At 44.2% G+C, this 60,948-nt stretch overlaps 1 protein-coding gene across 5 annotated transcripts; it reads right to left on the reverse strand.

The window, feature by feature from the left end:
• Positions 1–12,023: 12,023 nt before the first annotated feature.
• On the reverse strand, positions 12,024–60,362 carry LOC115118565 (serine/threonine-protein phosphatase 2A 56 kDa regulatory subunit gamma isoform-like). 5 transcript variants are annotated; one of them, XM_029647216.2, is made up of 16 exons: positions 60,285–60,362; positions 57,869–57,916; positions 56,219–56,381; positions 31,162–31,361; positions 22,598–22,708; positions 22,300–22,392; positions 22,064–22,194; positions 21,648–21,707; positions 21,442–21,550; positions 21,186–21,239; positions 20,596–20,766; positions 20,328–20,455; positions 20,109–20,210; positions 19,692–19,764; positions 19,240–19,350; positions 12,024–16,640 (listed from the first exon to the last, which is right to left on the reverse strand). In XM_029647216.2, exons 1-16 carry the CDS (start codon positions 60,345–60,347, stop codon positions 16,506–16,508), a joined length of 1,752 nt encoding a protein of 583 aa, XP_029503076.2. In that variant the 5' UTR covers positions 60,348–60,362; the 3' UTR covers positions 12,024–16,505. The 5 variants fall into 5 exon arrangements, with proteins under 5 accessions (XP_029503076.2, XP_029503075.2, XP_029503078.2 ...); XM_029647215.2 differs by having other exon boundaries at positions 56,219–56,384; XM_029647218.2 differs by lacking the exon at positions 60,285–60,362 and adding an exon at positions 58,354–58,460.
• Positions 60,363–60,948: the final 586 nt, after the last annotated feature.

Consider the following 60,948-nt stretch of genomic DNA (forward strand, 5'->3'; position numbering starts at 1 on the left):
CTGTTCTCCAGGGACCATAGGGCATTGATGACTCTTCATCACACTCTATTCTGGGTTGTCTGCTCAATCTCGTTCCACCCCATGCCAGATCTTTTGGTGTCTGCAATAAAATGCCATTGATATCAAATTGATAATTAGCTCATTATCATGTCAGAAATATATTTGTCAATGCACCTTTGATCTGGTGTACTTCGCTGTTATAAATACATATCAGTACACATCATTCTTCTTACTCAAATGTACAAATGCTCCATCCAAGCAGAAACATACCTGATTCTACAAATCAACTAATTATATTCTCTAATCAAGGCTTTGATTAGTAGAATCCCTGTGTTACAGCTTGGCTGAAGAAGAAAACAGCCTGGACGCACACACACGCACTGGCAGGGTAAGATTGCCTACTCCTGTTCCTGACTGTCAGAGTGTGGTCTTGGCTACCTGTGGTTTTCCAGTGTGGTTTGAATGTACCTTTGGCCCAAATACAGTACAGCTGCAGCCAGACACACAATAACCTATCCATTAGACTCTCACCCAGAGAGGGTGTTGTTGTTCCCATTTGACTCTGGTAAACAATAGCATAGTCCCCTGTGTGTGTGTGTGTGTGTGTGTGTGTGTGTGTGTGTGTGTGTGTGTGTGTGTGTGTGTGTGTTGCCTCAGACGGTGACAGCGGGAGTGTGTCCTGGTGTAACTCTGTGGTATCCTGACAGTCATCCGTCCCAGCTTCCCTGTTGATTGGATTACTGCTGAGGAGACCGACCCAGCTTTATCCCCTTGACACACACACACACAGCCCTGCCTGTCCCTTATCAACTGAACTGAGATCACGGCGGCGCTCATCCTCTCACCTCTCCTTACCTCAGACGAACTCTCAGCACCCCCCACCCGCCAAGCTCCCTCTCCAGCACAAAATACAGCTCTCCTCCCCTCCTCCTCCTCTCCTCTTCAGGCAATTGGATCTTGGTTTCTAACTCTCAGCTCGCCTGGACTGATTGCTCATCTAACACTGTCTGCCCCTTCTCTTCTAAATATATCATATTTATCCAACTTTTCTTCTCCTACACTTTTAGAAAAAAGGATTCCAAAAGGGTTCTTCGTCTGTCCCCGTAGGAGAACCCTATTTAGTTCCAGGTAGAACCCTTTTGGGATCCATGTAAAACGCTCTGAAAAAAGGGTTCGGCGTGAAACCCAAAAGGGTTTTTACCTGGAACCAAAACGGGTTCATCAAAGGGTTCTCCTATGGGGGACAATTGCAGAACCCTTTATGGTTCTAGTAGCACCTTTTTTTCTAAGAGTGTAGCAACCATGGCTAGGTTCCAATATCCACACCATCATACCGTTTAGAAAGCATGCCCAAGACACCACTTAGAATGAAGGTATATGTTAGTGCAGATATCAGAACAGGGCCAATGCCTATAGTATACTAAGGGCATCTATTTCCTGGAAAATCAGGGTGTCCTCCTAACACTGAACACACTGTGAAATCTCATAATGGGGCAAAGGCGGAAATCGGAATCAATCTTTAAGATGGTTCCTGGGCAAGAGCCAGAAAATATCCACCAATCACAGAAGTGCTCTCTGCTCCTGGAAGACACACAAGAGCCAATCAAGATAGCAGAATTCCTGGAAGTTGCATCTTCTATAAAGAAGCAAGAGGGTTCCAATTAAAAACAACATACCCACTGGGCACAGACGTTAGTTCAACATCTGGTTATGATTTATATTTGGCTGAGTTGACAATATTTCACCATGTCTTTGGATTTAGGTTTGGGGGGAAAAGCCGGAATGCATTTACGTTGGTGACTTTTTGCAAATCTGATCAGTTTACCACATTGATTCAACGTCAACATATAGATTTTTTGGGTTGAAATTACGTGGACAACATTCTGATTCAACCATTTTTTCCCTAGTGGGTGGTCACTAAAACTGTACTTCGTCAAAGTTATGCCCTATTACTTTGTAATTACTATGTACAAAGTCACAGTGCAGTTAGACAATAAGCCTGTTGTAATACTACAGAAATGTATCTCTTCCTTTCTTGGATAGTTAGGGAGATAACAAAATTAGGTAGCCAAGATGCCACGACATTCATTAATCCAGTCGGCTCAGATCAATAAACATTTCCAAGGAAATTAGGAGGAAATTATCCATTATATTTTCAAGAACTAGACTAGAACATTGCTGAGCCGTCGTTTTTCTTTTCAGGGCTAAGTGGCACTCTTTCTGAAGGGAAAAGGCAAGGTGCAAAAAGTCCAGCCTATCGCGGACAGCTTTTTGTCTAGGGTGAACTTTGAGTTCAGAGAGTACATCCAAACACCTAACGGCAGATTGACAAACCAGCTAACTGTGCCAGCGACTCCAATCCCCATCTGTCTGCTTTCCATCCATTTTCCACTCCTTGTGTGGCCGATTAGTAGCTATGTAACCCTCTCTTCAGGACAGAACATCCAACACCAGTTCTATATATTTATCTGGTAAAAACCTGTTAGGAGTTACTACAATCTCTTTAAGATACTAAATCAGGGGTGGGAAAACATTTCGGCTTGAGGGCCACATGGGGATTTTGAAATGCAAAGGAGGGCTGCATTTTTGGGGGGACCAATTGTTTGTTAAAATCAATTTGCGGGGACCTCCCGAGTGGCGCAGCGGTCTAATGCACTGCATCGCGATCCCAGGCTCTGTCACAGATGGCCATGACTGGGAGACCCATGAGGCGGCGCACAATTGGCCCAGCATTGTCCAAGTTAGGAGAGTGTTTAGCAGGCCGAGATTTACTTGTCCCATCATGCTCTAGTGACCCCTGTGGTGGTCCGGGTGCAGGTACGCTGACACGGTCGCCAGGTGTACTGTGTTTCCTCCGACACGTTGGTGCGGCTGGCTTCCGGGTTAAGCGGGCATTGTGTCAAGAAGCAGTGCGGCTTGGCTGGGTCATGTTTCAGAGGACGCACGGCTCTTGACTTTCGCCTACGGGAGTTGCATCGATGGAACAAGAATAACTACCGATTGGATATCACGAAATTGGGGAGAAAAATAGGGAGAAAAAAATATCTCAATGGCTGGATTTGTATGTCTCGCGGGCAGGATTTGAAGTGCCTTGTGGGCCGGATACGGCCCCGTGAGCCGTACTTTGCCCCCCCTTGTGCTAAATGCATACTGTAGCTGACAGAAATGTTTGTTTCTGTTTAATGCATTTATTTGTTAAAGGCATAGTTAATTGAAATACAGTAGGCTACTGATGTCTGAGTCTCAATAACCCTTTGAAGCATGTTTCTGAATGTTCAGCCTATTTTATTCAAGATGGAGACAAAGAAGCTTTGGTAAAGTGTGACGGACTCCAGTATCTTCAGCGGACATCTTGTGTTATGGTTCTAGGCTAGACCAAAAGCACACAGGGTAAAAACAGCCAGCCAGTCAAGGTTTTTGTCTTGTTGTGCCCCTTGGACAGGGTGAGAAAGGGACATTGGCTCGACTCCACCCGCTCTGTAGACGCCACTCATATTAAGTCAATGCTGGGCACTCTCCTGCTCTCTTTTGCTAGGTTTCACCATCTCTCTTTACCTCCCTCCTTGTTTGTTTATCTTCCTCCTCTCTCTTTCCCCCCTCCCCCCCTTACTTAATTTCTGCATCACTCTCCCCTCAATTTAACTTGAAGTGTGTTTTAATGAAGATGGAGCCGACATAACCTCTGAGCTGAGTGAAGCACAGGCCCTTGCTCCTGCACCAGCAAAGACTTTTCCCGGCTAACTTTTATGTTCTCTGACAAATGTGGTTCATTATTAAAGTAGAAGAGCAGCACAGGGTGATGTAGAGTATCCCAAACTAGGTATGTCGCTTAAAGCCACTCATTCACACACTCGCTCTTTCCTCTCTCTTCATATCTTTCTTTTGCTCTACATCTTTTTTCGCCATCCTTTGCCCTGTTTTTCTCTCCCTCTCCGGGTAGATCGATTCGCGCTACCTTGATCAGCGTCATAACTCCACACCTCTCCCTTGCTCTTTTCCTCACTCTCCCACTTTCTCTCCTTCTCACTCTCTTTTTCCACCCCCGTCTCCTCCCGTCTGTCTGTCTGCCTCACCCCCCCTCTCCTCCCGTCTGTCTGTCTGCCTCTCCCCCCTCTCCTCCCGTCTGTCTGCCTCTCCCCCTCTCCTACCGTCTGTCTGTCTGCCTCTCCCCCCTCTCCTCCCGTCTGTCTGTCTGCCTCCCCCTCTCCTCCCGTCTGTCTGTCTGCCTCTCGCCCCCTCTCCTCCCGTCTGTCTGTCTGCCTCTCGCCCCCCTCTCCTCCCGTCTGTCTGTCTGCCTCTCGCCCCCTCTCCTCCCCCGTCTGTCTGTCTGCCTCCCCCCTCTCCTCCAGTCTGTCTGTCTGCCTCCCCCTCTCCTCCCGTCTGTCTGTCTGCCTCTCGCCCCCTCTCCTCCCCGTCTGTCTGTCTGCCTCTCGCCCCCTCTCCTCCCGTCTGTTTGTCTGCCTCTCGCCCCCTCTCCTCCCGTCTGTCTGTCTGCTCCCCCTCTCCTCCCGTCTGTCTGTCTGCCCCCCCTCTCCTCCCTCTGTCTGCCTGCCTCCCCCCTCTCCTCCAGTCTGTCTGCCTCTCCCCCCTATCCTCCCGTCTGTCTGTCTGCCCCCTCCTCCTCCCTCTGTCTGCCTCTCCCCCCCCTCTCCTCCCGTCTGTCTGTCTGCCCCCCATCCTCCTCCCTCTGTCTGTCTGCCTCTCCCCCTCTCCTCCCGTCTGTCTGTCTGCCTCCCCCCCTCTCCTCCCATCTGTCTGTCTGTCTGCCTCCCCTCTCCTCCCTCTGTCTGTCTGCCTCTCCCCCTCTCCTCCCGTCTGTCTGCCTCTCTCCTCCCGTCTGTCTGCCTCTCCCCCTCTCTATCTGCCCCCCTCTCCTCCCGTCTGTCTGCCTCTCCCCCCTCTGTCTATCTGCCCCCCCCTCTCCTCCCTCTGTCTGCCTCTCCCCCCGTCTGTCTGTCTGTCTGCCTCTCCCCTCCCTCTCCTCCCGTCTGTCTGTCTGCCCCCCCCCCCCTCTCCTCCCTCTGTCTGCCTCTCACCCTCCCTGGCCCTGCCTGCTGCCACACCACTCCAGTCAGTCTGCTGACCACAGAGAGAGCTGTTTTGGTGGTGAGTGAGTCGCATGGTCCCATGACTAAGGGAACAGAAAGAAAATAGGTCAGGGAAAACAAACGTGTCCCTCTCTATGAAGCAGCACAGCGGAAGGCCTGATCTCTTTATGATGGAATCACACGCTGCTTCTATACTGAGTTCTGGCACTACAGGAGAGAGATGCGGGAAGGACACAGGTAGGGAGAGAGTGTTTGTGCAAGAGAGAAATACAGTGAGAGAGAGATACATAAAGACAGTGTGAGTCAGTTTCCTGGTCCTCAGTAGCTCTTTCCTGGGTAGCTGACCCCTCCATCTTCTCTCCGTCTCCAGTTCATCCACAAGCTGCTGGAGAGGGGTGCTGAGTCATGTAGAGGTGGGAAGGAACACACACACAGGCATTGTTGAATGTTTTTTCTAAAATATGATTGGACGCAATCTCAATGGGGTCCCTTAAAAGTTCCGAGCCGTGTTTCCATGGCAATAGTAGCTGACACCATCCTGTCGTGACAAGATGTTTTTGGATACAGAGACCTCGGGTAGCGGCACAGCAGTGAGATTTAACACTGGAGATAGAGGGGCTTTGCAGGACAACAGGCACACAACTAGTATATCCTCTCTGAAACTCTCTGGTAGCCTACACAAAGCAAGGCGCTTTGGCTGTTCGCAAAAACATTAAACGAACTCAATGACCTCATCTGAGAGACAGAAAGAAAGAGCGAGAGAGGAAAGAGGGAGGGTAACCACAGGAGAGAGAGAGAGAGAGAAAAATACTCACTTTGACAACCAACCGTTCACGTATTTTCTACGTCTCAGATTCCTTAAAGAGAACATTTGTTTTGGGATAAATGGCAAGCAGTGTCGATAAAGCTAATTATTTGTTTTTAAGAAACACCTCCAAAGGGTCAAATGCGGACACTCTTTTCACTTACATAAAGGAATGATTATGACACAGACTGAGGTTAGCCTGTGGCTAATGTTGTTCTAACTGGGAGTGATCCACACTGTCTATTACAACACAATATGTAAGTATATTCTAACTAGGTTATCAACTAAATTAAGAATTACTGCATGTATCATCATCATCATAAATGCCATTACCATCACAATAGTCATTATCATCCTGATAAGGATCATGGCGTTGAATGAGCATATTCATTATAGACATGATTCCCTGAGCGGCTGAGCGTGTTGGTCCGTTGGATGGATGGATGGTGTGCGACCAGAGCAGGGCTCAGCAGGGGTACTAGACACAGAAGGGTGTGCCTAGGTGGGGCGGTCGCCAAGTGACAGTCAGCCCCGTCTGTTCTCTAAGTCGCTGGAGAACTGCATGACCCTGGAACAACCTATTAACAGTCAGGGGCTGGCACTGTTTGGCCAATTGCCCCACTACACCACCATCTAGACAGCACAGCCCAGAATTACACTTACCTCATCTACGGGTACGTCCCAAATGGCACCGAATTCCCTATATAGCACACTCCTTTTAACCAGAGCCCTATGGACCCTGGTCAAAGACAGTGCACTAAATAGGGAATGTGCCAATTGGGATATAGCCCAGGAAGCCTATATTGGTAGATAACAACTAATAAAGTTAAATGTTTGGCCTCAAAGGTTATGACTTTGTTCTGTGAGGCTCTGGTCCAATATCCACACTAGAATCATTGTCAGGTGGCATCACTCATGCGCGAGTTTCATCCTTCAGTGCAGGCAGAATCTGACGTAAGACAACGCACTAGAACACCATTTAAGAGGTCATGTATTTGGCATACATTAAGACTTGGTATGCTATGGATATTGGGACGTAGCCTGTGAGGTTAGTTTCAAAAGAGAAACTCTGGGCCTGCACAAGGCCTTCCTGCAAAATTAAGTTTCATATTTGATTAGAATTTCCTCTTAATGTCTTCTGTTGGATCACATATCTAACAAACTGTATATAACATAACCCAACATGAAATAGGCCAGAATTCAATCCGATCAAGCTTGTAGACAACACGAAGTTCAAACACAAGGTAATCTGTCGCTAAACCATCAATACATGCTAAAATCACCCATATAGCTCATTGCTCAATTGCAGCCACCAATTTACCGCTCCCTAAAGCGAATGTCGGGGAACATTTTTTGTCCTGATTGCTGTCCATATTGGTGTCTCAGGGGGAGTTGGGATATGCAAAACATTTACAATTCACATCACTGACATTTTCAACCTCTCCCTGACCGAGTCTGTAACACCAACATGTTTCAAGCAGACCATCATAGTCCCTGTGCCCAAGAAAGCGAAAGTAACCTGCCTAAATGACTAGCACTCACGTCGGTAGCCATGAAGTGCTTTGAAAGGCTGGGCATGGCTCACATCAACACCATCATCCCAGAAACCCCACACCCAGTACAATTCGCATAAGACCCCAACAGATCCACAGACACAATCTCTGTTGCACTCTATACTGCCCTTTCCCACCTAGACAAAACTAACAACTATGTGAGAATGCTGTTCACTGACTACAGCTCAACACCATAGTGCCCACAAAGATCATCACTAAGCTTAGGACCCTGGGACTAAACACCTACCTTTGCAACTGGATCCTGTACTTCCTGACGGGCTGCCCCCAGGTGGTGAGGGTAGGTAGCAACACATCTGCTACGTTGATCCTCAACACAGGGGCCCCTCAGGTGTGCGTGCTTAGTCACCTCCTGTACTCCCCGTTCATCCACGACTGCGTGGCCAAGCACGATTAACACCATCATTAAGTTTGCTGACGACAACAGTGGCCTGATCACCAACTACAATGAGAGAGCCTATAGGGAGGAGGTCAGAGACCTGGACAACAACCTCTCCCTCAACGTGAGCAAGACAAAAGGAGATGATCGTGGACTACAAGGAAAAAGAGGGCCAAATACGGCCCCAATCACATCAACAGGGCTGTAGTGGAGCAGGTTAAGAGCTTCAAGTTCCTTGGTGTCCACATCACCAACAAACTATCATGGTCCTTGGTGTCCACATCACCAACAAACTATCATGGTCCTTGGTGTCCACATCACCAACAAACTATCATTGTCCTTGGTTTCCACATCACCAACAAACTATCATGGTCCAAACACCAAGAAAGTAGTGAAGAGGGCACGACAACAACTATTCCCCCTCAGGAGACTGAAAAGATTTGTCATGGGTCCCCAGATCCTCAAAAGGTTTGAGAGCATCCTGACCGGTTGCATCACCGCCTGGCATGGCAACGGCTCGGCATCCGACCACAAGGCATTACAGTGGTTGGTGAGTACGGCCCAGTACATCACTGGGGCCAAGCTTCCTGCCATCCAAGACCTATACACTAGGCGGTGTCAGAGGAAGGACAAAAAATGATCAAGGTCTCTAGTCACCCAAGTCATAGACTGTTCTTTCTGCTACCCCACGACAAGCGGTACCGGAACGCCAAGTCGAGGTCCAAAAGGCTCCTTAACAGCTTCTACCCCCCAAGCCATAAGACTCCTGAACAATGAACAATTAATCGAATTGCCACCCGGACTATTTACATATACTTACATTGACTCGGTATCGGTGCCCCCTGTATATTTTTGTTATTTATTTATTATTAAATAATGTATTTTACTTTAGATTATTTTGTAAATATTTTCTTAACTCTATTTTCTTAAAACTGCATTGTTGGTTAAGGGTTTGTAGGTAAGCATTTCACAGTAAGTTCTACACCTGTTGTATTCGGCGCATGTGACAAATAAAACATGTATTTGAAGAGAAGTATTCCCCATTGTGTCAGTGAACAGACTCTGGACTAATCTCAACATTGGAGTATTTGACATATGAATTTGACCCTGGTCTGGTTCAAATGTGTAAACTAAGCACCCAGTCAGTTGGCTGTCCCATTTACGCAACAGGCAAACTAAAATGAGTATAGTGTTTCTAAGCAATGACAAGCCCCCATCTGCTCCATTGAATTAGTTTCATGCAACTGGCCCGTGTAGCAAATCTCTTCAGAATGTCTGGTTCACTAAGATCGAAAGCTTCCTTGTTACTTGTATTTGATTTCTGGTGCTGTGTGAATAAAGTGACCATTTTAAACCACAAGATGGTAGCAGACGGTTACAATAGGATGCTCTAGTTGATACTGGGCCCCGGTTTCAATGCTTGGAAAATGCTTGTTGCTTCCTTCCTTTCGGACATCATAGTTGGTGTAACTCATTTTTTTTTTAAGACAAGAAACCAAAGTTCCAATATACTCATTAGCACACCAGTATGCATGACAATGAGACAAAACATAAAGGGGTCATACCTGCTCAAAAAGTCCTACAATGCATTATGACTGCATCATCAGGTTTATTGGGTGTTCTACCTAACTTTGTTTTTTTTTCCCGGGAAGCCCATTTCAAAACTATTAAATTGCTTTCTTTTTTCCTTTTTATAAAATTATTTTCAGGATGAGAACATTTGATCAATGTAAACTTAATAAAACAAAAATCAGATATGTAGAAAATATCTTTGAAAACTAACAATTATCCAAATAAAAGCTAGACAGTCAGGGAGAATCTAAAATGTACAAAAATAGGCATTAAAACAGGTTTCCATCCAACCTTAAGAGAGTAAAGTACTTTTTGTATTTTACAGCAACAACCTGGGGAAATGAATGAGCCAATTGGAAGCTGGGGATGATTAGGTGGCCATGATGGTATGAGGGACATATTGGGAATTTATCCAGGACACCGGGGTTAACAACCCTACTCTTAGTGACCACAGAGTCAGGACAACTGTTTAATGTCCCCAACACAGGTCAATGTTCCCAATCACTACCCTGCAGCATTGGGATATTTTCTTTTAGACCAGAGGAAAGGGTGCCTCCTACTGGTCATCCAAAACCACTACCAGCAGCATTTGGTCTTCCATCCAGGGACGGACCAGGACCAACCCTGCTTAGCTTCAGAGGTAAACCAGCAGTGGGATATGCTGCTGGCAAAAATGCACGTGGGATAAATAAATCATGACAGGCCTGGTGGAAAAATTACATTTTTCGTTAAACTTTTCAAATGTCGACAAAACTAAATACTCTGTGTCGGTAAAATTAGGTGAGAAATGTCAGTGGAAACGCTTATGTGCAAATATTGATATAATAACCATCATATCGAAGTAAACCTCCCACTACGACTCGTCAGGAAAGCATGCAGTTTATTAGGTAAATGAGAATTTAACCGAAAAGGGTATTTTTATGCGAACTGTCATCTCACACAGCCTTTTATCTGGTGAGAAAATGCACTTACATTTTTTTAATAGATGTTTTAGAATATTAATGTGAAAAATCTGTCACCAATTGGATGGAAACCTGGCTATTCAGGAGTATTTGTCATGGCATGTGGCCCCCATTGATTGTGATTGTTGGTGTCACAGATGGCATAATTAATGCCAGCAGCATACCACTGCTGGCTTGCTTCTGAAGCTAAGCAGGGTTGGTACTGGTCAGTTCCTGGATAGGAGACCAGATGCTGCTGGAAGTGGTGTTGGAGGGCCAGTAGGAGGCACTCTTTCCTCTGGTTGAAAAAAATAACCCAATGCCCAGGGCAGTGATTGGGGACACTGCCCTGTGTAGGATGCCGTCCTTCAGCTGGGACGTTAAATGGGTGTCCTGACTCTCTGAAGTCATTAAAGATCCCAGCGGTGTTAACCCTGGTGTCCTGGCTAAATTCCCAATCTTGTCCTCAAACCATCACAGTCACCTAATAATCTCCAGTTTACAATTGGCCCATTCATCCCCCTCCCCTGTAACTAAAGCAAAAATATTGCTTTAAAACTAACATTTTATTTTTGGAAAATGTGTAGAATTCCACCTACAGTTAAATTTGGTAACCAACCACCTGAAACCCATTTTTATGCATTATACCTGCAGACTTACAAAATAATATTAACAATAGGTTCATTGTATGCTAGATATTGGAACAGTCAATAAAACAGCTCAGGCGTTAATGTAATCGGTATTGTTTGCATAAAGCATAAGTCATTTAAATGTTTGGGAGCATAATTAGTGCACAATTGTATTTTTATAGTTGACTCTCCGATAGACAGCACTGCTATAAAATGTTTTCTGATATGAGTCAGTGTCTGCCTTCTACTGTATTAAAGATGAACAAACAGGCTTCTAAATGTACATATTCTCTCTGGGTGATGTGTTGTGTGGAGATATAATATTCTAATCAAAGGCAATCTCCAGATTCTGCGTGATGGAGATGAGGTGGAAACATTGACAAGTGATCATCCGTGTATATGGATATAGAACTAAATAAGGATAGGGGATGTAGTTCGTCAAGGAGTATTCTCACATGGCCATCCTTCCAAAACTAAATAAGGATAGGGGATGTAGTTCGTCAAGGAGTATTCTCACATGGCCATCCTTCCAAAACTAAATAAGGATAGGGGATGTAGTTCGTCAAGGAGTATTCTCACATGGCCATCCTTCCAAAACTAAATAAGGATAGGGATGTAGTTCGTCAAAACTAAATAAGGAGTATTCTCACATGGCCATCCTTCCAAAACTAAATAAGGATAGGGGATGTAGTTCGTCAAGGAGTATTCTCACAAAACTGGCCATCCTTCCAAAACTAAATAAGGATAGGGGATGTAGTTCTCACATGTCCTTCCAAAACTAAATAAGGAGTATTCTCACATGGCCATCCTTCCAAAACTAAATAAGGATAGGGGATGTAGTTCGTCAAGGAGTATTCTCACATGGCCATCCTTCCAAAACTAAATAAGGATAGGGGATGTAGTTCGTCAAGGAGTAGTCTCACATGGCCATCCTTCCAAAACTAAATAAGGATAGGGGATGTAGTTCGTCAAGGAGTAGTCTCACATGGCCATCCTTCCAAATCGCGTCACAGGCTTCCAAGGGTAGTGAATGAGGAATTAAGCGGCAAATCATTAAAGCACTATGCCTGTTCTAGGATGAAAATATAAAAACTCACATGTTCTCTTTATTTACCATATACAGCTAGATAGATGTACACCACTGGAGAATTTGGATAAAAGCACACACACACAATGCAGACGTATGTAGGAACTCGTCACATACTTTAAAATGCTGAAACAAAGAAAATCTTGGATTACAAATCGATAAAAAAATAGAATCCAAATTCAAAACTGTTCTAAATGCATATAGGTCACGTGTTGACGTCTGTGCCACATCAACTGTGGTAGCTAATAACCGTTGTTTTCTGTACACAGGGGACATTCTGTACAAAATATTACATCTACCATGTAGTAGCTATAACAAAATAAAAGTACATTATATGTACAATATTAGATGAGGCCAATTATCATACAGGGTGTATACCAAAAGACACAGAATCATTCTTCTCGAAATACACAAAACCATACAGTGCCTTCACACTAAGTATTCAGAACCCTTGACTTTTCCCACATTGTTACATTAGCCTTATTCTAAAAAAAACTACTGAGCGATCTACACAGAACCCCACAATGACAAAAGGGAAACCAGTTTTTTTTTTTAAAGTTTGCCAATTTATTAAAAAAAAGAATTACCTTATTTACATAAGTATTCAGACCCTTTTCTATGAGACTAAACATTGAGCTCAGGTGCATGCTGTTTCCATGGACCATCCTTGAGATGTTTCTTCAACTTGGTTGGACATGATTTGGAAAGGCACACACACCTGTCTATATAAGGTCCCACAGTTGGCAGTGCATGTCAGAGCAAAAACCAAGCCATGTGGTCAAAGGAATTGTCCGTAGAGCTCAGAGAAAGGAGTGTTGAGGCACAGATCTGGGGAAGGGCACCAAAACATTTCTGCAGCATTGAAGGTCCCCAAGAACACAGTGGCCTCCATTCTTAGAGGAAGTTTGGAACCACCAAGATTCTTCCTAGAGCTGGCCGCTCAGCGGTCTGGGGAGAAGGGCCTTGGTCAGGGATGTGACCAAGAGCCCAATGGTCACTGACAGAGCTCCTCTGTGGAGATGGGAGAACCTTCCAGAAGGACAACAATCTCTGCAGAACTCCACCAATCAGACCTTTATGGTAGAGTTGCCAGAAGAAAGCCACTCCTCAGTAAAAAGGCATGACAGCCTGCTTCGAGTTTGCCATAAAGCAACTAAAGACTCTCAGACCATGACAAAGAAGATTCTCTGCTCGGATGAAACAAAGAGCAACCTCTTTGGACAGAATACCAAGCATCTGGAAGAAACCTGGCCCCCATCCCTACATGGAAGCATGGTGGTGGTGGCATCATGCTGTGGGGATGTTTTTCAGCAGCAGGGACTGGGAGACTAGTTAGGATTGAGGCAAAGATGAACAGAGAAAAGTACAGCGAGACCATTCCTGGAACAGGTTTTCATCACACTCAGGACCTCAGACTGGGGCAAAGATTCTCATTTCAGCAGGACAACGACCCTAAGCACACAGACAAAACAATGCAGGAGTGGCTTCGGGACAAGTCTCAATGGCCTTGAGTGGCCCAACTAGAACTTGGACCCAATCGAACATCTCTGGGGAGACCTGAATATAGCTGTGCAGCAATGCTCCCCATCCAACCTGACAGAGCTTGAGAGGATCTGCAGAGAGGAATGGGAGAAACTCTCCAAATACAGGTGTTCCAGGCTGGTAGCATCATACCCAAGAAGACGGAAGGCTGTAATCACTGCTAAAGGTGCTTCAACAAAGTACTGAGTAAAGGATCTAAATAATTATGTAAATGTGCTAGATTAAAAATAATAATAATAATAATATAAATTCAAAATTTGCCCAAATTTAAAAAAAAAACTTTCTGCTTTGTCATTATGGGGTATTGTGATTAGATTGATAAGGGGGAAAACAACTTAATACATTTTAGAATTAGGCTGTAACGTAACAAAATGTGGATAAAGTCAAGGGGTCTGAATACTTTCCAAATGCACTGTATGTAAAATATAGAGAGCGCCACAGAGGCTACAATATTAAAGCAATTTGATGAAGAACAACAGTCACCAACAGAGTCCTCTCTGCTCTCAGGACACTGGGAACAGCCAGGGATCCAGTCAACATTCAGTCAACTGAAATTCCAATTCTCCTCTGTGAAGCAATGAGGAACATTTGTATTTCAGATTACTTCCTTAAATTGACCCAAAACCCTGGTGCCATCCAGTTTTGTTTGTTCCATGTATAAAAGCACTCTATACCTCCTTTTTGTAATTTTACAGCAAAATAGTTGGGGGGTGGCATACATTTATGGTGAATGATATTCTTTAAGACAAAGAAAATAATCTAGAAAGAGACAGTGAAACATCGTGATAGTAATATATTTACAATTTGCACATTCAATCTGAACATCAGAGTTTTTGCAGGCAATGGAAAAGACCCTGCACACATCCAGAAGTAGTGTCTCACACACACAGAGCTTCTCTACAGGGATACAGCCAGAGTGCATGTCTGTCTGGGGACTCAAACAATGGTGCATCTTAAAATGGCACACTATTTCCTATATAGTGCACTTCTTTCGATCACGGTCCATAGGGGAATAAGGTGCCATTTGGGGGACATCCTAAATGGAACAGGGCGAGGGGTAATAAGATCAGGTTGAATGAGAAGCATCCTTCTCTACACGTTTTTCATCAGGCACACAGAGGAACTGACGTAACTAAACAGACCAGACAGCACGAATGATTAATTCATTTTGGATCTTGGGTTTTTATTCTTCAAGTTTTATCAGGAAGTGCTTCTATCTTAAGTCTTTGGGGCTTACCCACTCCTCTCTAGCTTGACCACAATCATTGATCTGCTTTGTAGATTTAACAAAAACAACTTGTATGCATTTTACACTAAACATGGCCCTACATACTCTGTGGGTAGGTGCGAGTGTCACTGTGTTTCAATGTGCGTCTCTCTGGTCTGTTGGGAAGCTAATGCTAAATTGAACATGGTTCTGCATTCACATAACACTGCTATTCTACTCTCAGTTTAGCCGCTTGTACAATAAAGGCACTATGAAAGGAAAGGCTTGTGATGAATTTTGACTAACTACAGACAGAATGATCTTATGTGACTGAACTAGGCTACTTAGTTACCAAGGTATAAAAGCAACATCAGAAAGAGAGGGGTCTTGGTTATTAAGAGTAGAGAGCAGTGAGGAGCAGGTATTCCTCTGTGTGTAGCCCAGTACAGCTCCTCCCACACTACAGCTCAATGAGAGTCTGTAAACACTGAACTAGAACACAGACCTCAGCTTTCACAACACTAACATGACTTGGATGTCTTGATCAATACTGATTAGGCATGAAGACAGGAACAGACCGACAGGGATTGACGTGTTCACATGGACAGTAAACTCCAATGGATCCAGAAAACAATTGATGTGCTGTGCCCTCAGTCTTAGAAAACCATTAACCATTGTTCGAACCAACCAAACACACTGCAACTTATTGCCTACAATATCAAACAGCTAAGAAAGGGTGGATACGTTTTTAAAAAAGCAAGAAAAAGCAAGCGTGAGGTTGGACCCAAACTAGGTCTGTACAGACCAGCTGATGTCCAGTGGACAGAAAAACCCCCCTTTCACTAAGCCAAGCACATTTAGAGCCACAACTTTATTACGTCTCTTGGCGGTCCCCAATAATTCCCCTCCCATCAAATCAATCCTAGCAGAACACAAGAAAAATATTACGCTTATGGCAATAGCAGCAGTAACTAGGCAACAAAGAATAAACATGAGAGAGAAGGACTGTGCTTTCCTCTCTATGCTGATAGAGCGAGAGAGGAGACTAAACTGCTTCTTCCTTCACCCATTACGTACAGTATGCATCTATAATACATGTCTATCTGCCAATCCTATTGCCAGTGCACATGACATCTAGAATGAGGATGAGAGAAAAACAGAAAGAACCCAACAAATTAAAACAATAACAGAAGACCTGAGAAAAACGACCACAAGGGGACAGCACTGCTTTTACAAGACAGAGAGAGTGAGGGAGGGCAACAATGTCATGTTTGGTGGTCATGCCATACAGCCCTGTGCCATTGACATCTCTGGGCAGGGCTGTAGCGAACTGGGGAACACTTCAGAGTTGGACTGGTGGAGTTGTTTGAGCTGCAGCTGCTTTCAGACAGGCCATTCTGTTTTGTTCTATTCTGGTCTGGACCTTGTCTGTGCTGGACTGTTCTGGGCCCCCCGGGGCTGGTCTGTCTGTCAGTATGTGGTGTCTGACTGTGTATGTGTGACTGTCTGTACATCTGTATGTGCGACTGTCTGTACTTGTGTGTGTGTGTGTGTGTGTGTGTGTGAGAGAGAGACTGCCTGTACGTCTGTGTGTGTGACTGTGTGTGTGCGTGTGTGTGAGAGAGACTGCCTGTACGTCTGTGTGTGCGACTGTCTGTATGTGTGTGTACGTCTGTACATGTGCGTGTGTGTGCGAGAGAGAATGTCTGTACGTGTGTGTGTCTTTAGTGTCCGTCGTGTGGTGTGACCATATCATTGGCCCTCCGGTGCGTCTCCAGGGCCTTGACGGTGGAGATGTCCTGAGGCAGCTCAGACTTCCTCCTGACCAGCGGACGCTCCTTACGCTCGTTCCTCTGGAGCTTTCGGGGGAGAGGGAGAACAGTTATAGAACAGTCAAACCAAAATCTACAAAGTAGTAAGGAATCGCGGAGATCATCCTATGTGGATGTATTCTCCAAATAGCATGTACGAGGTTGCGCTGGCTGTTAGCCTATTCAGCGTGGTGTCTAAGCAAACTAGATCCTCCTGTCCCTGATTGTTATTAAGCTGCTGCTAATTTGCATAAACGTCGGACTCTTTAGTCACCGACAGTTGAAGTCTGAGTTCGGGGAAGCATCACGACTGTGTTGCTTTGTGGTTGTGAGGTGCAATTTAGGGAAAAGAAGATGCATCACTTATTCTGCTGTTATATTGCACATGCAGTGACAGAGGAAAAAAACTGGTTCTTTGTTAGTTGTAATTTCCCAGACGGACGTAAATGTTTCACCATTAAAGATCCCAGCTCAGTAGCTAAACCACATTTAATTTATCACATGCTCCGAATACAACAGGTGTAGGTAGACCTTACCATGAAATGCTTACTTACAAGCCCTTAACTTTATTTCTTGAACTGCATTGTTGGTTTAAGAAAAATAAAATAAATAAATGCATTAAATACATTTAAACTATATTTAAATTAAAGTTACAATAAAATAATAACGAACCTATATACAGGGGGTACCAAGTTAATGTGTGGGGGTACAGGTTAGTCGAGGTAATTTGTACATAGGTAGGGGTAAACTGACTGTGCATAGATAATAAACAACGAGTAGCAGTGTAAAAATAAGGGGGGGCGGGGGGGTCAATGTAAGTAGTCCGGGTGGCCATTTGATTATGTGTTCAGCAGTCTAATGGAGCATTTTGCACCTAGACTTGGCACTCTGGTACCACTTGCTATGCAGTAGAAGAGAGAACATTGTCTTGCTGAGTTTAGACCATGATAGTTTGTTGGTGATGTGTACACCAAGGAACTTCAAACTCCTGACCCACTACACGACAGGCCCGTCAATGTTTAATGGGGGCCTGTTCAGCACTCCTTTTCCTGTAGCTAACGATCAGCTCATTTGTCTTGCTAACATTGAGGTAGAGGTTGTTGTCTTGGCACCACACTGTCAAGGTCTCTGACCTCCTCCCTATAGGCTGTCTCATTGTTGTCAGTGATCAGTCCTACCACCGCTGTGCCTTTCTAGGGAGTTTTTCCTAGCCACCGTGCTTCTACATCTGCATTTCTTGCTGTTTGAGGTTATAGGCTGGGTTTCTTTACAGCACGTTGTGACATCGGCTGATGTAAAAAGGGCTTCATAAATACATCTGATTGATTGATTAATGATGGTGTTGGAGTCATGCTTGACCACGCAGTTGTGGGTGAACAGGGAGTACAGGAAGGGACTAAGCACGCACCACTGAGGGGCCCCCCCATGTTGAGGATCAGCGAGGCAGATGTGGGGATGTTGTGTTGTTGTCTACCCTCACCACCTGGGGGCGGCCCGTCAGGAAGTACAGGATCCAGTTGCAGAGGGAGGTGTTTAGTCCCAGGGTCCTAAGCTTAGTGGTGAGCTTTGAGGGCACTATGGTGCATCCTTGTTTCTCGCTCCCACCTTTGATAATGAATGACCTCCAATTGTTTGATTGCTAGAAGTAGTGCCTGGTCTTATGGAGGCATTAGACTGATCACACATCCTCTTCAAGAGACGGGGGAACAGTTACACATCCAGAGTCCATCAACCTAAACAAACCTTCTCTAGTCCTTGATAGAATTCAAATAGCACGTTTAACTAGGTCTATCACGTCTTGACTAGATCTCAACTTGTATACCCAACTCAGCCCAATCCATCATGTCCTAGATATGTAGTAGTCCTGTAAGAAGTGTATACTATAGTATACATTACCGTCAGCTCCCCCCTGCCTTAAATGTGAACCTGCCTATAGATGATTCTGTCAATAAGTACATCACTCACAGCCCTCTTCCCCGACCCTGTCCCTCTCCAACCTACAAAACATCCCAAATGGCACCCTATTCCCTATGTAGTGCACTACTTTGTACCAGGGCCCATAGGGCTCTGTTGAAAGTAGCGCACTATATAGGGGATATGGTGCCATTTATGACAGCCTGGGCAGTAGGCAAGGAGAGGGCTGTGAATGGCGTACTTCTACTCCTACCCATGCTGCACTACTCCTGTTCCTACACGTCTGTCTCCACCCCTCTTAACCCCTAGTCTACAATTTCTGCACCCCAGCGGGAATATAATGAACATAATAATACAAAATCCCCATCAACATCTGACTGTTGAAGCTAGAGATGTTTTTGCATGGGCAGCGTCTCAAAACACCACATCCGCCGATATCACCCTCTACCTTCAGGGGCCTTTAAATTACACATCTAATAGCTACATGATACTTGGTATGACCATCTTAAACAATTCCATAATGTTAGCTTAAAACACCCCCCCCCACCCAGGCTTAGACTCCAGGGTTCAAACTGCAACAAGGTGTGACAGGAAGCACCAGATTCTGATGCTACATTTCAAACAGCTCGGGAGACTGTGCTCTGAACCTTCACACGAACAGTCTAATTCAATGCACTGACTGCATGGAGGACGTCAGAGTAATAGCACGCTAGCCCCCCCCAACACACAGTACCTGTGTGGCTTCTTCCTCTATGGTCTTCTTCAAGATGTTAACATCCTCCATCATTGGTCCGTCTGTCTCCATAGGACTACCCAGGTCTGACGGGTCCACGTACACCAGGAACTAAACACACAAATGCAAATTAATTACTTAAAAATCATACAATGTGATTTTCTTGATTTTTGTTTTAGATTCCGTCTCTCACAGTTGAAGTGTACCTATGATAAAAATTACAGACCTCTACATGCTTTGTAAGTTGGAAAACCTGCAAAATCGGTAGTGTATCAAATACTTGTTCTCCCCACTATATGTATGTATGCATGCATGCATGCATATACACATACACTACTGTTAGTCGCTCTGGATAAAATCATCTACTAAATGACTAAAATGTCAAATGCTTAAGAGAGCAAGAGCCAACGGGGCTGGATTAAAACACACGAGGAAAGATGCTTAGAGCTCACCTGAGGGTTGGACTTGGCCAGATTCTCAATCTTCACCCACGCCTCTTCTCTCTCTTTCCACTTGGCCTTCTCTCTTCACACACACACAACAGGTTTAGGGAGACAGTGGAACAGAGATCAGACGACAACGGGGGAACAGATCAGACAATGACGGGTTTAGGGAGACAGGGGAACAGATCACAACGACAGGGGAACAGACATCACAACGACAGGTTTAGAGAGACGGGAACAAAGATCAGACGACAACGGAACCGGCAACGACAGCGGAACAGTCATTTCAGAGTCATTTCAAGATGAAATCTGCTACGTGGAGACAGACGTAGAATGAAACTATGTGGATGGACGTTGCGAATGAATGAACAGTTATGACAAAGGTTTTATTCAGTGTGTGTGTGTTTAGAGGTAAAGTAGTCTTACTTGTTCTTCTCTGTTCTGAACTGCTGTGTGCAGTCATCAAACAGCTTCTGGTTCATCTCCATGAAGAGCTTCAGGGCGTTGTATATCAGACCGTGGATCGTCCTGCACACACACATTAACCACACATATGGACCCATGTTTACTTCTCCTTCACAGGGCAGCAACAGAGAGACGGAGAAAGAGTCTGCTCCATAGTGGTAGGTTAGCAGAGTGGCTCACTTGTTCCAGTGGGTCTTGGAGTTGAGGTAGAGCGAGGGGAACATGATAGGGAGGATCCTGGCAGCATTGTCACTGATCAAACTCATGATGTACTCATTGTTCCAGTAGTACAGCGCTCGCTCTGCCACCTGGTACACACACAGAGAAAGGGATGCCTGGTAAGGCCACACCATAGCACAGATAACCACACACACACACAAGCCTGAACATGCGCAACACACGCATATGCACAACACACTGCATGAGTTCCACCAGATCAACAACACACCTGGAAGTGAGGGCTGGACACACACTTGGCCAGCTGTCTGAAGAGAGGCTCCATGACCTTGACGAACTCAGAGGGTTCGATGACGTCCAGGATTTCCTCCAGCTCATTGAGGAACATCACCTCCTTTGGACTGTGCGTCTTCGGCCAGTACTTCAACAGAGCCATCACCGTCTACAAGATCAGTCATACATTAATACTTAACTAACCAGTCCCTCCCACAGAGCTGTGGGTCTAACTAACCAGTCCCTCCCACAGAGCTGTGGGTCTAACTAACCAGTCCCTCCCACAGAGCTGTGGGTCTAATTAACCAGTCCCTCCCACAGAGCTGTGGGTCTAACTAACCAGTCCCTCCCACAGAGCAGTGGGTCTAACTAACCAGGCCCTCCCACAGAGCAGTGGGTCTAACTAACCAGGCCCTCCCACAGAGCAGTGGGTCTAACTAACCAGTCACACAGAACTGTGTGTTTTGGCCACTGTCTATGGAGAATATTCACACATTCACACTAGGCCAGCATTAGAGCAAAGTACTAATCTCACGCATTCCATGGGGGAATGGTGATTTTTGCCCAGCAAACAGCAAGATGTCTTACCGGTTCTGTGAGAGTGCTGTCCTTCTCTAGAAACTGCACCACACAATAAGCCAGCTAGAAAAGACACAGAAACAAAAAAGCAGATTAACTACAACCATCATGTCGACACCGCTTAATACAACTAATAAAGGCTTATTACAAACTATAACACATATAGGCCTAATCAAAAGGTTTATTGTATTGCAGGCCTAAGGCTTTAACTGCACGGTCTTTAACAGTAACGTGTTTGAAACCAAAGGTAGTTAGGGATAGCTACCTGTGGGTGATAGACACTAAGGGACTTGACTTTGTGTAAAGGCAGCAACACTTTCAACAGGAAAATCTTGTGCTCCTCTTTCAACGGTAAGGCAAAGCCATTGATTATGCTGCAAACAGAAGGATTTGAAGGTTGTGATCAGCAATGTAATACTTCTGATCAACACAAAACAATATAGGCACAAAAACGATTGAAGAACCACAAACCTTCCTAATATTTCCAATAACTCTGCTATTCCGTTATGACGTTCTGTTTCATAAATGAACCTGGAAAGAAATGACAATGTCAAAGCAGAACAGAGCAGTTCAATAAATGGTCATTTAAACATTGGTATTCGCCATGTTGTGTCTCCCTGTTCAAAGGCCCTTAAATCTTTGGTCTTGCCCATTGAATGTCTCAACTGTCTCAAGGCTTAAACATCCTTCTTTAACCTGTTTCCTCCCCTTCATCTACACGGATTGAAGTGGATTTAACAAGTGACATCAATAAGGGATCGTACTGTAGCTTTCACCTGGATTCACCTGATCGGTCTGTCATGGAAAGAGCAGGTGTTCTTAATGTTTTGTACACTCAGTGTATGACAATACAATTTCATAGTACAGTATTATGACCATTTACTCACTTATAGAATATGTTATTGATCTGTTTCCTGATGTACGCTCGCAGGCCCAGGAACTTTCCGTAGATGCGATGCAGAGTGGTCTTTAGAAAGTCCCTTTCCCTTGGGTCTTCACTGTCAAACAGGTCTAATAGCTGTGGAGACAATGCAGCAGGTGACCTTAGATCACATGTACTTTCTCACACAATCTCACATCCTGTTTATTTACTTCCAGTGAGAAAGGTCCAGTGCTTAGCTACCTGCATTACAAATTTCTGGTCGATATACTTCTTGGCCACATTTGGTTGAAAGTCGGGAGACTCCAGAAACCGGAGGAAGAACTCGTAGACGAGCTGGAGAAAGAGCAGAGGTGTACACATCAGTGGTATGAAACGGTGCGCGTGTTCATTTGCTTGTTTGTGTGACTGTGCGCGGTGCGCACGACCGTGGTGTGTGTGCGTGCGCGCAACTGCAAGTGTGTTGCGGCGCCGTGCGGTACGTGGTGTGCTTGGCTGTGCGGTGCATGACTGTGCGGTATGCGTGACTGTGCGTGTTTACCTGGAGGTGTGGCCATGCAGCCTCTAGAGTGGGCTCATCCTCCTCTGGGTCAAACTCAGCCCCTGTGGGGTTGGATGATGGAGGCAATGTCCTGAACATGTTCACTGCAAACTGAAGGACAGACAGACAGGTCACGACACAGCACTTCATATTATTACCATAAGGGCTATTGGAAGAACTATCCTAAGCATGTGTCAATGGTTGGCCAACTCCAGCACTTTGGAAACTGACATTTTGGGTGTTTCAAAATGAATACTACCATGCTCTGCTCACACGTCGGAGAAAACATTTCGAAGTATGCATCGCTGCAAGCTTCAACGGAACGTATGCACAGAAATATGACGCAACCACAAAAAAAGCAAAAATTATTGAAATCAATGGAAGCCGTTATTTTGGGCTGAAGAGAAGAAATAAACTGACTTGAGAATGAACTGTTGCCAATTCACATCTCTTAATTCCACGAAGAATTGACAGCTCGTCATCTAGATTGCATAACATCGGTTATCAGTCATTTTTGCCTTTTAAACTAGCTGGCTAGCTAGCTAGACTATTACGATTCACATATAGCTAGCTGATCATTCCGAAGTGAAGTTTATGTAGTCTTGTGTCGTTTGGATTGCCATTAGACTGGCTGGCTAGCTAGCTAGACTATTACGATTCACATATAGCTAGCTGATCATTCCGAAGTGAAGTTTATGTAGTCTTGTGTCGTCTGTATTGCCATTAGACTGGCTGGCTAGCTAGCTAGCTAGCTAGACTATTAAGATTTACATATAGCTAGCTGATCATTCCGAAGTGAAGTTTATGTAGTCTTGTGTAGTCTGCATTGCCATTAGACTGGCTGGCTAGCTAGCTAGACTATTACGATTCACATATAGCTAGCTGATCATTCCGAAGTGAAGTTTGTGTAGTCTTGTGTCGTCTGTATTGCCATTAGACTGGCTGGCTCGCAGCAGATCAAGTCTTACAGGCAGTAATGTGTTACAGGGCAAAGTTGTGCTGATGTGACTGAGGCACGAACAGCTCGTCTCCCGACTCGTGTAAGTATTTGTAGCGTAGCTAGTAACAGATTATATGAATGTTTTCACAGTTTTCACAGAGTACTTGCAGGCTGTGTCGTAGCCCATGCAGCCATGACGAGTCCTAACTTAGCTAGCCCGCTAACTTGGTCAGCTTTCTAACCATGGTTCATGAGGGTTAACAACCTATAGTTACAGCACTAGCAAGTTACCTTTTACTAGTAAACAAGTATGGTCATTGTCTAGGCTAATATTTTATCTTAATGATAGTAAGTTGCAAGCTAATGCATAAAGTTAAAACAAGTTGTCTCTAACGAAAGTAACAAGCTAGCTAACTTCAGCAAAATGTCTGTTAGTGTTTTCACGACACCAACATTTTACTAACGATAACAGGCCAAGCATCACAATCACAATTGAGGATGTGCTCCACCAAAAACCTGGCAGTGATACTCAATATATTATATGAATATATTCATATTCAAATAGCTATGCTATTTCTACTTGCACATCATCATCTGCACATCTATCACTCTGGTGTTAATTTGCTAAATTATAATTACTTGCTACTATGGCCTATTTATTGCCTTACCTCACGCCATTTGCACACACTGTATATAGACTTTTTTCTATTGAGTTATTGACTGTATGTTTTGTTTATTCCATGTGTAACTGTTGTTTGTGTCGCCCTGCTTTGCTTTATCTTGGCCAGGTGGCCAGGTCGCAGTTTTAAATGAGAACTTGTTCTCAACTAGCCTACCTGGTTAAATAAAAATATTTAAAAACTTCTACTCAATTACAACCCGTATTGATTTCTCTAGACACTTCTACTCAATACAACCCGTATTGATTTCTCTAGACACTTCTACTCAATACAACCCGTATTGATTTCTCTAGACACTTCTACTCAATACAACCCGTATTGATTTCTCTAGACACTTCTACTCAATACAACCCGTATTGATTTCTCTAGACACTTCTACTCAATACAACACGAATTTAATTTAACTTCACACTGTATAATAGAATACTGCAAAGAATGGCTGATTTGCCCCAACTTGCAAAGGCCTACCTGTGATTTGTCTGGACGAATGGGAGGAAGGAATACACATGCATACTGATCTGCATATCATTGTGGCAGTACAGGGAGAACACTGCATGAAACCCTCCCTCTTCAGTAAACAGACCCACACGCTCTCCCTAGGTCTCAAAAACACTCCCAAACATACTGCTGTCAACTTTAAAAACCTTATGCAGCGAACAGAATTTAAGGAGCACCAGAAAGACATTTTAGGCATCCAATAGGCAAACATGATTCAAAAAGGGTAGGATTAATTTCTCATGAGTAGCAAAGCAGACCCTTTCTTCCTGTGCCAATCAAATTTGCCTAGACCTACTGTCAAGTTAGGTTGTTAGCTAGGAAACATGACTGAACATTGTTATCAAACCGATAGAGACCCGGGATTTGTTTCAAATGGCCAGCGACATAGTTTGTGAAATTATGTTTTTAGAAAGGGGAGCTCCGGTAAAATTGTTCCTTTTTTTTTACCGTTTCAGCAAGAGACAAGCCATTTTCTTTGCTGTAAGCTGCAAGCATGCCTTTTGCAAAGCTGTGCCCCATTTGTCCTCTCTAGCACTCACAGGCTGTGTGACAGCAAACTTGCAAAGTCTACTCAGACTGGCTTGTGCTCTTGGTTATACAAGGGGTGAAATTATACAATGTATCAACTTCGCTTTCTCTGCAAGCTGCTCCAATGTATCAGAAGACAGCGTCCCCACACGCCATCACATCCCCACACGCCATCACGGCTATATATTTTTTTTAATTGATGGAGGACTAAATCCCGCAGGAAGACCAGACAGAGATACAGGTGAGTGATGGCTGGAAGGTGATCCAGCTGCCGGCTGGCTGTGTACAGCTGCCACATGTGAAAGGCGCATGAAAGTGAAGCGGACATTATTGGACTGGCGCATACAAGAGTCTAGTTATTGTTGCTTAAATTCAACTGAATTTCTAAACAAAACTCTGTTTTGGTAGGGACAACAAAAAATGTGGTAGTATCTTATGAAACAGTACTACGGTATTCTAAAATGTTGGTATCATAAGTACCATGAGGTTTTGGTACCATGATATTACCCTGGTACTGGTATACCATGCAACACTAGTCTATGTAGATAATTTGCTTTACTGACAATATTGCAATGTTAAACCGAATCAGACGTTTAAATCTACAAATGTTTGACGTATAACGGCTGAGAGTAGTCGTGATCCAGGAAAGTCAAGCATAGATGAGCAGCCGACATGACTCAATTTACTCTAAAAAGGTCCAAAGTAATGAAATAGCACGGGAGTGCCTAGTGCCTCAAAATGTATGCACTGAGGATGGGTGTGTGGAGCAGGGTAGAAGGCATATTAAGAAGCACCCTTTGTTTCATATGTATTGTGAATACAACTGTATATAACAGTACAGATGTTCAGCCGACCTCTTCACCCATCAGGCTGAATCTTCTTGGTCATTTACATATTCATAAATTAAAAACCTTTTCAATCAACACAGCCACCGACCAGTAGAACCAGAGAGAGGAGGATGTCAGGACCTTTAAGATTACATTTATCAGACCCCCCCCCCAATGAGAAGCAGACATTTTTTGTTTTAACCAGCCGAAGCTACTCTTTTTGTTCACCTCTCCAAGCCAGCAGCATACCACCCTACATTCCAATGTTGGCTTGCCTCTGAAGCTAAGCAGGGTCGGTCCTGGTTGGTCCCTGGATGGGAGACCAGGTGCTGCTGGAAGTGGTGTTGGCAGACCAGTAGGGGGCACTCTTCTCTGGTCTAAGGAGATCCCAATGCCCCAGGGCATTGAAGGGTACATTGCACTGCATAGGATGCAGTCTTTCGGATGGGACGTTAAATGGATTTACTGACTCTCTGTGGTCATAAGAAAATCCCATGGCACTTATCATGAGAGTAGGTGTGTTAACCCCGGTGATAAGGCAAAATTCCCAAGCTGTCCCCATTTCATCATCCACCTGATAGTTCATGTGTGGTGAGCGTTCTGGCACAAAATGGTTGCCGTGAGCGCCACACGGTGGTGGATGAGGCGAGTTTCTCTCCTTAAAGCGCTTTTGAGTACCTTAGTTTGTAGGAAAGCGCTATATAATTCCCATTCATTCTCACCTTTCAGATGACGACCCCCCCAGCAGGTTGAGTTAAAATGCACTCACTTGACTGAATTATCAATGTAACATTCGTTTCTGATGCTGTAACAATAATGCACTTATCAATTGGGCGCCCCCTCAAAGAGCCACCCATCGTGGTCTATCTAACCATAAAGAACACACCCTTTAGAGTCCGCCTCGTCCACACTTTGATGTTAAAAGCAGTGAACACATCAAAGTAAAAGACTCAGGAAGGGGAGAACTAAAGTAAACCAAGAGTATATTCTTATGCTGATTTGGCAGGGGCCTTGCATTTTCTGCTGCACTGATCAAATAGAGGCAGGATCAGGAGAATGAAGGGACATTTGCACCTTGATCATCCTTGGTTTCCTGCTTTGATAAACATCAAAGCCTGTTTTAATTCAGACCTGGCTGGCTGGCAGGCAGCACCACGACACAGCACATCCCCAGCCATGTATATCTGTTACAGAGGTAGGTGAGCCCATGATGACGAAACCACAAAGGATGAGTTCAGATTTTCACACCAATCTGATTTTAGTCATATGTGGCGTAACACAGATATTGAGCCCACAGTGCTAGCCCTTGGCCGATGTCTAGCTAGGTAGACAATAGGCCTACTGCTAGCTGTACTATAGAATAACAAAGTCGGCCCGCCTCTGACTCTGGGTAACAGATTCAAGTTCGGTGAGTGTAAAGCAGTTTCCACTCTCTGCAATGTCCTGGTTTCACAGAGTTCACCTGGAAGGGAATGGGACGCACCTATGCCTCAGGAACTAGAAAAGAAAACATCTAGCCTAACTAGAACTGAAATAACTTGAAGAATTTCTGCCAAAGGCACCCTCGACAAAACGTGAGACTGAGAAATGCGGAAACTTTGTGGCATGTGGAATATGCCATTTGAAAGCTTCTGTGACAACTTAATTGATTGAAATGGCTTATAGCTTTCATGACCACTTGATAGCAGGGTTATGAATTCACTCAAGCCAGAAAGACAGAGGCCTACACAAAATGGTTGTGTCTATGGACACCAAATGTGTTTGCAACACAAACGTCAGAGGGTCGTCTTTGTTTGAGGACAATTTGGAATGTGACAAATGTAAAATGTTCCTTAATGTTTAAAAACATTTGTTAAAACGATAAGAAACCTCGTTAAATCAATTACAAAATTCCACATCAATTTACAATACAGAATGGTTCGATTACGTATGTATGAACAACTAGGTCCGGTCGATGAAGTTATATCTACCACATCCCTTTACAGACATATTACGGTCCGGTCGATGAAGTTATATCTACCACATCCCTTTACAGACATATTACGGTCCGGTCGATGAAGTTATATCTACCACATCCCTTTACAGACATATTACTGTAGATGCGTTATGTCCATAGCGACAATTGATAAGTTAAGACAGTTTTAAAAAAGTGCCGCATCAGGTCTGTACCTTTTCAGACAGTGCAGTCGTGGCCAAAAGTTGAGAATGAGACAAATATTAATTTCCACAAAGTTTGCTGCTTCAGTGTCTTTAGATATTTGTGTCAGATGTTACTATGGAATACTGAAGTATAATTGCAAGCATTTCATAAGTGTCAAAGGCTTTTATTGACAATTACATTGATGCAAAGAGACAATATTTGCAGTGTTGACCCTTTTTCAAGACCTCTGCAATCCACCCTGGCATGCTGTCAATTAACTTCTGGGCTACATCCTGACTGATGGCAGCCCATTCTTGCATAATCAATGCTTGGAGTTTGTCAGGATTTGTGGGTTAAAAAAAATAGATGTTTTGTTACCCGAGCCACTTAGTTATCACTTTTGCCTTCTGGCAAGGTGCTCCATCATGCTGGAAAAGGCATTGTTCGTCACCAAACTGTTCCTGGATGGTTGGGAGAAGTTGCTCTCGGAGGATGTGTTGGTGCCATTCTATATTCATGGCTGTGTTCTTAGGCAAAATTGTGAGTGAGCCCACTCCCTTGATTGAGAAGCAACCTCATACATGAATGGTCTCAGGATGCTTTACTGTTGGCATGACACATGACTGATGGTAGCTTTTTTTTCCGGATGCCCCAAACAATCGGAAAGGGGATTCAGAGAAAATGACTTTACCCTAGTACTCAGCAGTCCAATCCCTGTACCTTTTGCAGAATATCAGTCTGTCCCTGAGGTTTTTCTTGGAGAGAAGTGGCTTCTTTGCTGCCCTTCTTGACACCAGGCCAACCTCCAAAAGTCTTCTCACTGTGCGTGCAGATGCACTCACACCTGCCTGCTGCCATTCCTGAGCAAGCTCTGTACTGGTGGTGACCCGATCCCGCAGCTGAATCAACTTTAGGAGACGGCCATGGCGCTTGCTGGACTTTCTTGGGTACCCTGAAGCCTTCTTCACAACAATTGAACCGCTCTCCTTGAAGTTCTTGTTGATCCGATACAAGGTCGATTTAGGTAGAATCTTACTGGCAGCAATATCCTTGCCTGTGAAGCTCTTTTTGTACAAAGCAATGATGACCGCACGTGTTTCCTTGCGGGTAACCATGGTTGACAGAGGAAGAACAATGATTCCAAGCACCACCCTCCTTTTGAAGCTTCCAGTCTGTTATTCGAACTCAGTCAGCCTGACAGAGTGATCTCCAGCCTTGTCCTCATCAACACTCACACCTGTGTTAATGAGAGAATCACTGACGATGTCAGCTGGTCCTTTTGCGGCAGGGCTGAAATGCAGTGGAAATGTTTTTTGGGGGATTCAGTTCATTTGCATGGCAAAGAGGGATTTTGCAATGAATTGCAATTCATCTGATCACTCTCCATAACATTCTGGAGTATATGCAAATTGCCATCATACAAACTGAAGATGCAGACTTTGGGAAAATGTTTATTTGTGTCATTCAAAACCTTTGGCCACGACTGTAGAATTCTGCTTCGGCGTAAAAATGTTCTGTATTTTTTCCCTGACAACAATAAACGCGTTGTGTTATTTATGCAGTTTAATGGTATGGTAGCTAGATGTGTCTTATACTAAAATGTATTGGTAAGTCACGGTATTTAACAAACTTTAAAGTACTTTTTTAGGAGTGAGTAGTCTGCGAGCATGCAGCAGGCGAGCCGGCGTCGTGCAGTAGCTCAAGATTATGATTGACAGTTCTGGTTGTCTAGTGATGGAAGCAGTAATTCCTTTAAAGACAAGTAAATGTCAGTTCATCTCACCAGAGAAGGTTTCGTGTGGGCATTTAAAAAAAAATACATAGTGTAGACTACCCTAACAGACAAACATGCTGCAGCGCTTTCAAGGGGCCACATTCCATTGTATGAAAAGCGTAATCAAAACAGGTTACTGGTATTGTGATTTCATATGAGTAAAAAAAAACACAGTAGGCTACGCTTGGAGGGTATACCAGTTATAATGTTAACATGGGCATTTTGAAATACTGACTATGGTTTTCAATAATGTAAAATGTATAAAAAAACATTACAATAACCACCTAAGATATGCCAAATAAAATATCTCCAGCTCGGGGCTCCAACTATGCATTTGGTTTGCGAACTTGTTAGCGAAGTAGCTAGCTGGCAAGATCAAGCTGTTTGTTTTTTACAGCAGAGAATCAAATCGCCTCCTGGATCAAGATCCCTGCTGCTTACAATTGTTTTGTGCGAAGATAATGTATTTTTACGGTCTATATTATGGTCTGGAAACAAATGGCACTTCTTGTGTATGAAGGTCAGGATATGAAGATCCGGATACCGCCCAACCCTAGAGTAGACTACCCCATGCTTGCGAGACTGGCCCAAAGCCGTAGGTGCCAGAATAGGCTAGGATATTCTATTCGCAACAGACCGAAGTCTGCACACCGCTAGCCAAGAGACAGAGCAGGCAGGGCAGCATGTGAGAGAGGCAGGAGAAGGCAGGCCAGCACGAGAGAGAGAGGCGGGCATGAGAAGGCAGGCTGGCGGTCATATGTTAAGATAATCTATAAACACAGAAAACAATATATGTTTTTATAACTGAACTTTGATTTTAAGTTAATAAAAAAAAAAAAAAGTTTTTCAGTTAAGGGTATATTTGTTTAACATTACGGGTCCCAACTTGGTTTAAACGTTTTAACTTTTAAACGTTCACACCCCTAAGGACAATACATCAATGTGACCAGAGGGCCTTCTCCGCTGACTAGGCCTATGTGCACCACACAATAAACGGAAGAAAAACATCATGAAGGTGTAGAAGGGTTGAAAAACCAGGAACCAAAAATAAGCAAAACAGGTCCAAAAGAGAGAGGGAGTACTAACTAACACTTCTTTCCCTTTTATGTTTAAAAATGTTTTGGGACAGTGTGCACTAATAATTACGACCAAGGCATTCTTCACTGCATCTACTGACCACATGCACCACCTCTGGGTAGATGGGCTCTGTGATGACGTTCCTGTTGTGGGTGATGTACTCCACCATCTCGCTGAGTGCTGCCCGCTTCACCTCCTTCCATTTCAGGTCGCTCAGAGGGTCCGACAGAAAGTCAAACAGGACGCAGCACTGACGCAGCTTCTGGACAAACAACTTTTCCTGCTCCGCCGGCGGGACATCTGGGAGGGGGGAGAGAGAGGAGTCAGATTCATTATCCACACAAGGAAATTAATTTTCACTGCTTGACAAAATACACAGAATAAAGACAAATTCACAGCACGTGCTGTAGGCAAAATAACCAAAAACCCAGCCACTTAGCTAGAGAATGAGTGAGTGATTGAAAAAAATACAACAAAAAAAAGTCTCAGTCACTGACGCTCCTGATTACAGAGCCTACTGAACGAATACAAATGTAAACACTTTCAATTCAGGCTCAGGGGCACAGAGCGTGGCAGCCATAAAATAAACATTAACATCCAAATATCTGCTCAGTCTCCTTTCTGTGCATGAAGGCTCACTCAGGTAGATACACTACATGATCAAAAGTATGTGGAAAATCTCATTACAAAATCTAGTGCATTAATGTGAAGTTATTGCAGCAAGGGGGGTGGGGGTGACGACGACTAACAGCCTCCATTCTTGCGTCCTACCTGACAGGTCGCTCCTACCAGGTGGCGTGGCGAGAATCCGTCTCCTCACCACGTGCTCTCACCACTGGTGTCCCCCAGGGCTCTGTTCTAGGCCCTCTCCTATTCTCGCTATACACCAAGTCACTTGGCTCTGTCATAACCTCACATGGTCTCTCCTATCATTGCTATGCAGACGACACACAATTAATCTTCTCCTTTCCCCCTTCTGACGACCAGGTGGCGAATCGCATCTCTGCATGTCTGGCAGACATATCAGTGTGGATGACGGATCATCACCTCAAGCTGAACCTCGGCAAGACGGAGCTGCTCTTCCTCCCGGGGAAGGACTGCCCGTTCCATGATCTCGCCATCACGGTTGACAACTCCATTGTGTCCTCGTCCCAGAGCGCTAAGAACCTTGGCGTGATCCTGGACAACACCCTGTCGTTCTCAAATAACATCAAGGCGGTGGCCCGTTCCTGTAGGTTCATGCTCTACAACATCCGCAGAGTACGACCCTGCCTCACACAGGAAGCGGCGCAGGTCCTAATCCAGGCACTTGTCATCTCCCGTCTGGATTACTGCAACTCGCTGTTGGCTGGGCTCCCTGCCTGTGCCATTAAACCCCTACAACTCATCCAGAACGCCGCAGCCCGTCTGGTGTTCAACCTTCCCAAGTTCTCTCACGTCACCCCGCTCCTCCGCTCTCTCCACTGGCTTCCAGTTGAAGCTCGCATCCGCTACAAGACCATGGTGCTTGCCTACGGAGCTGTGAGGGGAACGGCACCTCACTACCTCCAGGCTCTGATCAGGCCCTACACCCAAACAAGGGCACTGCGTTCATCCACCTCTGGCCTGCTCGCCTCCCTACCACTGAGGAAGTACAGTTCCCGCTCAGCCCAGTCAAAACTGTTCGCTGCTCTGGCCCCCCAATGGTGGAACAAACTCCCTCACGACGCCAGGACAGCGGAGTCAATCACCACCTTCCGGAGACACCTGAAACCCCACCTCTTTAAGGAATACCTAGGATAGGATAAAGTAATCCTTCTCCCCTCCCCCCTTAAAAGACCTAGATGCACTATTGTAAAGTGGCTGTTCCACTGGATGTCATAAGGTGAAAGCACCAATTTGTAAGTCGCTCTGGATAAGAGCGTCTGCTAAATGACTTAAATGTAATGTAAATGTAATTCTTCTGGGAAGGCATTCCACTAGGGTTAACATTGGAAGCAAGTCCCAGCAGCATTCAGCCACAACAGCATTAGTGAGGTTGGCCACTGACGTTGGGCGAATAGGCCTGGCTCGCAGTCGGCGTTCCAATTCATCCCAAAAGTGTTTGATGGGGTTAAGGTCAGGGCTATGTGCAGGCCAGTCAAGTTCTTCCACAACTCAACAAACCCATTTCTGTATGGACCTCGCTTTGTGGAAGGGGGCATCGTCATGATGAAACCGTAAATGGGCTTCCCCAAACTGTTGCCACTAAGTTGATAGCACAGAATTGTCTAGAATGTCATTTTATGCTGTAGTTATGTTTCCCTTCACTGGAACCTAGCTTGAAACATGAACAGCCCCACAGATTTTATACACCTGTCAGCAAAAGGTATGGCTGAAATAGCCAAATCCACTCATTTGAAGGGGTGTCCACATACTTTTGTATATAGTGTAGCTAGCGAGCTCATCACGCATCATTGCTGTGTGCACTGTGCATGCGATGACTGACCACAACCTGACAGAAATCAATATTTAGAAGCAGCCAGCTTCATACACTAGGCCTACATGACAATTCCAATCTGAAGAGAAAACAAATGCAGTCTAACAAAGCTCTCCGACGGTGCATTCTGGTAAACCACTCAGAATGTGTACCCAACACAGGTTAAAATAAACAAACGCTATTAGTTTAAAAATGATTTATAAATGAGTGCCTTGAATTTTTTTGTTGCTAGTTTGTCGTTTTGATCTTGGTTGAACTGACCTACTACCACTACCTGCACACTAGGTCACCACTGAAGCAGGAGAGAGAAAGGACTTTGGATCAGGGGCCATATACACAAAACAGCTTTGACAAAGATGGTGGCATATACTGACAAGATACTGGAGTCACCGCTCTTACAATGGGTTAAATGTTCAAAGACCAAAGGCAGGCGGGAACATTCTGGCCAATGAGAAGGCAGAAACTCAGATATAAAATTGTTTCTCAAAGATGGAGGAAAAACTATGCTCGCATGATGGGTACCCTAACCATGGCTGGTTAGCTGAGACTTAAACATTCATTTTGGTTCCCAGAACTAAAACCTTGGCTTTAGCTCGGCGAGATATTGCTGTCTTGAGTCCAATACCTTACCTGGTCAGGTACATTGGTGCTAAGGATTTCATCTATACAGACTTGCTGGATTTAAGCCCTTATAAATCATTTCTGTTTTTATCTATTTTAACAAACCTTTATTTACTTTTGTATTGTATATTGCTTTTTATATAAGCCCTTGGGCTTCCAACCACATCCACTTCATTATCAATTGTTTTTGGGGGGGGGGTGGGTATTTTCTTGACTGCATTGTTGGTTAAGGGCTTGCAAGTAAGCATTTCACCTGTTGTAGTCAGCGCATGTGAGAAAATGTGATTCGTTTTTTGTTTTTTATCACTTGTTTTCTTTGGTGCAAATAAATTACATGTTAAACCTACAAAACCAATGAGCCCGACACTGAGGAGGACAACCTCCACCAGTATCATCCCACCAAACACACAACCTTGAGTGAAAGTAAGTAAAAAGAAACTACCTGATTTGGCAGCCCAGTGCTAACACGACCCCTCTTCATTATCCCCTGTTGCATAACACTGCTCCTGCTGTGGAACATGCCTGTGTCAGGAGTGTTCAGACACGTTGTTGCTCTAACATGCATGTCCCATTATCCACTCCTCCATGCCTACCCTAACCCAGTCCTAGTGCCATTACACAACAGCCCTAGGGTTTCCCATCATGCCTAAAATATTAAAGGGACGTGTACCCCACACACACCTGACAGTGTATGTGTGCATGGGCTCATAACCTGTAAATGTCTGTGGAGGCAATAAGGGCAAGAGAAAACATCTGAACATTCGCTATGGGTGTAAAACAGGGCACAGATCTAGGATCAGCTTTATCATACCTCCCAGTGAACACAAGCACATCTGAAGGGTAGATGCACAGACCCGGAATCAGCCAAGGCAAAACGGTTAGGGCAATTGTGTGTCAAGGGCCTACTTAATGCTTTAGGACACGCTGAAAGTGTGAACTGCTTTGCCTAAACCAACTTCTTTGAATGTTTGCACCATTTTTATGCAAAATAATAGCATGAATGCATTTCTCATAACTAGGCCTAGTAACACCAGTGTTTCCCATAGGATTGTTTTCAGCAGTGGTGGTAAAGGGAGGAGGGGGGGTGCTACTAGCGCTAACGTAATGACATGCTAGCTGTTGCCATAGACTTCCAGTCAATGAGCCAATGACTATCCATTTAAAAGTGTATCTCGCCAGAAATGGACAGTAATTCCAAACATTATGAACATCTTCCTAATATTGGAGTTGCGCCCTCAAAACAGCCTCAATTCGTCGGGGCATGTACTCAACAAGGTGTCGAAAGCGTTCCACAGGGATGCTGGCCCATGTTGACTCCAATGCTTCCCACACTTGTGTTAAGTTGGCTGGATGTTCTTTGGGTGGTGGACCATTCTTGATACACACGGGAAACTGTTGAGCGTGAAAAACCCCGCAGCATTACAGTTCTTGCACCTGGCACCTACTAACATAGCCGGGGACATTATCTTCCAGCTGATGGCACAACTCCAGTTGCACCGCATTATTTATGTCTCATGCACAAATTCATGTTGTTACTCCTATGAACAAAGGAAGTGACATTTTCAACGATAGTGAAAAAGACCTAAGCCAATAATAATAATAATAATAGCATAAGCCTATCGATACACATTCCTACTCATTCATTGCAGCGGCAGAGCTGGTTGAAGCAGGGAGAGCGAGCTTTTTATGGATTATATTAAGTGTGAAAGTAAATCACTCAAAAACAGCAGCTCTTTATTTTATTCATGGACGGTCTCTAGTTAAGGTTAGAAAAGTTTTGAAATATCATAGTATTCAGTGCGCTCAAGGAATCTTTATTTTACACATGCTACGTAGGTTACTGTATGATAATCTGAGACATCCGATAGGCCTAGCGCTGGCCAATAGGTGCACTTGCTTGCTCTCCATGCCTGCCGGGAAGGCAGAGTTTGCTCCTTTAGATACATGAAACAATTTTTTTTTAAATGGGAACACTTCGCCTACACGGCGCGCAGGGCAGCTGAATCCGGTGCACCACCCCCCCGTTAAAAAAAAAAAAAAAGGAAATCAAGGTTTTATTGTTTGGCTATTGACTGGTTGGTGACCACTTACCTACACTGATTGAAGTGGATTTAACAAGTGCCATCAATAAGGGATCATAGCTTTCCCCTGGATTCACCTGGTCAGTCTATCATGGAAAGAGCAGATGTCCTTAATGTTTTGAATACAGTATATTTTGAAGTGATGCCAACAAATTTCCCAGCCGAGGGCCAACGCTGCTAAATGAAGAGTGGAAACACTGAACACAAGTCTACACCTCTAAGCCAAAATGGTAGTGTCACTCCTACAGTGTCTCAGCAGACTACTCACAACAGTGCCAGAGGCCATTAGCTTTTATGGAGATTTGAACGACAGCTGATGCATAATACATTGCCAGAAAAAATGTCATAACAACATGCAGCAGCAGGTCACAGGTGTCTTGGCAAAATCTATGTGCATAATAATACGAGACTGTGGCCATGGGGACAATCCAGTATGGTTTCCATAAGCACTCGTTTTGCAATCAGGAAACCGTCGTTTCTTCACTATTAGTAAAAACAGAACACCAAACAATGTATATTCAATGACTAGTGTCTGCTACTGTTGTACTAATTTGGTCCTTAAAGCTACTGCTTAACACTGAAGATGTATGAAACAGATTTCCTTCAGTAGTGGTTGCACATTTGTCTGTTTTAAAGCTACCCATTTTGCCATGGGGCAGAGAGAACATTTGACCTTTTTAAAGCCATTTTCCTGCAATTCTACATATTTTGCCATGGCTTATGCTGTGTTCTTATTCTATCGGAGTGACTCAAACATAGCTGATTAGTTTTAAAATTTGTTTTTATAAACAATGGTTGTTAGTTCTCAAGATGATCCCATTTAAAAATATGTAGCTCCATTATCTGTTATACATACTTTATATATCTGGTTATAGTTTACACTGAAATAATTTTACCATCTCAAAAATGATTTTTTTTAAATGTAGTAATATTTTCGGGAGCGGCAACAACTAAATGAATATAGGGAAAACACATCCATCTCCACTGCGAGGGACAGAGTAAAGCAAAAGGGCTCTGGGTGACACCAAACACACAAACGACTGTGACCTCACATCCTTTGACATCAGCAGTCTTGGTGGGGGATGGTAGAGGCAGAAGGCAGTAAAACTAGCCCCCTTCCCCTCCCTTTCTCCCACACTGAGCTATGCAATGCCCTAGCAAAAACCTTCCTTTATTGCCTACGACAAAAACAATCTTCACTTGCTCCAAAAACTCCCCAGGTGCCCAGACAGTAGATAAGACACCCTTCCCTGCCGCCTCCTAGAGAAGGCTTTAGTCTCAAACCGTTTATATCTGAAAAGCACATTAAAACAGCTACAGATGGTAAATGGCAACATTTTTGCCCACCTCCCCTAGCGTGCGCACACACACACACAGAGAGAACCAGATATAAGACAGAGAAAAAAATAGCTAGCTAGCATTGCTCACCTCTGAAATGCATGAGGGCCACGGGCTGAAAAGGCCCATTTGAGCTCGGTGCATCCAGAACCATGACGCTGGCAGCACTAGTGCCTGTCAACATCTAAGGGCTGGGGTAGAGGAGAGGGTAGCACAGGCTAAGGCGAAGAGCCAGCCTCCATTTTAACACCAAACACTCAGAGCAGAAAATGAAACTCTGCTGCAGTTGGAGGGAACAGGCTAGTTTGTGATGTCATCACTCTACGGAGTCTGATTGGCCAACCTGGGTCACATGGGGCAGGCTGTCAGAATGCATAAGCATGAGGCAGGTCGAGGGGATTTGCTGGTGGGCTGGGGAAGAGGCGGGACCTTTGCAGTGATTGGAGCAGACCCAGGAGGTCTGGCTAACAACCTCAGTGGGAAAGATGACTGAAGCTCTGAAAACCTTACCCCTCATCTCTTTTCCTTCTCTGTCTCACAAACATCTACCCTGCCCCCGCACCTATTACTATAAATGGCATTCCCATCAGAAAGAGCAATGTAAATAAATCAAGTCTTTCAGACAAAGTAACCCCCTATAAACAAAAAAGTAAGCAAACAGTGTAGGGTCGGTCTAAAAGGTTACACATTATCACCCGCCTTATCTTGGCTCTAGGAAAAGCACAGACAGTGCATTGATACTTTATACAACATACAGTAGGTCAGATCTATACACACCTATTGTTAGGCTGCATCTTATCTCTGGCTCACAACAATAAGAGGATACATAATGACACAGTGATTGATGAAAGACGTGAAAAATAGCAAAACACTTGGAGGCATTGACTATCATTCAGTAAAAGCGGAGGTCCCGTGTGGGTGCGTGCACATACAGATGGCCCAGATGTAAGAAACAGGAAGCCACAGTTATAACACAGGAAGCTAGTGAGCAAATGTTCTGCCTCAGCTGCTCTCAGAGTGAGCAGTTACATCACTAACACCAGCACAACAGGCAGACACACGGCGCGCACACAACCACTATTGCTCACATTCTTCTCTTGCTCTTAGTCGTGTATGCATGTCAGACCTTTCTGCTTGATAAGACAATGACAGGAGCGTAGACTGACTAACCATGTTCGTTGTAAAGAGCAGGGACACATAGGATTGCCTACCTGTCACCAGCCAAGAGTAATTAGCACCTCTGAAGTGTCAGTAGTCAAGCTCTTTAGTTCACACCGCAAAGACCATGAAGTTGGCAGTCACAAGGCCTTGAGGTGGCAGTAGCATTGTTTGGCAATGCATGTCCGTTTGCGTTGCTTAGTGGTAACTTTTCTAGGATAGGGGGCAGCATTTAGAATTTTGGATGAAAAGCATGCACAATTTCAACTGCCTGCTACTCATCCCCAAAAGACAAGCTATGCATATTATTAGTAGATATGGATAGAAAACATAAGTTTCTAAAAAAAGTTTGAATCATGTCGTTGAGTATAACAGAACTTATGTAGCAGGCGAAACCCACGAGGACAAACAATTCCAAAATTATGTATTTTTTGACGTCACCCTCTTTTCAATGAGTTCATTGGGAATCCAGATTTCTAAAAGACTTGCTTGCAGTTCCTACCGCTTCCACTGGAGGTCACCAGTCTTTAAAAATTGGTTGAGGTTATTCCTTTGTGGAATGAGGAAGTACGGCCATCTTGAACGAGGGTCACTTCATGTGTACTGTTTGATAGAGGCGCATGACCAGAAAGCATGCTTGAGTTTGTTTTCTTCTTGTATTGAACACAGACCATCCAGTCTTCAATTTGATCAATTATTTACTTTAAAAAATACCCAAAGTTGTATTACAAAAGTTGAGATGTTTACAGGTAACTTCTGAGATATTTTGTCGTCACTTTGCGCAAGTTGGAACCGGTGTTTTTCTGGATCAAACACGCCAAATAAATGGACAATTTGGATATAAATGGACGGAATTAAATCGAACAAAAAGGACCATTTGTGATGTTTATGGGACATATTGGAGTGCCAACAGAAGAAGCTCGTCAAAGGCATGATTAATATTTTAATTTCTGCGGTTCAACCCCTGCAGGGTTGAAATGTTCTCTTTTGTTTACTATGGTGCTATCCTCAGATAATAGCATCGTTTGCTTTCGTCAGAAAGCCTTTTTGGAATCTGACATGTTGGCTGGATCCACAACACGTGTAGCTTTAAGTTGGTATCTTACATGTGTGATTTCATGAAAGTTGGATTTTTATAGGAATTTGGCACTCTGCATTCTCTCTGGCTTTTGGCCAAGTGTGACACTACAGTCCCACATATCCCAGAGAGGTTAAGGTCTAGATTCCAATGTTAGTTAGCTAGATGTGCCAATGTTGCTATTTTGTAGAAAGTCATTTTTGAAAGAGATGGCCACAGCTAGAAAAATATCTATCAAATGACGAACAATGTAATTCTCTCCATAATCGCATACTGCCACTGCCAGCCCATAGCGACATTTCTAGCTAGCGTTAGCATATTTGCTAGCTAGCACAACATAGCTATTGAGCTAAGGATACTGCAATAACAGGCATTGTAATTGAATTATAATGGAAATAACTACAGTGGTTAGCTAGCTAGGAGGAAGAATTTCAAATCAAATTTTATTAGTCACATGCTGTAAGGTTGTAACCGGTGTAAACCGTACAATGAAATGCTTACTTACGAGCCCCTAACCAACAATGCAGTTAAAATATGGATAAGGAGAAGAAATAAAAGTACAAAGTAAAAGAGCAGCAGGAAAATAACAATAGCGGGACTATGATTCACCAAACAATATTTTTAAAGTACTTTTAAGAAAGTTTTCATTTCAGTCTCCTCCATCTCCACTAACCGAAACAAATTGTATGGATTTTTTTCCTATTAATGTAAAATTAACATCTGTACAGAAAGACAGATGAAGGCCACATTACAGAGGAGGAACTTCTTGATGCAATTAAAGCCTTTAAGTCCGGGAAAACTCCAGGGATGGATGGCATACCAGTGGAAGTATACCAAACAAAGTTTGATATATTCAGAGGACCATTATTAGCATGTTTTAACCACGGTGGATTATCAGACAAGCAAAACGGTCTGATATTATTACTGAATCAGGATCCAAGTGGTATATAAACTCAGCACAAAAACAATAACCCTTTTACAAGACCCTGTCTTTCAAAGATAATTCATAAAAATCCAAATAACTTCACAGTTCATTGTAAAGGGTTTAAACACAGTTTCCCATGCTTGTTCAATGAACCATAAACAATTACTGAACATGCACCTGTGGAATGGTCGTTAACCTCTTGAAACACTAGGGGCAGTATTTCATTTTTGGATGAAAAAACGTTCCCGTTTTAAACAAGATATTTTGTCACGAAAAGATGCGACTATGCATATAATTGACAGCTTTGGAAAGAAAACACTGACGTTTCCAAAACTGCAAAGATATTATCTGTGAGTGCCACAGAACTGATGCTACAGGCGAAACCAAGATGAAACTTCAAACAGGAAATGAGCTAAATTTGAGGCGCTGTTTTCCATTGTCTCCTTATATGGCGGTGAATGCGCCCTGAACGAGCCTACACATTCTGCCGTTTCCCCAAGGTGTCTGCAGCATTGTGACGTGTTTGTAGGCATATCGTTGGAAGATTGGCCATAAGAGACTACATTTACCAGGTGTCGGCCCGGTGTCCTTTGTCGAAATTGGTGTGTAATCTCACGCTGCAAGCATTCTTCCATGTGATTCAGAGGAGAGAGGAGACTTCCACGAACGATATATCATCGAAGAGATGTGAAAAACACCTTGAGGATTGATTCTAAACAACGTTTACCATGTTTCAGTCGATATTATGGAGTTAATTTGGAAAAAAGTTTGGCGTTTTGATGACTGAATTTTTTTTTTTTTTGGTAGGACAAAACGGAGCGATTTCTCCTACACAAATAATCTTTCAGGAAAAACTGAACATTTGCTATCTAACTGAGAGTCTCCTCATTGAAAACATCCGAAGTTCTTCAAAGGTAAATTATTTTATTTGAATGCTTTTCTTGTTTTTGTGAAAATGTTGCCCGCTAAATGCTACGCTAGCTATCAATAATCTTACACAAATGCTTGTTTTGCTATGGTTGAAAAGCATATTTTGAAAATCTGAGATGACAGTGTTGTTAACAAAAGGCTAAGCTTGAGAGCTAGCATATTTATTTCATTTCATTTGCGATTTTCATAAATAGTTAACGTTGCGTTATGGTAATGGGCTTGAGGCTGTAGTCACGATCCCGGATCCGGGATGGCTAGAATCAAGAGGTTAAGACACTAACAGCTTACAGACGTTAGGCAATTAAGGTCACAGTTATGAAAACTTAGGACACTAAAGAGGCCTTTCTACCGACTCTGAAAAACACCAAAAGAAAGATGCCCAGGGTCCCTGCTCATCTGTGTGAACGTGCCTTAGGCATGCTGCAAGGAGGCATGAGGACTGCAATGTTGCCAGGGCAATAACTTGCAATGTCCGTAATGTAAGACGCCTAAGACAGCGCTACAGGGAGACAGGACTGACAGCTGATCGTCCTCGCAGTGGCAGACCACATGTAACACCTGCACAACAGCTGCTCGAGTTACACCAGGAACGCACAATCCCTCCATCAGTGCTCAGACTTGGTGGAAGATTGGGGTAACATATCACAGTAAGAACTGGCATATCTGGTGCAGTCCATGAGGAGGAGATGTACTGCCTGTTACTTATGATTTTGACCCCCTCTTTGTTAGTCACGTCTGTGGAACATGTTCGGTTTATGTCTGTTGTTGAATCTTATGTTCATACAAATATTTACACATGTTGAGTTTGCTGAAAATAAATGCAGTTGACAGTGTGAGGTCATTTATTTTTTTGCTGAGTTTATATAAGATCCAGTCCATTTAAAAAATAATTGGAGGCCTCTTACACTTCAGTGTTGCGATACAAAAATTCTAACCACATGCTTGGCTCATAAAATTAAAAAGGTTGTCAAGATATTATTCATCCTAATCAGACAGGTCTTTTTTTTATTTCACTAGGTAGGCTAGTTGAGAACAAGTTCTCATTTACAACTTCGACCTGGCCAAGATAAAGCATAGCAGTGTGAACAGACAACAGAGTTACACATGGAGTAAACAATAAACAAGTCAATAACATAGTGGGGGGAAAAAAATCTATATACACTGCTAAAAAAATAATAAAGGGAACACTAGAATAACACATCCTAGATCTGAATGAATGAAATATTCTTATTAAATACTTTTTTATTTACATAGTTGACAACAAAATAACACAAAAATGATCAATGGAAATCAAATTTATCAACCCATGGAGGTCTGGATTTGGAGTAACACGCAAAATTAAAGTGGAAAACCACACTACAGGCTGATCCAACTTTGATGTAATGTCCTTAAAACAAGTCAATGAGGCTCAGTAGCATGAGTGGCCTCCACGTGCCTGTATAACCTCCCTACAACTCCTGGACAGTCTGTGGTGCAACGTGGCATTGGTGGATGGAGCGAGACATGATGTCCCAGATGTGCTCAATTGGATTCAGGTCTGGGGAACGGGCGGGCCAGTCCATAGCATCAATGCCTTCCTCTTGCAGGAACTGCTGACACACTCCAGCCACATGAGGTCTAGCATTGTCTTGCATTAGGAGGAACCCAAGGCCAACCGCACCAGCATATGGTCTCAAAAGATGTCTGAGGATCTCATCTCGGTACCTAATGGCAGTCAGGCTACCTCTGGCGAGCACATGTGCGGCCCCCCCAAAGAAATGCCACCCCACACCATGACTGACCCACCGCCAAACCGGTCATGCTGGAGGATGTTGCAGGCAGCAGAACGTTCTCCACGGCGTCTCCAGACTCTGTCACGTGCTCAGTGTGAACCTGCTTTCATCCGTGAAGAGCACAGGGCGCCAGTGGCGAATTCGCCAATCTTGGTGTTCTCTGGCAAATGCCAAACATCCTGCACGGTGTTGGGCTGTAAGCACAACCCCCACCTGTGGACGTCGGGCCCTCATACCACCCTTATGGAGTCTGTTTCTGACCGTTTGAGCAGACATGCACATTTGTGGCCTGCTGTTTGAGCAGACATGCACATTTGTGGCCTGCTGGAGGTCATTTTGCAGGGCACTGGCAGTGCTCCCTCCTGCTCCTCCTTGCACAAAGGCGGAGGTAGCGGTCCTGCTGCTGGGTTGTTGCCCTCCTACGGCCTCCTCCACGTCTCCTGATGTACTGGCCTGTCTCCTGGTAGCGCCTCCATGCTCTGGACACTACGCTGACAGACACAGCAAACCTTCTTGCCACAGCACGCATTGATGTTCCATCCTGGATGAGCTGCACTACCTGAGCCACTTGTGTGGGTTGTAGACTCCGTCTCATGCTACCACTAGAGTGAAAGCACCGCCTGCATACAAAAGTGACCAAAACATCAGCCAGGAAGCATAGGAACTGAGAAGTGGTCTGTGGTTACCACCTGCAGAACCACTCCTTTATTGGGGGTGTCTTGCTAATTGCCTATAATTTCCACCTGTTGTCTATTCCATTTGCACAACAGCATGTGACATTTATTGTCAGTGTTGCTTCCTAAGTGGACAGTTTGATTTCACAGAAGTGTGATTGACTTGGAGTTACATTGTGTGGTTTAAGTGTTCCCTTTATTTTTTTGAGCAGTGTACATTGTGTGCAAAAGGCATGAGATAGGCAATAAATAGGCCATAGGAGTGAATAATAAAAATTTAGCAGATTAACACTGGAGTGATAAATGATCAGATGAACATGTGCAGGTAGAGATACTGGTGTGCTAAAGAGCAGAAAAATAAAATAAAAACAGTATGGGGCTGAGGTTGGTAAATTGGGTGGGCTATATACCGATGGACTATGTACAGCTGCAGCGATCGGTTAGCTGCTCAGATAGCAGATGTTTAAAGGGTCTGGCGACGAACATGTAGCGAGGGGCAGCCGACTAGAGCATACAGGTCGCAGTGGTGGGTGGTATAAGGTGCTTTAGTTACAAAGCGGATGGTACTGTGATAAACTGCATCCAGTTTGCTGAGTAGAGTGTTGGAAGCTATTTTGTAGATGACATCGCCGAAGTCGAGGATCGGTAGGATAGTCAGTTTTACTAGGGTAAGTTTGGCGGCGTGAGTGAAGGATGCTTTGTTGCGAAATAGAAAGCCGACTCTAGATTTGATTTTGGATTGGAGATGTTTGATATGAGTCTGGACACCTAGGTACTTATAGATGTCCACATATTCTAGGTCGGAACCATCCAGGGTGGTGATGCTAGTTGGGCGTGCGGGTGCAGGCAGCGAACGGTTGAAAAGCATGCATTTGGTTTTACTAGCGTTTAAGAGCAGGTGGAGGCCACGGAAGGAGTGTTGTATGGCATTGAAGCTCGTTTGGAGGTTAGATAGCACAGTGTCCAAGGAAGGGCCAGAAGTATACAGAATGGTGTCGTCTGCGTAGAGGTGGATCGGGGAATCGCCCGCAGCAAGAGCAACATCATTGATATATATAGAGAAATGAGTCGGCCCCAGAATTGAACCCTGTGGTACCCCCATAGAGACTGCCAGAGGACCGGACAACATGCCCTCCGATTTGACACACTGAACCCTGTCTGCAAAGTAGTTGGTGAATCAGGCAAGGCAGTCATTAGAAAGACCAAGGCTACTGAGTCTGCCGATAAGAATATGGTGATTGACAGAGTCAAAAGCCTTGGCCAGGTCGATGAAGACGGCTGCACAGTACTGTCTTTTATCGATGGCGGTTATGATATCGTTTAGTACCTTGAGCGTGGCTGAGGTGCACCCGTGACCGGCTCGGAAACCGGATTGCACAGCGGAGAAGGTACGGTGGGATTCGAGATGGTCAGTGATCTGTTTGTTGACTTGGCATTCGAAGGCCTTAGATAGGCAGGGCAGGATGGATATAGGTCTGTAACAGATTGGGTCTAGGGTGTCTCCCCCTTTGAAGAGGGGGATGACCGCAGCAGCTTTCCAATCCTTGGGGATCTCAGATGATACGAAGGAGAGGTTGAACAGGCTGGTAATAGGGGTTGCGACAATGGCGGACAGTTTCAGAAATAGAGGATCCAGATTGTCAAGCCCAGCTGATTTGTATGGGTCCAGGTTGACGCTCTTTCAGAACATCTGCTATATGGATTTGGGTAAAGGAGAAGCTAGGGAGGCTTGGTCGAGTAGCTGCGGGGGGGTGAGCTGTTGGCAGAGGTTGGAGTAGCCAGGAGAAAGGCATGGCCAGCCGTTTAGAAATGCTTTAAGTTTTCGATTATCACGGATTTATTGGTGATGACCGTGTTACCTAGCCTCAGCTGGGAGGAGGTGCTCTTGTTCTCCAGGGACTTTAAAGTGTCCCAGAACCTTTTGGAGTTAGAGCTACAGGATGCAAATGTCTGCTTGAAAAAGCTGGCCTTTGCTGTGTGTATTGGTTCATGACTTCCCTGAACAGTTGCATATCACGGGGACTATTCAATGCTATTGCAGTCTGCCACAGGATGTTTTTGTGTTGGTCGAGGGCAGTCAGGTCTGGAGTGTACCAAGGGCTATATCTGTTCTTAGTTCTGCATTTTTTAACGGAGCATGCTTGTCTAAGATGGTGAGGAAGTTACTTTTAAAGAATGACCAGACATCCTCAACTGACGGGGTGAGGTCAATATCCTTCCAGGATCCCCGGGCCAGGTCGATTAGAAAGGCCTGCTCGCAGAAGTGTTTTAGGGAGCGTTTGACAGTGATGAGGGGTGGTCGTTTGACCGCGGATACAGGCAATGAGGCAGTGATCGCTGAGATCCTGATTGAAGACAGCAGAAGTGTATTTGGAGGGCAAGTTGGTCAGGATAATGTCTATTAGGGTGCCCATGTTTACGGATTTAGGGTTGTACCTGGTGGGTTCCTTGATGATTTGTATGAGATTGAGGGCATCTAGCTTAGATTGTAGGACTGCCGGGGTGTTAAGCATATCCCAGTTTAGGTCACCTAACAGAACAAACTCTGAAGCTAGATGGGGGGGGGGGGTGATCAATTCACAGATGGTGTCCAGGGCACAGCTGGGGGCTGAGGGGGGTCGGTAGGAGGCGGCAACAGTGAGACTTATTTCTGGAGAGATTCATTTTTAAAATTAGAAGTTCGAACTGTTTGGGCATAGACCTGGAAAGTATGACAGAACTTTGCAGGCTCTCTCGGCAGTAGATTGCAACTCCTCCCCCTTCTGCGGTTCTATCTTGATGGAAAATGTTATAGTTGGGTATGGAAATGTCCAAATTTTTGGTGGCCTTCCTAAGCCAGGATTCAGACACGGCAAGGATCAGAGTGTGCTAAAGCAGTGAGTAAAACAAACTTAGGGAGGCGGCTTCTGATGTTGACATGCATGAAACCAAGGCTTTTTCGATCACAGAAGTCAACAAATGAGGGTTCCTGGGGACATGCAGGGCCTGGGTTTACCTCCACATCACGTGTGGAACAGAGAAGGAGCAGGATGAGGGTGCAGCTAAAGGCTATCAAAACTGGTCGCCTAGAGCGTTGGGGACAGGGAATAAAAGGAGCAGATTTATGGACGTGGTAGAATATATTCAGGGCATAATGTGCAGACAGTATGGTGGGGTGCGGGTACAGCGGAGGTAAGCCAAGGCACTGGGTGATGATAAGAGAGGTTGTATCTCTGGACATGCTGGTTATAATGGGTGAGGTCACCGCATGTGTGGGAGGTGGGACAAAGTAGGTATCAGGAGTGGAACTAGGGGCTCCATTGTAAACTTAAACAATGATAACTAACCTGAACAACAGTTTACATTGACGATACATTAGAGATAATACAAGACATGTACTGGAAACAATAGAATACTATGACATATCTGGGAAAAAAGGCCTGGTTTTCATAGCAGATTTTGAAGACTTTTGATAAAGTAAGACTTGAGTTTATATATATAAAATGCCTAAAATATATCCATTTTGTAGAATCTCTTAAAATGGGTTTAAGTATAGTAACACGATGTAAAAAAAAAAGTAAATAATGGCTACATCTCAGTAAGTTTTAAACTGTCAAGAGGAGAAAAACAAGGTTGTCCACTATCGGCATATCTATTTATTATTGCCATCGAAATGTTAACTGTTAAAATTAGATCCAACAATAACATGAAGGGATTAGAAATCCATGGCTTAAAAACAAAGGTTTTCATTGTACGCTGAGGAGTCATGTTTCTATTAAAACCACAATTAGAATCCCTCCACAGCCTCAGAGGATCTAGATACTTTTGCTAACCTCTCTGGATTTAACCAAATTATGGTAAATGTATTACATTATGTATTGGATCACAAAAAAAAAAGTTTACATTACTGTGTATTTGACCAATAAAATGGTCTGACGGGGATAGACATACTCAGTATACTTATCATGATAGAAAGAAATGATCTCACTCCAATACATTTTTTATTGAAAGTTAACAAAAATAGATAAGATCTTGCCATCAAAGGGGGGAGGGGGGGAAAAAACAATCGCCCTGATTAACTCTAGTCACATCACAGTTTACCTATTTGCTTATGGTTTTGCCTACACCTAGTGACCCACTTTTTAAATTATATGAACAAAAAAATATTATATTTGGAATGACAAGCCAGATAAAATTAAAAGGGCCTATTAACATAACGAATATGAATTCGGAGAGCAGAAATCAGTCATACAAAAGTTACTCAAATCCGAAATGGTTCTCTAGTAAATTACTAAGAATGTCTCACCCCATGTGCAAAGGCAGGCCTTCTTCCCCCCCCCATGTGCAAAGGCAGGCCTTTCCCCCCCCCCATGTGCAAAGGCAGGCCTTTTTTCCCCTTTATTCAGATGACACTTTCCGTTACTTGAAAACTATATCTCCAAAATATCGTTATTTTTTAAAAACAAGGGGGGTAGAAGCTGTTTAGAAGCCCCTTGTCCCTAGACTTGGCGCTCCAGTACTGCTAGCCGTGCGGTAGTAGAGAAAGAACAGTCTATGACTAGGGTGGCTGGAGTCTTTGACAATTTCTCAGCCTGGTGTAGAGGTCCTGGATGGCAGGCAGCTTAGCCCCAGTGATGTACTGGGCTGTACTCACTACCCTCTGTAGTGCCTTGAGGTCAGAGGCCAAGCAGTTATGCGGTCGGAGGCCAAGCAGTTATGCAACTAGTCAGGATGCCCTCGATGGCGCAGCTGTAGAACCTTTTGAGGATCTGAGAACCCATGCCAAATCTTTTCAGTCTCCTGAGGGGGAACAGGTTTTGTCGTGCCCTCTTCACGACTGTCTTGGTGTGCTTGGATCATGTTAGTTTATTAGTGATGTAGACTACAAGGAACTTGAAACTCTCAACCTGCTCCACTACAGCTCCGTCGATGAGCATGGGGGCGTGCACGGTTATCTTTCCTGTAGTCCACTATCATCTCCTTCGTATTTACTGTTGTGTCTATTGCATCTGTGCACTTAACCAGTTACCATCCCATAACTTACATTGCACATGAAGTGACTGGCTCATGACATTTAACCGATATATGGAGAAAATTCCAAATTCCGGTCCCCACGTGGGGGTTTGTGCTCTCGGATTGGGGAAAGGGAGATACCTAGTCAGATGTACAACAATGCATTCGGGCACCCTCATAGATATCATCCTAACCAACTTCCCCTCTAAATACACCTCTGCTGTCTTCAACCAAGATCTCAGCGATCACTGCCTCATTGCCTGCATCCGTAATGGGTCAGCGGTCAAACGACCTCCACTCATCACTGTAAAACGCTCCCTGAAACACTTCAGCGAGCAGGCCTTTCTAATCGACCTGGCCGGGGTATCCTGGAAGGATATTGATCTCATCCTGTCAGTAGAGGATGCCTGGATATTTTTTTTAAATGCCTTCCTAACCATCTTAAATAAACATGCCCCATTCAAGATATAGCCCTTGGTTCTCCCCAGACCTGACTGCCCTTAACCAACACAAAAACATCCTATGGCGTTCTGCATTAGCATCGAACAGCCCCCGTGATATATGCAGCTGTTCAGGGAAGCTACAAACTGTTATACACAGGCAGTTAGAAAAGCCAAGGCTAGCTTTTTCAAGCAGAAATTTGCTTCCTGCAACACTAACTCAAAAAAGTTCTGGGACTCTGTAAAGTCCATGGAGAATAAGAACACCTCCTCCCAGCTGCCCACTGCACTGAAGATAGGAAACACTGTCACCACTGATAAATCCACCATAATTGAGAATTTCAATAAGCATTTTTCTACGGCTGGCCATGCTTTCCACCTGGCTACTCCTACCCCGGTCAACAGCACTGCACCCCCAACAGCAACTCGCCCAAGCCTTCCCCATTTCTCCTTCTCCCAAATCCATTCAGCTGAAGTTCTGAAAGAGCTGAAAAATCTGGACCCCTACAAATCAGCCGGGCTAGACAATCTGGACCCTTTCTTTCTAAAATGATCTGCAGAAATTGTTGCCACCCCTATTTACTAGCCTGTTCAACCTCTCTTTCGTGTCGTCTGAGATTCCCAAAGATTGGAAAGCAGCTGCGGTCATCCCACTCTTCAAAGGGGGGGACACTCTTGACCCAAACTGCTACAGACCTATATCTATCCTACCATTCCTTTCTAAGGTCTTCGAAAGCCAAGTCAACAAACAGATTACCGACCATTTCGAATCTCACCATACCTTCTCTGCTATGCAATCTGGTTTCAGAGCTGGTCATGGGTGCACCTCAGCCACGCTCAAGGTCCTAAACGATATCTTAACCGCCATCGATAAGAAACATTACTGTGCAGCCGTATTCATTGATCTGGCCAAGGCTTTCGACTCTGTCAACCACCACATCCTCATCGGCAGACTCGACAGCCTTGGTTTCTCAAATGATTGCCTCGCCTGGTTCACCAACTACTTATCTGATAGAGTTCAGTGTGTCAAATCGGAGGGTCTGCTGTCCGGACCTCTGGCAGTCTATGGGGGTGCCACAGGGTTCAATTCTTGGACCGACTCTCTTCTCTGTATACATCAATGAGATCGCTCTTGCTGCTGGTGAGTCTCTGATCCACCTCTACGCAGACGACACCATTCTGTATACTTCCGGCCCTTCTTTGGACACTGTGTTAACAACCCTCCAGGCAAGCTTCAATGCCATACAACTCTCCTTCCGTGGCCTCCAATTGCTCTTAAATACAAGTAAAACTAAATGCATGCTCTTCAACCGATCGCTACCTGCACCTACCCGCCTGTCCAACATCACTACTCTGGACGGCTCTGACTTAGAATACGTGGACAACTACAAATACTTAGGTGTCTGGTTAGACTGTAAACTCTTCTTCCAGACCCATATCAAACATCTCCAATCCAAAGTTAAATCTAGAATTGGCTTCCTATTCGGCAACAAAGCATCCTTCACTCATGCTGCCAAACATACCCTTGTAAAAACTGACCATCCTACCAATCCTCGACTTTGGCGATGTCATTTACAAAATAGCCTCCAATACCCTACTCAACAAATTGGATGCAGTCTATCACAGTGCAATCCGTTTTGTCACCAAAGCCCCATATACTACCCACCATTGCGACCTGTACGCTCTCGTTGGCTGGCCCTCGCTTCATACTCGTCGCCAAACCCACTGGCTCCATGTCATCTACAAGACCCTGCTAGGTAAAGTCCCCCCTTATCTCAGCTTGCTGGTCACCTTAGCATACGCTCCAGCAGGTATATCTCTCTAGTCACCCCCAAAACCAATTCTTTCTTTGGCCGCCTCGCCTTCCAGTTCTCTGCTGCCAATGACTGGAACGAACTACAAAAATCTCTGAAACTGGAAACACTTATCTCCCTCACTAGCTTTAAGCACCAACTGTCAGAGCATCTTACAGATTACTGCACCTGTACATAGCCCACCTATAATTTAGCCCAAACAACTACCTCTTTCCCAACTGTATTTAATTAATGTATTTATTTTGCTCCTTTGCACCCCATTATTTTTATTTCTACTTTGCACATTCTTCCATTGCAGAACTACCATTCCAGTGTTTTTACTTGCTATATTGTATTTACTTTGCCACCATGGCCTTTTTTTGCCTTTACCTCCCTTCTCACCTCATTTGCTCACATTGTATATAGACTTGTTTATACTGTATTATTGACTGCATGTTTGTTTTACTCCATGTGTAACTCTGTGTCGTATGTGTCGAACTGCTTTGCTTTATCTTGGCCAGGTCGCAATTGTAAATGAGAACTTGTTCTCAACTTGCCTACCTGGTTAAATAAAAGGTGAAATAAAATAAATAAATAAATTCAACTGAAATGGGTCTTCATTTAACCCAACACCTCTGAATCAGAGAGGTGCAGGGGGCTGCCATAATTGACATCCAAGTATTCGGCGCTCTGGGAACAGTGGTTTAACTGCCTTGCTCAGGAGCAAAACGACAGATTTTTACCCTGTCAGCTCGGGAATTTGATCCAGCAACATTTTGGTTACTGGCCCAACGCTCTAACCACTAGGCTACCTGCCGCCCATTGGTTCAAAGTCAAGTTGTTGGCCGAGTCTACAAGTAGAATCGGCAGGTTTGTCGCTACCGGCTCAGCACGCAGCAAGTACTGCTTTCTGTCTAGCAAGAGAAGGAACACCCTCCCACTGTGATAAGTACCCATCGGCAGTGAGATTCTTGGCATGTTTCATGCTTTCCCCCCTACTGTGGTTTCTGACCTAAATCAAATAGGTGAAGTGAGTCATAGTGCAACTTGTGAACTCAACTGCATTTTCAGAAAATGTTCCAACTGAAAGCGGGATTCCTTAGCTTTGTTTGTAGCAGGGTCGAACTGAACATGACCAGTCAGGTTAGCTGCTGCGTGTTTTCGATCTGGATGTTGTGTCCAGGGTCACTATAGGAAGGTATGAGTAAGTATTGATGTTGCTATAGATACAGACTGAACCAACAGTCTTTACATTAGACGTGAAGGAGGCTGCGTGTCTATTGGCAAAGTAGCACATGGGGAGAGAGCTAATGTCACTGTGCGCCACACTGAATACTCTGCAAGAAGGTTAAAGGAAGAAGCCTCTCTCTTGTAAGTTAACTAGTACCATTGGCAGTATTCAAGAGGAGAATAGTTGGTAAATGTATCGTTACCAGTAGAACTAATTACAATTATAAAATACTGATAACAGGTAATTCAGTTTAGTTATATAGGAATTCCTGGTTTTTGTGTGGTGGCGCTGATATTTGGCAGTCTCAGCCTCGTACATAGGTTTACGGTACGTGAACTAAAGATTGCAGGCCTGCATAAGACTAGAGCAAATCAACTGGTGAAGTAATGCTCTATTTTAGCAGTTATGGGCAACCTAGCTGTGTGGAGAAGGGAAGCTTTTTGTATACAAGAGCTTTGAAATGTTTGAATCATTAATGTAATTTCTGGATTCAAGTATTTAAAGTGTGTGTGTGGTGTGTAGGGATGGACATAAAGTACAAAATACAAGTACAAAATACCCTAAAGACCAATGTTTCAATTAAAATACATGTACTTTAAAATATATTTGGAAGTAGCCGAGCTAAAAGCAACAACATTGTCAGTAACCGTTAAAGAAACTTCTATGACTGTGATATAGTTTATCCATCTTAGTTGAATGCACTCTCACTCTGGATAAGAGCATCTTTTAAATGACCAAAATGTAAATATGCAAAACTGAACAACTGCAAAGCACACTGGGTATTTCCATTGACATCGTTTCAGGGGGGAGATCAGAGTAAGTCAACATGTTATGCAATTGTTAATTTTTAAATTACATATAGTTAATTTATCAGATGCTCATATCACACCATAGTGCCATCAGACTTGATGTAGGGTATACCAATGTAGGGTGAAAGAGGGACACAAAATGTTGAACTGCTATAAAGAAATGGTATAGTGAAGTATTTTGAAAAAACAAATTACAGCTTTCAAAAGTATGTTACAAAATATACTGGAGTGTAGTTCAATACATCATACAAAATCCTCAGAAGTCATTCAAATACATGCAACAGAAACACCGGCCATCTGTGTGTTGTCTTGTTCTTCTGTCCTCGTGTCGACCTGAAATACCCAAAAGTCCCCACAAGGATAGTAAAACAAGAAATTATCCCTTGTTAGGACATTTCCCATGTCCACACAAGGACAAAGGCTATTTTAAGCTTAGGGGTTAGGTTAGGTGTTGGCGTTAGAAGTTAACGTTAGGTAAAATTGGATTTTGAATGGAAATACATTTTAGGTCCCCACAAGAATTTTAAAAAACAAGTGTGTGTGTGAGATAAAGAGCGGTTTCTGGCCTACTTAGTCATGGGGCATTCTCCTGTCTGAAGAGCTGTTGTTCTTCTGATAACCAATGAGTGAGTGCGTGCAGTCTATCCTCCAAACTCTCATTTGGCACAGGCCACCAGCCATTTATATAAACTCTCCCGCTAGCTTCTGCAGAACAACTGGACTAAACTTGTGACACGTCGGGCTACTCTGGCTATAACAACAAGATCTGTATTGTAGCGATTTCAAAGATGTGTCAATGGAAGTAATTGAAGAATTATTTTATGAGTCTGCTGACACTTCAACACCACGTTCTATTGACCTCAAGCTACTACTGAAGCCATATGTCATCCAGCCAATGACTTGAGTTCACAGTCACACAGAGTGAAGTTCCTCCGCTCTGAAACAACAGTTCCCCCAGACAACAGTTCCCAACAGAGAGCGAGAGAAACTGTATCCCTCCCAAGACAGCTCCTCTGTCACGGGATCTCAAACAAAAACACAAGCTGCTGTTCGTTCCTTTCTTCACCACATTTTGGCAAACCATTGCAGTGGTGGGAGAGTTGAGAGCCAAGTGGGGGGTTAACTAAAAACAGACACTCGTCTGAAACACTGTGGTGTTGTTTTTCCCCCAATGTAGCAAGTTGCTCATGCTTATCAAACTGTGGAAAAGGTCAACATTATCCTGGAACAGCTTGTTTTGGGGGGGAGGCATTACCACCACGTGAACAGGATGCAGACTGCATATTCCACACAGCAATAATGTGAGGTGGTATCAGGCTGCATCTTCCCCTGCCTGGTCAGTCTGCTGTCAAAAAGAGGCACCTACTAAAACTCTGTGGAACACAAAATAAACAACCCCTAAAGTTCATTGTAGCTCTCGGAAATCAGCTCTTCAGCTACACAGAACTAACTCTCCAAAAGCAGCACTCTACCTCTTCATGTGGCCCAGGTGTCCAGAGACAGCCCGTTGGTAAAGCTCTATGAAGCAGTCTAGTCTGCAGTAGTTCAGCCATTCAAAAAGCAGCAGCACTAAAGCTCGGTGTAGCCTGACTGCTGCCGTCCAAAAGAGTCCATCTCCATCCAGAGGAGAATGTGTGGAATGAAAGCAGGCCTTGCTAGGTATCTGACTGCCTATTAGGACAGGACCACTGGCAACACCCACAAGGTCATGGTCCATCGGACAATATTTGCAGAACAACCTTATCAAAAGCCCTCGTTGGGCCCATAGATGTGACCAGCTGTTATCACGACTCTGAGCTTATCGAACTCGTAAAGAATACAGTAACACAAGAGAAAGGAAACAAAGGTATTACATGATCAGAGATAATTGTCTGCCTGAATGTAACCGGTCTGACAGAAGACACAGGGAAGAGTGAGAGGTGTACAGGACACACTATCACTGCTGAAGCAGTTGGCTTGCGTGGTTACTCTAGACAGAGTTGAATGTATAGACAGAAACTAAAGCAGCTCTCCACTTTGCCCCAGCTCTTAAACACCAAATGTCCCATGTTATTTCAAACCCTGCATCTAGGCCTAAGTACTGCACGGGTCCTGTCCTTTTCACATGGTGTAGCATAGCTTATGTACTTATGAAATCTGCTGGATGTGCATACTGCACACATATATATTAGTTTGCCATGGACAGCCAACTGCATGCCAGTCACTCACAGTAGTAACATTATAACACTGCATAGGATTTGCATACGCCAGTGCTGATATTGTCCATGAGAAATGCAGGGGAGGGTAGGTGGGTTGTAATGTAGCTCTCTGCCAGCCACCCGCTTATCTGGCAACCGGCAGCATCCTGAAACAAGGACCTGGCAGCATCAAAGCCTTATCTCTGGATTACCCACTAAATATAGACACTTGTTTTAAATCCAGCGCAAAGTCAGAGCCCTTTACGTCCACTGTTTGTTTCCACGTCTTGAGCAACACTGTCGGAGGTACATTTTATAGCATGGCAGAGCAGTGGACAGGTACAGAGACTTGCACAGAGAGCGAGAGAGAGTGATGGTGACGTTGCTGTGATTTAAATCAGAAAATAATGCAAGAGAGCTTTTGGAGATGGCAGGCAGCTATGCTAAAGCTTACCAGGGTTAAACCTAGAGGATAAGCCAGAGCTGGGGGTAATGGGACATGGGTAAAGGGACAGGGGCCAGCACATACATCAGTTGGGAGGGCTGAGAAACCAAAACAATGCAGGATTCAGACCATTGCCTAGGTAGCTTGATTTATTTTCAATTATGGAGTGAACAGACAAAATATATGTCTTTGAATAGGCCGAGTTAAGGCTAGCCTAGATTAGGTCCAATCGTACCTTTGAAGGCAGGCAGCTTCTGCAGCTCTCTGTTGTTGCTGAGGCTGAAGCGGGACGAGCTCTGCCTCTTGTCCTTCTTGACCGGCGTCTGGGAACCCGGCTGCTTGCCCTTCAGCAGCTGAGTGGCGGGAGGGATGCTGTTACTGCCTTTCCTATTGGAACCCTGCTGTGGGGGGGGGGGGGGGGGCATGGATCAGAGCATGCACCAAGGTTTGTTCATTCGACACCAAACAAAACAATGAATCAGAGGGACTATTCATTTTGATCTTATTTCCAAAGGTTTTTCCCTACTGAACACAACCCCGTGAAGAGTTGTCCCGGTCCCCCTAGGTTAGATATGAAAACTGGTAAATGTGGGCAGTTTCTTATAGTCTTTTCCCACCTGCCTGCTGGAATCCTTTAAATCACCACATATACACCTGACAAGGCTGTCTTTCCGCTATGGAGTTACATCAGAAAGGGGATATGTCAAATTCACTGAACTCAACTAAATGTTGCCTTTCACACTACAAGACAGGGGTTTAGGGTTTTAGGCCTTCTTAGTGAGCAGCCGGCCTGCCGACTGTCTAGTAATGGGAGGAATAAAGCTGCTGGAACACATGACGGGCCTGGATTACTGACCCATGACACAACAGAAGGTCTTCTCTCCCGCTGATTAATTTACCCAATGTGTTAGCTTCCTAACTGTATACCTTCATAGCGGTGTCAGCTTCATATACTGTATTAGCTTCATACTGCAGCTGGTCAGGCCCTTGGGTAAGAAAGTGGTGTGGTTCACACATCCAAAAAACACAGGAGACAAGATAGGAAATATGTCTAGCTACATGTAACCAAAGAGGCAGACATGGCTGTTCAGAAACAAGCAGAATAAATATCAACAAACTTCTCTGCTTGCATCTATCGACCTGTTTAACCCATCTCAAACAATGAGAAGGTTGTGCCAGCTCAGGCCATTGGCGCTTAAACAAAGGGTATTACTAAGCCTGAACCAGCCTGTATAATATGACTCCCATGGTTTCATTGTCATCATCCCACTGACGTCAAAAGCTTAGAACCCCAGTGGCCACAAGCATCCCAAAGGAGAGCGGAACCTGGCTGTATGCAGAGGGGTTGGATTGGGTTGTGGGAGTAATACAGCGATTTCAATTCGACACAACGCTGGCACATTAGCAGATCGGATGCATGGCTGATGACACAGAGTACAGATAGATAACCCCGGATTACACCCCCAGAGAGAGAGAGAGAGAGAGAGGGCAAACCGTTTCTATGAGGGCTTAATCACTGACTGGTGTATGTTCCTGTGGATTCATGGCCATATCTACATCTTCAGTACATCTGATTTTAACTGACATAGCTAGCCTTCTTAAGTGGTCTCAGATCACAATGATAGTAGCTAATGTTATGCAAGCATTCTTTATATTCTGACACAGTAATGGGATAGTGGCTACCATGTTTTTGAAACGGACAACCAGCCTCTCTACATGTGAATCAGGTTCATATCCACTGCTTGGGTAGACCAAAATGGCATCGAAATGTTTGCAATATATATATATATATATATATGTTTTTGGTGCTGTAGTAGCTAACGTTAAGTGTTTATCTTGCACATTCATAGACAGGTTCTCAAGAGCTAGCGAGGCGTTTAGTTACCTCATGGTCGTTTTCTTGACCTCCAGTTTTTACAACTTTTCCCGACTCCTGTAAAGAAAACATACTTTAGACATGCCTTATTCACAAGTCATTTAAGTCATGTGTAGGGACAGGGGGCAAGTTGACTAATGTCAAACGCTAGCATTTCTTCATGTTTACATCCCCAAGCAAAGCTAATATTTGACAGTTTTGTTGAAGTTGGACAAGTTATTTAGTAACTTTAAATTGTAGCAAACGTTAGCTATGCGTTTATGTCCCTCAAATCGTACTGTACTTTTTGTTACAAATAATCTGACTAGCTACATGCAACTAGCCAGCTAACGGTAGCTATTCAAGTTAGCATAGCTAGCTAACATTAGCTAGTCATAATGGGACATTGCAAATGTCGAGTCGATGGCCGCCTGTTCGTTGTTTAAAACATCAAACGAGTTGTTGTACATTCCACTACTCGTATCTGCGGTTTTGCAAGCCAACTCCCAACTTACCTTCTCCTTTTTCGCTTTATTCGGCATTGCAAAAATGTAGCCGCCCTCGTTCCCTCTCTGACGCTCTCCAGAAGCTAAAGCCTAACAACGTTTAGCAGTTCTTCTTCTTTGGTATCATGGCGTTCGCATATTTTGTTTGTGCATGCCGCCACCTACTGTGCGGTAGTGTGTGGTCGATCACGTTATATTTTGTGATATAAAAATGAAAGAATTTCACCACCAATTAACCTACACCTATGTAACCTACCACTATTTAATAAAAATCACCCCCACATTTCACTACTTCGCCCCTTACTGATCCTATACCAGAACCTTATGTCTTCTGCAGTAAAACCTCTACACCCAGTGGCGATATTAGCATGGGGTGGGACGAAAAAATGTAATAATGTTTTATGCATGCCAGCAAAGCCACTCTACAATACTAAACAAAACATGAATTGCACTGTTAGGGACTACATATAGCTGTCCCAACAGCAGAGCTTTCTTTTAAACCCCATGGAGTAAATACTTGCTATCAGAGGAGCCTTGCCTGGCAGCCAAACTGTTCATTCAGCCTCATTTACTGCCTTTTAAAATAACATAGCTGATATGGCTGACTTGCTTAAACAAATGTGGTTTCTACTGACAATTGAGATGTACAAACTATGGCATAAGGGAACTATGAGCGGATAAGAGGCAATCCGTAATTTCAATTAAGACAATAATGAGCGAGCTAAAACAGACATAGTCGATATAACTTCTTCTTCTTCATCTATGAGGTTTAACGGCTAGACTGGAGTACAACTCCCTTATACTTTACTTGAAAAAGAAAAATGTACTAAATAAATACCCTATCATCTCACACTATACTCTATAATCTCAAAATTATATAAAATAAAATGAACACCCCCCTACTCCACAAATTAAATGTATGTATTCCTACCTTATGCCATCACCCTGAAAGGATGAGACATCACCACTTAACACATCCTGTAACTCTTCTGCTGTCAAGTCTCGCACACCCAATTACCTCTCTGCAGCTGCCACCACAACCTCAATTTTCTGAGACTTCCGATCCATCCCTGCAGTACAATTAATAACCATTTTTATAAATGCTAAAAATCCAATCTTACTGAAACGTATTTCACTTTTTGGCCTCTCCCTCTGTACTGGTATATCTTTACTACTCTCACCACTCCTCCCCCTTAACCCATCTTCCTCTACTTTCTTCACTGCCTCAGCATATGACATTTTCTGCTCTACTCTAACCCTGGAAACCTCAACCTGCCTCTCTCGCACGAGACTTTTCTGATTCCCAACTCAATGGGCACCCCTACAATTTCCACTACTTTCTGCAATACTACACATTCCTTTGTCTCATGCCCTTCTGCACATTTCTCACACCTTGGACCCTCCCTCCTACACACTGCTGCCACATGTCCATAATCTTGACACCTGTAACTTCTTAATGTATTCGGCACATACACTTATATATCCTAACTTCACTTTGTCAGGCAAAGACTCAACTTCAAAACTCAAAAGAACAGACAATGACTCTTCTGTTTCCCCACTCTCGCCACCCTGTCTGTGTCGCATCAAACAACAGGCATCACATACACCGGGAATCTTTGCCCTCAGCTGGTCAACGTTTATATCTACTGCTACCCCAGTTATCACTCCTTTCATTGGTGCCCTTTTCTCGAGAAAGAAACAATTCACTTTTCTTGCCCCCATTAGTTTTACTTCGAAAGCATTCTTCCTCTGCCCAACAGAAACACAAACAATTATCACTAAACCACTTCTAGTTACCCTCACCGATTCCACATGACCCAACTCTTTTTCGCCCACCGTGAACCCACAAGTGGATCAGCCAGAAGGCAGGAGTCCACTTTTTCTGTAAGCTTCACTCCTACTGTCACAGACTCTTCTTCATCCTGATCCTCAGTGCATACCTCGGTCTCCGATGACTTTACCGCACCTACCACCTCCGATACTTCCCCCTCATTCACTTCCATTTCTCCTCCTGTCTTCAGCTCTGTCACGCCCTGACCTTAGAGAGCCATTTTGTTTCTCTATTTGGTTAGGTCAGGGTGTGATTAGGGTGGGCATTCTATGTTTCCTATTTCTTTGTTTTTGGCCGAGTGTGGTTCCCAATCAGAGGCAGCTGTCTATCGTTGTCTCTGATTGGGAATCATACTTAGGTAGCCTTTTTCCCACCTGTGTTTGTGGGTAGTTATTTTCTGTTTTGTCTCTGTTACCTGACAGAACTGTTCGCTTTCGTTTTGTTACTTTGTTCGAGTGTTTTTTGCTAATAAAAATAATTATGAACCCTTTTCACGCTGCACTTTGGTCCACAACAACAACTGTAGCCTGAGAGGCAGCCCCCCCCCGACATTTTTTTGGGAGGGGGGCACACTGGGAGATTGGTGGTGTCAGGGTTTAGACCTGAGCCAACTCCCGTGCTTACCATGGGGAGCGTGTGACCTGTCAGGCACCGTGTTATGCGGTGATGCGCAAGGTGTCTCCAGTGAGCATTCACAGGCCGGTGCGCTCTGTGCCAGCGCCCCTCATTTGCCGGGCGGAAGTGGGCATCCAGCCAGGACGGGTTGTGCCAGC

Source organism: Oncorhynchus nerka, linkage group LG13, assembly GCF_034236695.1.
Source record: "Oncorhynchus nerka isolate Pitt River linkage group LG13, Oner_Uvic_2.0, whole genome shotgun sequence".
In the NCBI taxonomy this organism is placed as follows: Eukaryota; Metazoa; Chordata; class Actinopteri; order Salmoniformes; family Salmonidae; genus Oncorhynchus; species Oncorhynchus nerka.

What these genes read in the sequence shown, in the direction of transcription:
- LOC115118565 (XM_029647215.2), bottom strand. Translation starts at nt 60,347, where the DNA reads ATGGAAGTGAATGAGGGGGAAGTATCGGAGGTGGTAGGTGCGGTAAAG. An exon ending in GAAGCTGCCTGCCTTCAAAG is followed by an intron (nt 31,362 to 56,218) that starts GTACGATTGGAC and finishes CCCCCCTCCCAG; the next exon opens with ATGTCCCGCCGGCGGAGCAG. An exon ending in CTGCATGGCCACACCTCCAG is followed by an intron (nt 22,393 to 22,597) that starts GTAAACACGCAC and finishes CTCTTTCTCCAG; the next exon opens with CTCGTCTACGAGTTCTTCCT.